The sequence below is a fragment of the Meriones unguiculatus genome, chromosome 5, assembly GCF_030254825.1.
Source record: "Meriones unguiculatus strain TT.TT164.6M chromosome 5, Bangor_MerUng_6.1, whole genome shotgun sequence".
Taxonomy (NCBI): Eukaryota; Metazoa; Chordata; class Mammalia; order Rodentia; family Muridae; genus Meriones; species Meriones unguiculatus.
Window position 1 is genome coordinate 20,570,112 of NC_083353.1, and position 72,089 is coordinate 20,642,200.

A 72,089-nucleotide genomic window follows, 5' to 3' on the forward strand; every position below is an offset into this window, starting at 1 on the left:
GGATGAAAGAGCTGGTGCAGATAGGACAGAATCTGACAGGTGTCAGGAGATGACAGGGGAGATGTGGGTTGTAGTATAAGTCTGTTCTTTGGAGGATGACACAAGTCCATGCCTAGATGTGCTGCAGTTCTAGCTGCCTTGTCAGCAAAGTGGCCGGATACAAAATCAACTAAAAAAAAAAAAAATCAGTAGCCCTCCTGTATACAAAAGACAAAAGGGCTAAGAAAGAAATTAGGGAAACAACACTATCTAACTTCTTAAGGTCTAACATTGTTTAAATCAAAACAAAATATGTATAAAGTCATCATCTTGCACTATGAAATCATTAGTTCATCTGAACAGCAGTAGATCTTCATAAAGATCTTGTAGGAGATCTCCTCAATCAGGACAGGTAAATACCCACGGAAAGATGGTGGTGAAGCCTCTTTCACACCATGCCAGAATTTTGAGAGATACAGTAACAACAGCACAGAAAAAGGGGGTATCAGTTACAGGAAGAAATGCTAAAGGCACAATTTCTGCCTCAGATTTACCTCTACTGTAGACTTTGGGAAAAAAAATTTAAAAAAGGAACTGGATTGCCTTCCAGAAAGCCCAGATGTCTTCTGAATCCCTTTCCTAAAACTTCTCCTGATAGGAAGAAGAAATAGAAGGAAAGGAAAGGCAAAATGGAGGTTAGTCCATATGGTCAAATACATGATATATTGGAAAGATGTGGTTTTCCTGAAAATTGTGTTGAATGAATTAACAGCTATAAAAGACTTTAAGGGACAGCAAGATAACTCATATGGCAAAGGCACTTTCCACCAAGCCTGGTGTCAAAGCTGACTATGATCCCCAGAAAAAAATGGTAAAAGAGTCAGGTCTAAATTGTCCTCTGACCTCCACAAAATTCTATGTCATATTTGCACCTGTAAATGTGCATACAGATACGCTCAGGATGCGAGGCTAAGCACTGCACTCAGGGTCAGCCGCTTTGGACCCAGAGAAGAGCATGTCTGGTTGCATGTGGGTTGATGCCCCAGGTCCCGCCTCTGAGAAAAAGGTATCAGACGGGTCTGATGCTCTTTGGGTGGATGACACCTAAATGAACATCAGTACAAAGTCCCAATTTATTTCTAATATCAGAGATCAGACCTCTACTCTTGCCTAATGCGTCTAAAACAAAAAGGGGGAACTGTAGAGAGCTGCGTAATGCCGTGCCTTAAAGATGGAGCTGGTTTCTGCCTTCCACCTTCCCGATGGTGAGTGCTCTCTGTCAGGAACAACTCCACATTTGGCTAAGGCTGAGGATCTGGCTTGCTTCCATGTATGTGGACCTATCTGCATTGCCCACGTGGCACGCCTGGGCTGGCTACCCAGAGGCTATTTAAGCTGTGGGCTGGCTTTCCCCAGGGTCCGAGGATTGTTCAAGGTTCCTGAATAAACTGCATGAAAAAAAAATGTGCATACAGAGACACACTAATGCACACTCACTTGCATACAGACAAAGGTAATTAACTAAACTGTAATAAAAATTAAAAGAATTTATGGAAAGTAAAAGAATAAGCAGAAAAAAAAAATTGGCACCAGGAAGGAAAAAGGAAGTAAAGAATGAATGAAGAAAGAAAAAAAATATAATTTAGAAAAAGCAAGAAATGTACTCTTTCCTAGAGCCTCCAAATTGAAATAAAGTTTTCCATCATCATCACATCAACCCAAAGAGTGTTATGTTGGATATCAGAACTCCAACACGGTGAAAATGCAAACCTCTTATATTGAAGCAGCAGAATTTGCAGTACTGTGTTACAAAAGGAATAGAAGATAATACCGAGTTCTTTTTTGCATTTTTATATAAAGGTTTTCATACAAAAAGACATAAGAGAATCAACAATTTTATACTTGGATTTGCAAAATTTTCTTCACATTTTCAGGCACACCTCCTATCACGCAGAAGGGGGAAGTGTGCAGGGCCAGGGCTGTGTGTGATGCAGGCAGCTGGTGAGACTCTCAAGGAGGTTTGTGTTGGAGGCTGAAGCACTGTGGGAGGAGTACTAATACCCTGCTGACAGTAGTAATCTGCCAGGTCTTCAGCCTGCACACTGCTGATGCTGAGAGTGAAATCTGTCCCAGATCCACTGCCTGTGAAGTACTCAGGGACCCCAGTGTGCCAAGTGGGTGCCCAGTAGATCAGCATCTTAGGGGATTGCCCTGGTTTCTGCTGGTACTAGGCCAAGTAGCTCTTTTGGTTTCCAGTATTTAAAAGATACTGACTATTTCCATTGTTGTTGAGGTTTAGCTTTAGTCCATGGTGGTCAGATAGAACACAAGAAATTATTTCAATCTTTTTGTATCTGTTGAGGTTTGCTTTGTGACCAACTATATGGTTTATTTTGCAGAAGGTTTCATGAGGTGCTGAAAAGAAGGTACATTCTTTTGAGTATGGGTGAAAAATTCTGTAGACATCTATGAGGTCCACTTGAGTTAGGGCCTCTGTATGTGAATTTATTTCCCTATTTGGCTTCTGTCTAGATGATCTGTTCCTTGATGTTCCTTGGTGAGAGTGGGGTATTGAAGTCTCCCACTATTAAGGTGTTGGCTTTAATGATGTTTCATTTACGAATGTAGGCAGTCTTGTGGAGAGGACAGGAGCTCCACAAGGATCAAATATGTCTGGGCACGGGGGTCTTTTTTGAGACTGTTTCTCCAACCAAGGACCATGTATGGATATAACCTAGAACCCTTGCTCGGATGTAGCTCTCGGTAGCTCAGTATCCAACTGGGTACACTAGTAAGGGGAACAGGGACTGTTTCTGACATGAACTCAGTGGCAGGTTCTTTGACCTCCCCCTCCGAGGGAGGAGCAGCCCTGCTAGGCCACAGAGGAGGACTTTGCAGCCAGTCCTGAAGATACCTGATAAAACAGGTGAAAGCGGACGATGGAAGGGGAGGAGGTCCTCCCCTATCAGTGGACTTGGAAAGAGGCAGGGGGGAGATGAGGAAGGGAGGGTAGGGTTGGGAGGGAATGAGGGAGCAGGATACAGCAGGGATACAAAGTTGATAAATAAACTGTAATTAATATTAAAAAAACAAAAATTTAATTAAAAGACTCTAACTAGACCTGCAGCTGATGCTAACCTTCTCTCCTGATGACACAGTCAGGGAGGATGGAGACTGAGTCATCATGATGTCTGCACAGGCACCTGCAATCAGGAATACACAATGAACATGAATATGAACACAAACACAGATTTAAAAACATGTAATACTTGTCATTTAATGTCTGTGTGCTATCATCGTGTCAGAGTCTTATTATGTAATAATAATCTGGCAAACTCTAAATTTCTTTTTTGGGGGGGTTAATCTATTGTTTAATTAATTTTTTATATTAGTTACAGTTTATTTACTTTGTATCCCAGCTGTCGCCCCCTTCCTCATCACCTCCCAATCCCACTCTCTCTCCCTCATGTCTTCCCTGCCCTTCTCTAAGTCCACTGATAAAGGAGGTCCTCCTCCCCTTCCATCTGACTTTAGCTTATCAAGTCTCTTCAGGACTGGCTGCAATGTCCTCCTCTGTGGCTTAGCAAGGCTGTTCCTCCCTGGGGCGGGGAAGGGTCAAAGAGCTAGCCATTGAGTGCATGTCAGAGACAGTCCCTTTTGCCCTTCCTAGGGAACCCACTTGGATACTGAGCTGCTGAGGGCTACATCCGAGCAGGGGTTCTAGGTTATATCCATACATGGTCCTTGGTTGGAGAAATAGTCTTACAAAAGACCCCTGTGCTCAGATATATTTGGTCCTTGTAGAGCTCCTGTCCTCTCCAGGTCATATTAACTCCCCCTTCTTTCATATGATTCCCTGTACTCTGCCAAAGGTTTGGTTATGAGTCTCAGCATCTGCTTTGATACACTGCTAGGAAGAGTCTTTCAGAGGCCCTCTGTGGTAGGCTCCTATCCTGTTTTCTTTTCCTACTTCCAATGTCCATCCCATTTGTCTATCTAAGTGAAGATTCATCATCTTACCCTGGGTTCTTTCTTGTTTAGCTTCTGTAAGTGTTCAGATTTTAGTATGTTTATCCTATCTTATATCTCTAGTATCCACTTATAAGCAAGTATATACCATGTCTTTCTGCTTCTAAGATACCTCACTCAGGATGATCTTTTCTAGATTCCACCATTTGCCTGCAAATTTTGTGATTTCATTGTTTTTTAATTGCTGAGTAGTATTACACCGTAAAAGTACCATAATTTCTGTATCCATTCCTCTGTTGATGGACATCTGGGTTGTTTCCAGGTTCTGGCTATTATTTTTTTTTTTTTTTGGTGTTTTCAAAGTAGTTCTTTAATAATTAGTTCATAAAAATATATCTTGAGTAATAATTCTGTATAACTGATATTAACACGTCTTGGACCAGAAAATAGTTTTTACTAAAGAAACTCAATGTTTACTGTTTTCATTTGACAAGATAACATAAATAAATACATATAGAAAGCACCACCATAATCCATACCATCAATTATCCATCTATGTCATGACAGAGGCTTTACATTTTTCATACTTTTTGTAATCTGTTTACTAAAGGGTTCATGTTCATAATCAGGTCTTCATCATTACACCATTATATTCTATCATTCAAATATCTACTCTGATAGATGTGATTCTATCCATTGTTTTTGAAAGGAAAGAATGTTTAAATTTTATTAAATCTTTTTTTTTTCAATGCAGTTTATTCAGGAACCTTGAACAATCATCTGACCCTGGGGAAAGCCAGCCCACAGCTTAAATAGCCTCTGGGTAGCCAACCCCAGCATGCCACGTGGGCAATGCAGATAGGTCCACATACAACATGAGAATTTTCCCTGTGCTGCAAATCTGTCTAAACAATTGTCTAGCTATATTTTAGGTAATTGGACTGGAGAATTCGATACTACGATGGAGCAGCTGAGAGTGGCCATTGTCACGGTAAATTCTACCAGAGTGGACGCAGGACTAGCCACAGGATTATCATCATGGATTGCTGCAGCCATGAATCATCTGAAGGAATGGGCGGGCATGGGAGCATTAGCAGGCCTTCTGGTGTTGGTCTCCTTGGTTTGCCTGTGGTATATATGCAAGATTAGAGTCTCACAACAGTGTAATGCAGCCATGACCATTCAGGCCTTTACAACCATTGAAGCAGGACAGTCTCCCCAAGCATGGTTGGCTACCATAAAAAGCTAAAATGTTAAGCTCAGGATGCGAGGCTAAGCACTGCACTCAGGGTCAGCCGCTTTGGACCCAGAGAAGAGCATGTCTGATTGCATGCGGGTTGATGCCCCAGAATTTTGTTGAGTATTTTTGCATCTGTGTTCATAAGGAAAATTGGTCTGCAATTCTCCTTTTTTTTTAGCCCTTATGTGGTTTGGGTATCAGGGTAAATGTGTCTTCATAAAATTAATTTGGCAATGTTCTTTCTGTTTCTGTTTTATAGAATAATTTGAGGAGTTCTGGCATTAATTTTCTTTGAAGGTCTTGTCGAATTCTGCACTATATCCCTCTGTCCTTGGGCTCTTTGAATTTAGAAAAATTTAGATGACTGCTTCTACTTTTCTAGGGTTTAGTGTTCTGTTTAAATTGTTTATTTTATCTTGATTTAACTGTGGTAGGTGGTACCTATAAATAAAGTTATCAGTTTCTCTTAGATTTTCCGGTTTTGGAGTAAAGGTTTAAAAATATGTTCTTATGAATCTCTAGAACTCTCGGGTGTCTTTTGTTATATCCATATTTGTATTTCTAATTTTGTTAATTTGGACATTTCCTGTTTTTCTGTTAGTTTGGCTATGGGTTTATCTATCTTGCTGATTTTCTCAAAGAACCCACTCCTCTTTATTATATTGTTTTTTGAATTGTTGTCTTTTTCTATCTTATTGATTCAAGCCCCCATTTTGATTATTTCTCACAATCTAGTCTTCTTGGGTATGATTATTGTTTGGGTTCTATAGTTTTCAGGTGTACTGTAAATTGTTAATATGAAATCTCTCCAGCTTTTATATTATCATTTAGTGCTATGAACTTTCTTCTTATCACTACTTTCATTGTACTCTGTAAGTTAAGGTATGGTGTTTATTACCTTTCTTTGAAGTACAGAAAGTCTTTCCTTTCTCTACTTATTCATGTCTTTGCTTCGTTTTCATTCTGTAAAAACCTGTTCAGTTTCCATGAGTTTGCAAGCTTTCTGCTGTTTCTGTTTTTTATATCCAGATTTAATCCCTAGTGTTCATATAGGGTACAAGGAGTTATATCAATTTTCCTGTATCGGTTGAGACTTGCTTTGTGTACAAGTATGTGTACAGATTTGAAGAATGTTCTATGAGGTGCAGAACAAAGCATAATCTTTCATATTCGAGTGAAATGTTCTGTAAATATCTATTATTTCAATTTGGTTTATAATGTCTGTTAGCTCTAGTAGTTCTGTTTAGTTTTTGTTGATATTGATTTTTTAACAAACCCACCTTATTTAGGTTTATTAAATGCTTCTACCTCCCTTCCAAACCCTCAACCCTCGGTAGGAGGGAAAGAATGTTAGTGGGAAGAGGGTGTGGAGTTCTCTCTGGAGTTCCTGCTGGGTAGGGTCATAGGATTCTTTTGGGGGAATTGCAATATCAGTGGTTGAGAAATCCAGAAGTGTAGGTAACCAGGAAATCAGCAAACAGCAAATGCAGCAGCAGGATGAATTAGCAGCAAGCAGTCTTTCTCCAAGCAGCCACAGATTCTTCCTCTGCCTCACATATTTATGCTCATCAAAGTCCTCAAAATTCAACTAATTCGATCTCCCAAAGAACATGCTCCACACAAGACACTTAACAGTATGGACAACTAAAACCTGTATCATTTTGTTAATATCTTAAGATGTTTATATATGTTTATATATGTTTATATATGTTTATATATATATGATATATAAAACATGTTTATATATCATATACAAAAACATCCACAATATTTTTCCCTCTGTTTAAAAAATTGGCTTCCTCTCTAACATTAATAAACTATACACAGTAATTATTTTGAGAATTTTCAGGTAAGAATTACATTTAAAATGTCCAGTTAATTTGTATTTCACCAACTTGGAAAAAGTATTCCACTATCTATCTTATCCTGGTGAGTCCTAAATTCTGTACTTAAACCACTTTTTTTTATATCTATCAACCTGAAAACACAGATCTAGACCTTAAGCTAAATTGTAGTAAAATTATGACTATCTAGTCTTCAACCTCATCAGAAATACTAGAAGGAAAAAAATAATACCTAAACATAAAGAAAGAATAGAACAAACAGCTTCCAAAATTACAGAAATGACAGAGACAGTTGACTTCCTGGACAGTCAACAGAGGTTTTTGGGTTGTTTGTGCATCCAGTCTTCATCCTAGTGGCCCAGAATATCTGACAGGCTTTTTGGTGAAACAGGAATTTTGAAGGACCTACCACTTAGTCTCTGAAAATTTGGACAGTCAATTTTCCTGTTTTGTTTAATAAGCATTTCTTTGAAAGTATGATTAGCTCTTTCTACAATTGGCTGTGCTGTAGGATTGTGTGCTATACCAGTAATGTGCTTTATATTATAATATGCCATGAATTGCTTCATCTTACAAGACACATATGCAGAGGCATTATCAGCCTTAATTTGTGCAGGTATCCCCATAATTGAGATTATTTCCAACAAATGTGTAATTACACAACCAGCCTTTTCAGAACTTAAAGCAGTTGCCCATTGGAATACCGAATATATATCTATGGTATGGTGTATATACCTTTGTTTTCCAAATTCTGCAAAATGAAACACACCCATCTGCCAGATTTCAATTTTTTTGTACCCCTAGAGTTACTCTCAGCTTCTCATGGAGTTTAGTTATACTCAGAACATAAAAGACACTTTTTTTAATTGTTTCTTTAACTTGTCAAGTGATAGAATTTTTTTTTCTGTTAACATGGTGTTTTACATGAAAGTTTGAGGCTTTTAACACATTTCCTATTAGTAATTTATTAATTATGCATTTCTTCGTGCCAATGGACCTGGCAAACCTGTATGAAACCGAATATGAGCAATATATAATGGATAGTTTCTACTTCTGATGGCCTGTTGCAATTGCATAAATAACAAAGTCAATTGTGATTTAGCAAGAATAAATTTTGCAGTTTCTGTATGCAAAACAACTCATTTTGAATGTTGAGAATCAGTAATTATATTAAGAGATTCAGGAAAACCTAATAATACTATAAGGCTCACATAAAATTCTGATTTTGAACTGAAGAATATGGGCTTTTCATCACCTTGATTATTTTGTCTGATTTATAACCTGCCATCCCCATCTTGTTTGCATCTGTATAGAATGTTGGTGCCTGTGGAATTGGCGTTCCTTTACAATATGTGGAAGAATCCAATTAGTTGTTTATATAAATTGTATACATTTGCTTTTAGGATATTTGTTATTAATTTGTCCCAAATAGATACTACATGTTCTTTGGCCACCAGTCTTCATTGATTACACAAAATGACATAATATCAGCATTAGTTAGAGGCATGACATTTTGAGCTAGGTCCATTCCTGACAATTGATTTAGTTTTATTCTACCTTTTATAATTAATTCAGGAATCTTTTCTATGTATGTCTTTATTTTTTTACTTTGTTATTGTGATAAGACAATCCATTCCATAATACTATCTTCCCTTTGCATAATGAGCCCAGTAGGAAAATGAGTTGAAGGTAAAATGACCAAAATACAATCAAGTTTAGGATCAATTTGACCCACTTATGCAACTTGCAATCTTTGTTCTATCAGAATTAACTCTTTCTGCTTCCACTGTTAGACATCTTGGGCTGTTTAAATCTGAATCTCCTGGTAATGTTTGAAACAAATTACTTAACTCGTAAATTCTTAATCCAATTATAGGCCTCAGCCAGTTAATATCTCCCATTATTTTTTTGAAATCGTTAAGAGTTTGCAATTGGTCCCTACAGATCTGTACACTTTGTAGTTGAAATTTTGTTGACTTATTTTATAACCCAAATAGCTAAGTGAATCTCCTTTTTGTATTTTTTCTGGGGCAGCGTGGCAGAATTCTTTGTGTTTCTTCAAACATTTTTTTTCTATAGTATCTACATTAGAATCATCCAACAAATATCATCCATGTGAAGAAAAATGATATGTTGAAGAAATTGCTTACAAATTACTTTAATTGTTGATGCACAAAATATTGACATAAAGTTGGACTATTTAACATTCCCTGTGGCAACACCCTCCAGTGGTGTCATCTCTTTGTTGGATGACAATTGTCCAGAGTAGGTACTGAGAAAGCGAACATTTCCCTATCCTGCCCATGCAAAAGTATTGTGAAAATGCAATCAATTAGTATTGTAGACCAAGCTCTAGGTAACAAGGAATGTAAAGGAATTCCAGGTTGTAAAGGAACCGTTGGTTGAATGAGTTTATCCACTGCTCTTAAATCCATTATCATCCTCCATTTTCCTGATTTCTTTTTTACAACAAACACAGGGGAATCCCATGGGCTGGTAGACTTTTTTTTATTTTAACAGTTTATTATGACTTATTTTAAAAATGCGAATCTATTAAACCATGTAGAAATAAGTCTGCACAAACAGAACATACGTTAAACAAGTATAAGTAGATAGACTGTGAGATCTGGATTGTCCAGGCATCTTCTTTATGCTATGGCAGCTAAGTAATCCCTCACTTCCTTTGGGGAAGCCAGCTTCATTGCAAATGCCAACTTCTATGTTATCTTCTGTCATTTGCCCTTCAAAACTTTCCTTTAGGGTTAAAATGGCTGTATGAATGGCATCTTCCAGTTCTAGGTCCTCATTATATCTTTTCTCAAGGAAGGTTTTCCCATTCACATAGTTCTTCCCCTTTTCTGTGGCTGTCCAGACAAAGTAACCTCTGGAGGGATCTGACTGAAATAAATACGTCCCTTATTCCACCCACAAATAAGTAAAGAAACACAAAACGGATGAACACCACCCGACTGGGTATACTCTTGCATCACAGACACTACTCTTTGTTCCAGCTGGGCTGTGGGAATGGGTACTTGGTAAACAAAATAGTATTGCTGAGCAAGTTTCCAGGCTCCGTGCACAGGAAGCGCTCTAATCTGGGCCTATGCCAGTATACACCCAACCGATATGCTTGGTAATCGGCTCTACTTTGTGAACACTCCTTTCATCATACAGGATGGATTTCTGCTTTTTTTGCTAATACTACATCATTTGCAGCTTTAATTCCTACTGAAGGAGCCCCTCCACCTACAGCAGCCAAAGCATACTCAATCTGGACAAGTTTACCAGATGGGCTGAATGTCGTCAAGGAGAAGCTGTAACCTGGCTCTGCCATCCTTAGCTGGAAAGTCTGGTAGACTCTTTTATTTTGAGCCTCCACCTGCTTTTGTTAAAGTTGTTCAAGTGCCTGCCATTTTTCTTTTGTTATGGGCCACTGTTCTTGCCACACAGGTCAATTTGATAGTTGCTTTAAGCATAAGGCTGTTGGTATTCGGAAGTGGCTCCTCTTAAAATTTGGAAACTCTGGAACCTGGGTCCCTGGCTCTGGCTCCGGGCTGGCTCCTGGGGTGCCCGTGGAACCCGCCCGAGTCTTTTCCAGGGGATGTCTGGGTGACTCTTGCCTGATGTGTCTAAAACAAAAAGGGGGAATTGTAGAGAGCTGCGGAATGCTATGCCTTAAAGATGGAGCTGGTTTCCGCCTTCCACCTTCCCGATGGTGAGTGCTCTCTGTCACGAACAACTCCACATTTGGCTAAGGCCGAGGATCTGGCTTGCTTCCATGTATGTGGACCTATCTGCATTGCCCCCGTGGCACGCCTGGGTTGGCTACCCAGAGGCTATTTAAGCTGTGGGCTGGCTTTCCCCGGGGTCCGAGGATTGTTCAATGTTCCTGAATAAACTGAAAAAAAAAAAAAAAAAAAAAAAAAATTGGAAACTCAATCCCATGGATATTCTATGCTTTTACAGTGGGCACAGCTTGTGATTGTTCTTGATTACACATATCAGTAGTTTCCAGAGGAACATCTATTATTTCATCCCTAATTTCATCACTTGCTGTCTCTGGGATTGCAGGACTATTAATTTGAGTAACTCATTCTTGTAAAAGATTTCTTTCACATAAATTTATGGATATGTCAGCCACATAGGGTCTCAACTCCCCTGTCCATCACCCTTCTGATCCCACACATTTACTCCATCATACACTTTGTCTTACTTGAGATATTTTAGCATTTCCTATATACTTTGTATAAACCTTCTGAAGTGGCAATTTTGGATTCCCAGACTTTTGGGAGAGGATACTGACATCAGCTCCTGTATCTACCAAACCTTGTATTTCAACACCATTAATTTGGGTCTCTGATCATTAATCACTGTTTGCCAGAACACATGTTTTCCAGGACTCCCAATGAGCCTATTCTTCCTATTGGAGCCGCTTTCCCCTTGATGTAGGAAAATAGTAACAGCTGAGCAATTCTATTCCGTGCATTAAATTGCATCTCTCTCTGTCACTCTCCCTTTTCACATATGCCATGATTTTAATTTCTGTCTTGCAATCCCCATCTGCAGTACCTGTGAAGAGTTAGCCTGGGTAATTCCATTTTGAAATAAAGGAGCCATCTTGACTGGGAGCTGAACTCAGGTACCAGGAAATATCACAAAATGTGCACTTGGCAAAAAACAAAGTTAACTCGCCTAGAAAAAGCCTCCAGGAAATATCACAGAATAAATATTTGGTAAGAAATAGAGACAATCTCCCTGGCAACAATCAATGAGAATTGGTTGGGAATCTGTTGGGAAAATTCTACCCAAGTTTCAGATACAGTTTAGAAGAATAGCAATTGTGATTATATGCCTCAGAGAAAGTCACCTTACCCCTCTGACTTTTACCCATTATCCTGTAATGTCAACACATGAAACCCGCTGCTTGCTGTCAAGGAAACCGCCCTTTTTTCCCCGTTAAAAATCCTGCTCACTCAGGGCTCAGGGTCCCACTACTCTACTGCTGCATCAGTGAGACTTGGGTCCAGAGTTCAATCCCTCTCATAATAAAGCTTTGTTTGACTTTGTATGGAGTCATCTCCTCGTGGTCTCTGAGGGTCTCATGATCATGGCACAACCCTGGGATGTACAATAAATCCTTGAGAAGATAATGCACTTCTTCCCAAGATAATTCCAACTGTCCCTGAAGGCAAGGATGATAAACACCTGTGGTCAACTCTTGGGGATAGACTAAGAGTTTTATGTGTAGCCAGATTCAAAACTGTACTACCTTCAGGAGCACATATCAAATCTGAAAAAGACTACTTGTGGTGATTGCCACAGGGTCTTGAGCTCACAGGCCCTTCTGTTGGTTTCCAGAAGTTACCTTTTGTGTTCCTTTTGGAATGGCAATCCCTAGACCAATGCTTTTCCTTGCCCCAGCAGTTACAATGCCCTGGGAGCTTTTATATTTCTTTTTTCTTAAATTTTTATTTTTTTCTTTTTTAATAAATTTTATTAATTACACTTTATTCACTTTGTATCCCCCATAAGCCCCTCCCTCCTCCCCTCCCAGTCCCACCCTCCCTCCCCCTTCTTTATGCATGCCCCTCCCCAAGTCCACTGATAGGGGAGGTCCTCCTCTCCTTCTGATCTTAGTCTATCAGATCACATCAGGAGTAGCTGCACTGTCATCTTCTGTGGACTGGTAAGGCTGCTCCCTTCTCAGGAGGAGGTGATCAAAGAGCAGGCCAATCAGTTCATGTCAGAAGCAGTCCCTGTTCCCATTACTATGTAACTCACGTGGACACTAAACTGCCATGGGCTACATCTGTGCAGGGGTTCTAGGTTATCTCCATGCATGATACTTGGTTGGAGTATGAGTCTCTGGGAAGACCCCTGTGTTCAAATTTTCTGGTTCTGCTGGTCTTCTTGTGGGATTCCTGTTCTCTCCAGATCTTACTATTTCCCACTTCTTATATACTAAAATGCTCAATCCCCATTCAGAAAGGCAAAGAGGATGGACATCAGAAGAAGAAGAAAACAGGAAACAACCTAGAAACCTCCCCAGAGGACCTCGGAAAGGCTCTGCCCTGCAGACTAACAAAGCAGACTTATAATTTTTATTTTTATAGTAGTTACAGTTTATTTACTTTGTATCCCAGCTGTAGCCCCCTCTCTCATCCCCCCCCAATCCCACTCTCCCTCCGTCATCTCCTCCCTGCTCCTCTCTAAGTCTACTGATAGGGGAGGTCCTCCTCTCCTTCCATCTGACCCTAGCTTATCAGATCTCACCTGATAAGGTGAAGACTGGCTACAATGTCCTCCTCTGTGCCCTAGCTGGGCTGCTCCTTCTACAGGGGGTGGGGAGGTCAAGGAGCTAGTATCAAGAGTTCATGCCAGAGACAGTCCCTGTTTTCCTTACTAGGGAAGCCACTTGGATACTGAGCTGCCATGGGCTACGTCTGTGCAGGGGTTCTAGGTTATATCCATGCATGGTCCCTGGTTGGAGAATCAGTCTCAGACAAGCCCCTGTGCCCAGATATGTTTGGTCCTTGTGGAGCTCCTGTTCTCTCCAGGTCTTACTAACTCTCTCTTCTTTCATATGATTCCCTGCACTCTGCCCAAAGTTTGCTTATGAGTCTAAGCATGTTTTGATATACTGCTAGATAGAGTCTTTCAGAGGCCCTCTCTGGTAGGCTCCTATCCTACTTCTCATTTTTTTTCCTACTTCCAATGCCCATCCCATTTGTCTTTCTAAGTAAGGATTGATCTTCTTATCCCGGGTCCTCCTTCTTGTTTAGCTTCTTTAGGTATACAGATTTTAGTATGTTTATCCTATTTTATAGGTCTAGTACTCACTTATAAGTGAGTATATACTGTGTGTGTCTTTCTGCTTCTAAGATACCTCACTCAGGATGATCTTTTCTAGGTCTCACCACATTTACCTGCAAATTTCATTATTTCCTTAGTTTTAATTGCTGAGTAGTATTCCCAACATCATATGGAAAAACAAAAAACCCAGAATTTCCAAAACGATCCTGTACAACAACAGATCATCTGCAGGTATCCATCCCCGATCTCAAGCTGTACTACAGAGCAATAGTAATAAAAACTGCATGGTACTGGCACAAAAACAAAACAGTGGATTCATGGAACCGAATACCAGAAATAAACCCACACACCTATGGATATTTGATTTTTGACAAAGAAGCCAAAACCATTCAATGAAAAAACAAAACAAAACAAATAAAAAACAAACAAACAAACAAAAAGAAAACAAAACAGCATCTTCAACAAATGGTGCTGGTACAACTGGATGTTTCCATGCAGAAAAATGAAAATAGATCCATATTTATCACCCTTGTATATCATCGTAGCCAGAATCTGCTTGTTCCCATCTACAAGTAAATGTACTGTATTCCTCAGAGTTAACGTACCTTTCATTTTGTGGGCTAAAGCATTTAACCTTTTTTTTTTTTTTGTAAATGACCAAATTTACTGTAATTAATGCACTGGGTATTTTGATATCTGAGACCTCTAGCTGTATGTTCTTGGCATGATTCTCCTGAGAGCCAATAACAGCTGTCTCTCTGTCTCTCTTTTCCTTTCATCTGTAGGTACTACTTGTGCTTTAAAGGGCTAAGTGCTCTCTTACATTCAGTTTTGCATTCTCATATGTTAAGATCAGTATCAACACTTGTCTTGTTTCAGTATCTGGTATGGCTCTATGTAGAGCTGAATCCAGTCTCTGAAAGAAGTTGGTGAAGGCTTCTCCTGGGCCTTTCATTATCTTAGTAAATGAGGTGGTTGTTTTACCAGGCTCCTCAACAATATCCCATGCTCTTTTATTATTATTATTAGTTACATTTTATTAATTCTGTATCCCAGCTGTATCCCGCTCCCTTATTCCCTCCCAATCCCACCCTTCCTCCCTCAGCTTCTCCCTGCCCCTTTCCAAGTCCACGGATTGGGGAGGACCTCCTCCCCTTTCGTCTGGCCCTGTTTTATCAGGTATTTTCAGGGTTGGCTGGAAAGTCCTCCTCTGTGGCCTAGCAGGACTGTTCCTCCCTTCGGGGATGGGGAGGTCAAAGAACCAGCCATTGAGTTCCTGTCAGAGATAGTCCCTGTTCCCCTTACTATGGGAAACCAATTGGTTATTGAGCTACCATGAGGTTCATCTGAGTAAAGGTTCTAGGTTATATCCCATGCTCTTAATGCTGAAAGATGACATTGTTCAATTGTTCAATTACTACATCATCAGACTGAATTTGTTTTTTAAAATCAGCATAACAGCCTTCAGGATGCTTTATTAACATTTATCCTCCATGTTATATTTGTTGTTCTTTTTTCACGGCTTCATTTCTCCACCATGATAACCATTGTAATTGCTGACCAGCATCTAACACAGCTGATACCAATCTCTCCGAATCTTGAGGGATAAACTATTTTGGGTAGCCCACTTGCTTACCATTTGCTTAGTCAAACACGAATGTATTCCATACTTTACAATGGCCTCTTTAAAAAGCTCTCAATCAAGCATTTCTACTGGACGCCATGTCCTCTCATCATATGCCTCACCACCATCAGTAGCAGGCATACGTTGCACAAAGACTGCAAAAGCTGATGTTGCTTGCACAGCCCCAAAAAACTCCTCTGGTGGTACACTTGGCCTAACAGTAACCCGTTTTCCCTGCCTCCTGCTCTTCCAGGCTTCTGGCCTCATGAAGGTGCTGTGGGTACCTGTCAGCAAAAGCATGTGAAGCAGGGTGGGGCAGTAATCTGCTTTCAGCCTAACTTGCTTTCCTCTTTCTTGCTGGAGAAAAATGTAATCTTAGAATCTGGCCTGAGCATTTTTGTTTTCCTTCCACTGGCACTTCTTGTTTTCCCAGCACTTCAGCCACTATTCACAAATTCTCTAGATACATAACCATCTCTGCAATCTTTTCTAACCCCAGAGAATTGAGTGAACCTTCTGAAATTTCAGCTTTCCTCCCAACCTTTTCCCACATAAAATATACAGACTATGAAGCAAAACTAGAAAACCCCACTCTTGGGACAAGACATTGATGACCCAGTGGCAGTAGCCACTATATTGCCAAACTCCTCAAACAATAGTGCACACTTATCAAACCTGACTAATCTTCCCCTACTTTAGAAGTGAATTAAGCCACATTGTACACCACCTGCGGACATTGATTTTTTAACAAACTTACTTTATTTGGGGTTATAAAATGCTTCTACCTCCTTTCCAACTCCTTAACACAGGGTAGGAGGGAAAGAAGGATAGTGGGAACAGTGGGCACAGTGCTCTCTGCTTTTTCTGCTGAGTGGGGCCATAGGATTCTTCTGGGAGCCACACTAACACCAGCCTCCAGAAATCCAGAAGTCCAGGTAACCAGAAAATCAGCAAACAGCAAGTGCAGCAGCAGGACGAGCCAGCAGCAAGCAGTCCTCCTCCAAGCAGCCATGCCTTCTTCCTCTGGGTTCACATATATATATATATGTGTATGTACATATATATATATATGTGTGTGTGTGTATATATGAGAAGGAATATACAAACTCCTGAGAATTCAACTAATTCAACTGGCAAAGACTATGCTCTGCATGACACACACTTAACAGGTATACACAAACAACCCCCCCACAACTTGGAAGTTTAAGAAAAATATGTTTACATATCATAAACCAAAACATCCACAATAAGTTTTTGAGTCAATGATCTGTCTATTGGTGAGAATGGTTGTTAAAATCTACCACTACCAATGTGTGAAGGTCCATATGTGACTTAAGCTACAGCAGTATTTGTTTTATAAATTGACTGGCCCTGTGTTTGAGGCATAAACGTTAAAAATCGGAATGAAATTTTGGTGGGTTTGTACATTGAAAAGTATGTAGTATCCTTCTCTAATGATTAGATTTGGTTTGGAGTCTAATTTGTGAGATACTAAAAATATCTACTATATAGAGAGATAGATAGCAATATATATAATATATATATAATTTTTGAGAAACTAATTTGTGAGATACTAAAATATCTACTCTATATAGAGATAGATAGCAATATATATATGTATATATATTGCTGTGTATAGTAGTCTGGGCTATTGTGAGATTATGTATAGTCTGTATTTTTAAGGGTATAATTAACATCCATACATTGGAGTTTTCTATTACAAACATTCTGAAGGGATGGTTTTGCAGATAAATGTTTTTTAATTTGACTTTTTCATAAAATGTCTTATTTTCTCAATCTATAGAGATTAAAAGGCATGCTGTACACAGTAATCTGGCCTGGCATCTCTGGTCTCTTAGATTCTGTAGCACATCTGCCTAGGCCTCTATGGCTTTTCATGTCATCATTAAGAACTCAGGGGTGGTTCTAATAGGTCTGCTTATTTATGTTACCTGGCCTTTTCCCGTGCAGTTTTTCTATCCTTTCCTTATTCTCTAGGCTTAATGTTTGGATTATTATGTGTAGAGGGTACTCTCCATCATGGTCAGATTTAATTGATGATCTGTTTGCTTCTTTTCCCTTAATAGGCATCTCCTTTGGATTAGAAAAAAAAATTCTTCTATGATATTTTTGAAAATATTTTCTGAGCCTTTGAGATGAGTTTCTTCTCTTTCCTTTGTAACTATTTTTCTTAGGTTTGGTCTTTTCAAAGTGTCCTGGATTTTGTAGATATTTCGTATTAGAGATACTATAGATATAACACTTTTCTTTACTGATGTATGTAATTTTGCTTTTGTATCTTCAACCCCTAAGTGTCTGTCTTTCTTTTTTTTAATTCTTTATTAATTACACTTTATTCACTTTGTACCCTCCCCTGTGGTTCCCTCCCACCTCCTGTCCCAATCCCTCCCTTCCTCCATCCTCTGCATGTATGCCCCTCCTTGAGTCCACAGTCAGGGAGGTCTTCTTTTCCTTCCTTCTGATCCTAGTCAATTAGGTCTCATCAGGAGTAGCTGCATTGTCATCTTCTGTGGCCTCATAATGCTGCTTTTTCCTCAGGGGGAGGTAACTAAAGAGCAGACCAATCAGTTCATGTCAGAGACAGTCCCTGTTCCTATTACAATGGAACCCACTTGGATACTGAACTGCCATGGGCTACATCTGTGCAGGGATCTTAGGTTATCTCCATGCATAGTTCTGGTTGGAGTATCAGTCTCAGGAAAGACCCCTCTGCTCAGATTTTTTGGTTCTGTTGCTCTCCTTGTGGGGTTCCTCTCCTCTCCAGATCTTACTGTTTCCCACTTCTTTCCTAAGATTTCCTTCATTCTTCCCAAATTGCCCATAAGACTCAGCATCTGCATTGATAGTCTGCAGGGCAGAGCCTTTCAGAGGTCCTCTGTGTCAGGCTCCTGACTTGTTCCCTCTTTTCTCCTTCTTCTGATGTCCATCCTCTTTGCCTTTCTGGATAGGAATTGAACATTTTAGCAAGAGTCCTTCCTCCTGATTAGTTTCTTTAGGTGTACAGATTATAGTAGGTTTATCCTATATTATATGTCTATATGAGATATTATAGATTTAACACTTTTCTTTCCTGATGTACGTAATTCTTCTTTTGTATCTTTAACCCCTAAGTTTCTGTCTTTCATCTCTTATATCCCGCTTAGGAAGATTGCCTCTGTATTTTCCATTTGAATTCCTATATTTTTCATTTCTAGCTTTTGATCTGTTTTGGGTTTTAATGATTCTATTTATAATTTCAGGTCTGGGACAGTTTTGTTCATTTCCTTAAACTATTCATACATTCCTAGATTTTTTTTTCAGAAATGCATACATATACTCCTTAAGGAACTTTACCATATTCATAAAACTGTTTGAAGGTCTTTAACGTGTGTTTCAGCTAAGATGGTCTTTTAAGGTGCTTCAGCTTTGATGGGATATCCAGGCCTCTGTTAGGATAGCTGGGCTCTAGTGGAGACATACTGTCCTGGCTGTTATTGATTGTACTTTTACACTGGCATCTTGGTGTCTGCATTTGGGTGATTAAAAGACTAGGTGTTGATTTCTTGTCTTTGTTGAAATTTTCTTCCTTGGTTTCTGTTTCATCTCTAGATTTTGAAATAGTGTCTTACCCATGTACTGCCTATTCACCTGATCTGTTTCAATGACATGTTCACAGGGAATGCTGACCAGTGTTGGAGGCTGTGTAACTTAGCTCATTAGGAACAAGAAGATTGCAGAAAAGGGGTTTGTATTTCTTGGTAATCAGGTCAAAGAGTCAACCATGTCCTTAGCTACAGAGTTAGAGGTTAAAGCCATGGGGATTGGGTGTTAGGAGCAGTTGGAGAAGTGTGGGTCTGCCTTCATCCTACTTGTGATCTGGAAGGAGTAGCTCTTAGGTTAGAAGCAGTGGTCTCTGCTAGAGCTGGGGTCCAAAACCAAACAACAAGTAAGGAGTAGGAGAGGATGCTTTTTGGACTATATAGGAATAGAAGGAAGGGAAGGGAGGCTCTAGCTGGTAGTATACTGCAGCACTAGGATCAAGATTTGGGAACTGGGTCTGTGTAAACAGAGAGGAGAAGATCTGCTGGCAGCCTACCTGGATTTCTGGCAGATCAACTTCTAGATACAAATCCTTATTTCTTAAATAATTATACATATATATATATTTCTTATTTTCCAATTCTTCTGTCATTTATTACACCGGGAACTTAATTTTCCCTCTCTTCATTGCTTCCATTCTCCTTCCCAATTTCCCTTCTGCCCCAGATCATCTCCTCCTCCTTTCCTTTCAGTAAAGAGTTGGCCTCCCAGGGATACCAACAGAACAGTACATAACAAGTTACAGTAAGACTAGGCAGAAATTTTTATGCCAAAAATAGACAAGGCAACTGAGTAAAAGAGGCCTAAAGGCAGGCAAAATAGTCAGACACATGAGGTGCAGAACTAAACAGAGAATTTTCAACTGAGGAATATAAAAATGGTGAGAAGAACTTAAAGAAACATTCAGAGTCCTTAGTCATCAGGGAAAAGCAAGTCAAAACCTCTAAGTTTCCATCTTAAAATTAGAATAGCTAAGATAAAAATGCAAATGATGGCAGAAGCAGGAGAGGATATAGAGAAAGGGTTACACTCCTCCATTCCTAGTGTAACAACCACTCCATTCATACAACCACTTTAGAAATCAATCTGGCATTTACTCAAAAAAACAAAAAACAAAACAAAAATAAAACGGAACAGCTCTTCATCAATATCCAGCTATGCCACTCCTGGGCATATACCTAAATGGGGCTACACCCTACAATAAGAACATTTGCTCAACTCTGCTCATAGTGTCTTTATTCATAATAGCCAGAAACTGGAAACAACCCAGATGTCTTTCAATGGAAAAATGGATAAAGAACTGTAGTACATTTACTCAATGGTATACTACTCAGCTATTAAAAACAAGAAAATCATGAAATTTGCGGGCAAATGGATGGAACTAGAAAACATCATCCTCAGTGAGGTAATCCAGACCCAGAAAGACTCACATAGATTGTACTCACTTATAAATGGATTTTATCATATAGTACATGGTAATCATACTACAATTCACAGACCAATAGAAGAGAAATAACAAGGAGGACCCAAATGAGGATGCTTAAATCTCAGTCAGAAGGAGAAATAGAATAGATAACAGAAGTGGTTGGAGAGAGGGGATAGGGTAACAGAAGGAACAGAGAGTAATGCAGGTTGGTATCAGACCCAGGGAGAGCGGGAGCAGGCTAACAGGGCTTGCAGAGAGAAGAGAAACCTTGGTTGAAAGCAACTCTGTAACAAGTTGCAGACCTCTCAGGGTAGACTCCCAGGAGTATATGAGGGTGACTCTTGCTGGGATTCCTAGTAACATAGGTCACAGAGACTGAAGAGGCCACTTTCTAATTAGATAAGACTCCTAGTTGAGGGTGGGAAACACCAACACACCCACAAAAACTTCTACCCCAAATTGACCCTGCCTGAAAGATGTGTAGGGACAAAAATTAAGCAGAGATTGACAGAATGTCCAACCAATGACTGGCCCCACCTGAGACGTATTCCTTGGGATACAACCAAACCCTGGCTTTATTAACAGTTTTCTGCTATGCTTGTAGACTGGATGCTGCCATAGCTCTTCTCTGAGTGGCTCCATCCAGACCTGATGGAAACAGATGCATAGACCCTCAGCTAAACATTGGGTGGAGTACAGGGAGTCCTGTGGAAGAGTGGGTTAAGAAAAGAAGGGGGGGCAAGAACTCCAAAGAAAACCAATAAAGCCAAACAACTAGTGCCCACAGGGGCTTGTGGAGAATGAAGTACCAAACCAGGACTGTGCGTGGACTAGAACTTGGTCAACAACATAGATGAAGCCAAAGGAAGGCTCAGTATTCATATGGGTTCCCTAATAAGAAGAATGGGAGATGACTCTGACATGGACTCTGTTGCCTGCTTTTAACCAGTTTTCCTCTGGTAGGGCTACCTCTCTAGACCACAGGGTAAGATGATGTGTTCAGCCCAGATGTGACTTGATATGCTGGTGTTGGGGTGCAGGGTGGCTCCCCTTTTTGAGGAGTAGGGGAGGGGAGATAGGAGAAACAAGTAGGGTGTGGGACAAGCATGTGGGGAGGGACAGGGCTAGAGCTAGGATGCAAAATGAATCATAAAAATAAATTAAAATTAAAAATAAAATAAAAAGAGACCATGCCCGTGGAGATCATATGCCCTAAGAGAGAATGTACCATTGTTTTTCTAAATGTGCATGACATAAAACTGCTTTGTAATCGTTATATTTATCTTCACAGAATGGCACTATTATTAACGTTCATTCTAGAAGCTTATTTTGGCTGTAGAGAGTGGCTAAAACAGAGGCTCACAATTCTTCATCGTACTGAGCCTAAGTGACTGCGTAGTGCTCCGTCCTAAATGGGATGTCTCCCTCCCCACAAGTCAGGAGTTCATAGAAGAAGATAGAAAATAAATGACCAGAATTGTGAAGGAGTGTTGAGACAGTGCCTTTTCAGAATGACATGGCCCTTGAACTCATGAACAAACTGCCATGATGGATATTTGCATCAGACTTGCAGCATCAAGATTTTGTCAAGCAAGAAATGGCAGATATTAGCCTTATCCTTCCCTAAATGTTACCTCATCAAGATGATCTTTTCTAGTTCCATCCATTCACCTGCAATTGCATGATTTCCTTGTGTATAATTGCTGAGTGGTGTTCCATTGTGTAAATGTACTACAATTTCTGTATCCATTCCTCGCTTGTGGTACATGTAGGATGCTGCCAGATTCTGATATTATGAATAAAGTTGCTGTGAACATAGTTGAGCAAATGTCCTTGTATGTTTGAGCATCTTGCCAGTATATGCTCAGGAATGGTATAACTGGATCTTGATGTAACACTATTTCTACTATTCTGAAAAAGCTCTGGACTGAGTTGCAAAGAGGTTTTACAAGTTTACATTCCCACCAGCAATGCAGACAGTTCCACTTTCTGTGAATCTTCTCCTGCCTTGTTGAATTTTCATATAAAGTATTCTAATACCAAAATATTTAAGAGACAATGAACCCAAAATGTTGTACTTGGTTCTGCAAAATTTTCCATCAGTTTTTCAGGCACACCTTCTATCATGCAGAAGAGGGAAGTGTGCAGGGCCAGGGCTGCAGGCTGCTGATTAGATACTCGAGAAGGTTTTTGTTGGAGGCTGAAGCACTGTGGGAGGAGCACTGTAACTCTGCAGACAGTAATAAACTGCCAGGTCTTCTGCCTGCACAGTACTGATGCTGAGAGTGAAATCTGTCCCAGATCCACTGCCTGTGAAGCGATCAGGGACCCCAGTGTGCTGAGTGGATGCATAGGAGATCAGCAGCTTAGGGGATTGCCTTGGTTTCTGCTGGTACCAGAACAAGTAGTTCTTTTGGTCTTTGTTGTATAAAAGACTCTGACTGGACCTGCAGCTGATGGTGACCTTCTCTCCTGCTGACACAGCCAGTGATGAGGGAGACTGGGTCATCACGATGTCCCCTCTGCTACCTGCAATAATGAGTAGGCAGTGAACATGCATACATACACAAACATAGATTTTCATATGATTGTTGAAATGTGATATTTATTCCCAGCAGTCTGGATATAGAGGCATGAGGTTGTCTATGAGTTCAGGGCCAGTCTGATCAACAAGGCAAGTCCACAGAGCCAGGGGTCAATTACACAGAACAACCCTTTCTCAAAAACCAGAAGAGAGAACGATAGAGAGAGAGAAATTTAAGAAATTTGTCATTTAAATGTATCATATTGTCGGTGAATTATTATGTAAGAAATGCTACACCCTGTTACACTCTGTACATTCTTTCATACAAAGATATGACTCTGAAATTATAAAACACTTTTAAATGTCTCACCAGACACCCAGAACAGCAGCAACATGAGGACCTGGGTCTGTGACTCCATCTTGTTCCCCCAGCCTGTCTGATGTTGCTCTGTTCACAGGGAAAAGGACTGGTTTATAAATTCTGAGCAGCCTGGGCTGTACTGGAGAAGCCCATGCAAAGCAGTCAGCAAATACAAAAGCACATGCCTGGGCAGTGCGTGCGTGTGTGTGTGTGTGTGTGTGTGTGTGTGAGAGAGAGAGAGAGAGAGAGAGAGAGAGAGAGAGAGAGAGAGAGAGAGAGGGTGGAGACAAGCAACAGCTAAAAATAATATCACAGAGAGTGTTAGCATTACAGAAGTGAGCAGTTAACAGCTCTCAAGAAGAAATGTACCAGGTGCTCAAAAACTAGCTTTGGGTTAAAATCCAAGACATTTTTAAAGCGATTGACTTTTGCAGAAACTTTCGGAGAGTTATCACAGATTGACAGTTCTATGGAAATGATGTGTTCAAGATATCACAACAACAAAAGAAACTTATAGAAGGGAAACATGCAATAAAAGAAATTTAAGTGTTGAGGTGAGGAATGAGCAAATTGAGAAAAGAGGAAATGTGGGCTAAATTTGTTCATTGTCTCCTCTCCACAAAGCCACTCATACTGAGGACAATGAACAGTGGCTCAGACATGTGGGCTTCTGTTTCCTGGTTACACTTGGAGACCTCAAGAATTCATGCTTTAAAAATTCTAAGAGATTTAATTTAATCCTGTGACCAGAGAAAATATAATCACACAGCAAATGTAAACTCAACAGAAACTTAAATGTACTTTAGCCTCAATTTTGAGGAATTGAAAGAAGGCTCTAAAATTGAGAGAATGGAAGAAACCAGATTTATCATTAAATCATCCCTGTATACCAACACTGCCTAGAGTGATTAATTCCAGAAACTCATATTGTAGGGTAATTTAGAAATTTGAAGTAATTAAACTGGCTTGTGATGGTCTTGCATCTATAGAAAATAGATTTAAAAAATCTCTACAAAATCAGCAGCAACTTTTTTAAAATCTAGCAATAATTTTATAAAGATCAACTGAACATAATATGAGAGAATGTTGCCATCCAAAGAAAAAAAGTTTGAATATGAATGAAAATCAATAACAATAACATGAATAAAAGGCTTTGAAAGATTCAGATTATGAAGTAATGTGTAGACCCAGTGATATGTACAAAGTACAGAAAAAATTAAAATATTATGACAAGGAGTGGAGATTCACATATATACTCTCAGAGCTGGGGAGACAGAAGCAGGAGAATTATGAGTTTGAGTCCAGCCTTGGGTACCAATCAAGTCCTAGTCCATATAATCAATGTAGAGACACAACCCCTAAAAATTGTGCCTGTCTCTTTGTTAGAGATGGGAGCCAATGTCTATTTCCCCTTCTCACCACTGGGACTCCATCTTGCTTAGACCTGTACTAGACCTCTGTATGCTGCTACAGTCTCTGTGAGTTCATATGTGCACTGGTCCTGCTGTGTCTGGAAGACACTGTTTTCTTGATGTGATCCCACTCCTCTGGCTCTCCAAATCTGTCTGCCTCCTTATTCGCCAGGATCCCTGAGACCTCCGGTAAGGGGTTTAATAACGATACTCCATTTAGGACAGGGTTCTCCAAGGTCTCTCAGTCTTTCTACTCTGTCTACTTCTAAGTCTCTATATTAGTTCCCATTTACTGCAGGAAGAAGCTTCTCTCGGGAGGGACAAGCCAAGATCACACCCAATGTGTTCTATGGGTATAAAAGAATGTCATTAAAAATCATTTCTTTGCTGTGTTCCTTTAGCAGAACTGTGTTATCTGGGTTTTCCCAAGGCTCATGGCCTCTCTAGTCTCAGGTTATTGACCACCTGAGCAGTGTCTTGCATGGGCTCCATATCCTGGAGTGGGCCTTAAATCCAATTAGAATAAAATTGGGTAGTCCCAAAATAATTCTAGACCTCAGGGTTTATAACTGGGCTGGTGGTTACTTTTCTCCTTTTGTAGAATCCAGAGTATCTTTCACAATGAACAGTAGCCAGAAGGGGTTCAGGCTGTAGTGAGGCACCAGTACAATTCCTCCATGTTCAATTGAGATTATGTGGTAAGGAAATAGGAAGGCAAGAGAGAGAACAAAGGAAGATTTAGCTTGCACTAAATGACTCATTTGAGGGGTCATATAGAACCCTACTTTAGCACACACTTCTTACCATATATATGTATATGAAAATATCTAAATGGAATCAACAAATAAAAACAGAGACAAAACCTCACCTAGACATCTTTCTCTTCCATGTGAAACATCTACTTCCAGGAATGGGTGACATTTAAATGATTTGTTGGCCAGAGGGTCTCTTTGTAATCTCCCTGGCAACTCTGGCTATTGGTTGTCACCTGCAAATTGATGGTTGGCTCTAGTTGCTGAAAAGACTTGCTTCTTGTTGTTACAGACTGAGGGGAGCCAAGGCCTTTGAGTACATGCACACACACACACACACACACACACACACACACGTAACCTTGTTCTTTTGGCACTGTCATAAGATGGTATGGCTGTGTGTAATCTGTATTCTCCAAAGATCTCAGACATTGTCCATGGGCATCTGCAGACTACTTCACACACCATGGATATTATGTCTATTGCTCTTCCATCAAAAAAGTAAATGATAGCCATATCACTGTCCTCACCCTATGGGCTTCTTCCCTTTTTCTAGCTCTCTCACCTCACCCACCTGTAGATTTGCATATTGTTGACTGAGTCTCCCTTGCAAGTGTGAGGTAAAAGTTCAGCTGCAACCTTGCTTTAACTCATCTGGAATCCTTAGTTTAGCTTCTCAAAAAGAGGCTTTATACTCAGTTCCTAGGGTTGCTGATGCTCTGGAATCTTGGCCTCCCTCTTGTTAGAGGCAAGAATTGAGGTGAATGGGCACACGTGGGGAGCTGTGGGACACTGCTGCTGCCCAAGTGTGTTTAGTTCAAATGCAGATGTGCCTGTGGATTTAGACCTATAACTTGAGAGAGCTGATGAGAAGGAGCTGGGCTCTGATGCAGATGGTCACATAGAAGGAGTAAGATGATATGAGAAGATCCTAGAACAGTGGTTCTCAGCCTTCCTAATGTGGGAATATGTGCATGTGGGAAGACATGCATGGAGAAAGAACAGAATTTCCAAATTTTCCTGTAATGCCCCTAAGCACATTTCTGCCATTTTCTGCAGTATGTTTGGATGAAGTAGAAATCTCAGCATTGTTGACTATACATTCACAATACCTATCTACTCTGATATATGTTGAAGTTGTGCTACACAGCATAAAATAAAATATAAGACAAGGTGAAATTCTTTTGTAAAAATAAGCAAGCACACCCATGTCATTAACATGATGATTTTTTCATCTTAAATGAATTATAAAATTAAACCATATAAAATGTATTAAAATAATATTAAAATAATATTCTTATGATTTATACACTAATGTTTGTCTTCTAAACTAAGCTTATCATATGCCTGATGTTGCATTGAACATTTCACAGGTGACATTGCACTTCCAACATCCAAGCCAGGCATGGGCTATAGATACTAATCTATACAGTTCAAAACTGGACCCTAGGGACTTAAGAGCCTTCATGGCAATGGGTCAAGAAACATACATATTTCCTTCACAAAATCAGCAGATTGGAGGCTGGCTTGTTCATCATTTATTATGGTGAAAAAGGCACACAACCTCCTCATACAGTGCTTTAACCTAAAATGAAAACCTCTCTACTTAGAGGTCCAACTGCCATCATGTCTTTGGAACATCACAGAATATTTTCTGAACTTTGTGAAAAAAATAAAAATAGATAAACAAGTTACAGATGAGTCTATGCCCCATGGAAAACACATTTTTGTCCAGGTAAAACCTCAATGGTGCTTTCAGCTACATCATTCTCAGCCTGACAATACAGAGCAAAAGAATATACATTCTCCATTCTCTTCTAAATGAAAAGATGTGAGTAAAGGTAAAGAAAGTTCCAGGATATCAAAATCATGTGTTCTTCTGAAGATGGCTAGGGCTCATAGATGATGTTTTGGGGCTGACTGATTCTTCTCTTTTTTGACAGTGAGATGAAAACCAAAGCAAAACCATAAAAAAAATCACTTCATCTGAATAACTAATAACATAAAAGCAACTATAAATAATGACAAAACTATGCAGTCAAAGCAATCAGTATATGCTTCTCAAGGAGTCCCAGCTCCTGGGGACCTCAATGTGGAGAATGCTTAAGAGACATGGAACTATCATATAATTCATGTACTCCTGCACTAGGCATGATCTTGAACAAATATAAACTAGCACAACATAGATATATACCCATACCCATATTTATTGCTGCACTATGTACAGTAGTATGAACTAAATCAACAAAATGTGTACCAATAAATGAATAGATAACAGAAGGTGGTGCGTGTGTGCAAAGATGTTTACTCAGCCATAATAAAAATGGGAATCTCAAAATGTGTTAAATTTTTTGGCTAAATATATTGATGTTTCAGAAAAAGCTCATGGTACATTTGAATTAGAACTTATTTTTCTGTGTTTTGGGATAGAGTTCAGCCACCTTCCTGGACCAGGCTGATTAGTAGTAGTCTCAAAACCTTCCACATCTTGATGATTTTCTTAATGCATGTTCCATCAGCAAGTGTGAAAACCACTGGACAGAAACAATCAGGCTTCTACTAATGACAACATGAGTGGTTGAGTCAGAACTTTCTCAGATTTGCAGCCTTTTGACTAAGTTATAAGTGAGACCCTATTGCAAAATGAAAAGAAAAAGAAAAGAAGGTTGTACTAACATCCTTACTGGTCTTATAAGAAGATTTTCTTGAGTGTGCAGATGAGAATGTAGCCTTGATAATACCTTGAATGTGGCCTATGAGAGCCCGAGGTAAGGATCCAGAAATACCCTGCTATTTTATCAGGACATATTCGACTTTCTATGTCTTTTCTATGCAGGTTTTTAAAAACAAATTTGAACCCAAAAGTGTGGGGTGTTTGCATATGTACTTTTGTTGACTCATTTCATATATTGCTTTCTTTATCAATTCATCATTGGTTTATGTTCTACACTACCAGACATAAGAAGATCTCCCTGAGCTTGATTTGACCCTCATTCTCTTGGTAGATTTACCTCCATCTCTCAGCATGTGTATATAATTACCAGGTGGTGTGTTTCTCGGGAAAACCAACAATTGAGCCTAGTCCAAGAGTATGTGCATCTTTATTTCTTAGTTTCATATGAGGTTATTAAAATGTTTTTAATTCTATAATTTGGGAAGTATTGTTAGACTAAATTGTTGTTTGTTTGTTTCCTTTTCCCCTGCTCCTCAACTATATTGGAGTTTTCTGTCTTGCAGAGTAAGACAAGATACTGATGTTCTTTCTTGCTAACCATTTCCATCTATTCAGTTATGACATCGACATTTTTCTGTGCTCTCACAATTCAGACACCTTTTCTTTTTTCTCTATGTACAGCATTTTTTTTTCAATGCAGTTTATTCAGGAACCTTGAACAATCATCTGACCCTAGGGAAAGCCAGCCCAGATCTTAAATAGCCTCTGGGTAGCCAACCCAGGCGTGCCACGTGTGCAATGCAGATAGGTCCACATACATGGAAGCAAGCCAGATCCTCAGCCTTAGCCAAATGTGGAATTGTTCGTGACAGAGAGCACTCACCATCGGGAAGGTGGAAGGCGGAAACCAGCTCCATCTTTAAGGCATAGCATTCCGCAGCTCTCTACAGTTCCCCCTTTTTGTTTTAGACACATCAGGCAAGAGTAGAGGTCTGATCTCTGATATTAGAAATAAATTGGGACTTTGTACTGATGTTCATTTAGGTTATGTACAGCATTTTTATAGTTATCTTCTGTAGTGCTGTCTTCATGATCATGGTCATTTCCTTAGCTTATGATTTTCTTGTAATATCCTTATTACTCCCTCAACTTAAACTTCAATTTTTCTGGACATAGTTAACTTATTTGGCAATTACCTACTATCAGGATCTATTTTCAGGCACTATGAAGAAAGGAAGGAAGGAACGAAGGAAGGAAGAAAAGAATGAATGAATGAAGGAATGAAATAAAGTAGTCTATAATCTAGAAAAACCAAGATATGTACTCTTTCCTAGAACTTCCAAATTGTAATAAAGTTTTCCATCATCATAACTATGTTGGATATTAGGACTCCAACTGAAAATGATAAGTCTCTTAAATTAAAGCAACAGAGTTTGTATTCATGTGTTACAGAAGGAATACAAAGATAATAATGAATTATTATTTTTTGCATTTTCATATAAAGTTACTCATACCAAAAGAAATCAGAATCATTGAAACCATAATTTTGTACTGGGCTTTGCAAACTTCTTCATCATGTTTACAGGCACAGCTTGCTATCAGGCAGAAGGAGGAAGTGTGCATTGTCAGGGCTGTGTGTGGTGGAGGCAGCTGGTGAGACTCTCAAGGAGGTTTGTGCTGGAGGCTGAAGCACTGTGGGAGGAGTACTAAATTCCTGCAGACAGTAATAAACTGCCAGGTCTTCATCCTGCACACTGCTGATACTGAGAGTGAAATCTGTCCCAGATCCACTGCCTGTGAAGTGATCAGGGACCCCAGTGTCCCGAGTGGATGCCCAATAGATCAGCAGCTTAGGGGATTGCCCTGGTTTCTGCTGGTACCAGGACAAGTAGTTCTTTTGTTCTGTGCTGTCTAAAAGACTCTGACTGGACCTGCAGCTGATGGTGACTTTCTCTCCTGCTGACACGGCCAGGGAAGATGGAGACTGAGTCATCACGATGTCTGCATAGGCACCTGCAATCAGGAATTCATAATAAATATGCATATGAACACAAACACAGACTGTAAAAGGTGTGAAACTTGCCATTTAACATCTTTGTACTATCATGTTTCAGAGTATTATGTAAGAAATAATGAGTCTGGAACACTTATCTAAAAAAAAATATTTCTTATCTTAAAAAAAAATATTCTGCCAAGATTATAAAGTTTTGAGTTTCTCACCAGACACCCAAAGCAGCAGGGATAGGAAGAACGGGGTCTGTGACTTCATCTTGTTTCCCCTGTTGTCTGATAGAGTTCAGTTCTCATTGCAAAGGCTGGTTTATATATTCTCAGCACCTGGGCTTGGTTGTGAGGGGGCCATGCAAAGCAGTCAGCAAATAGAAAAGCAAATGCCTTTGCAGTGTCTGTGAATATAGCTGGTGTCAATCAACAGTCAAAAATACTATTACAGGGAGCATGAACAATCACTGAAAAAAGATTGCCTTACAGCTCTCAGACAGAAAAGTGCTAGGTGCTCTAATAGCACCTGGGTTGAAATCAGACATATTTAAATCAGTTGACTTCTGTAGAAACTTTAGTAGAGCTATCTCAGATTGACAGTCTTAGGAAAATGATAGGATATGTTCAAAAAAATCACAAAAATTACAACAACAATAATAAAAGAAACAGAGTAAGAAAACACGTCATAAAAGAAACAAGAAAAGAGAAGAAAAGTGGAAAGGAAAAAAGAGAATTAGACTAAATGTGTTCAATATTACTCATCTCTAAAGCCACTCTTATACTGAAGACAGAGAGCAGAGCCGCAGACATTTGGGTTGTAGTTTCTTAGATACATAAGGGACTAAGATGCAAAGAGTAGTCCAGAACTTACTCTGTGGAAATCTTTGTGGGCATTAATTTAACACTGATAGCTGAAGAACTTTCCGCTAGAAGCAAAGGTTACCCAGCAAAAATTAACATTTATTCTCCCCACAACATAAGGAAATTGAAAGAAGGCTCTAAATCCAGAGAAATAAAAGGGGAAAAAAACAGATTTTTTTTCATGAAGTTACTGCTGTAAATCATCACTACCATGATATTTTATTAAAGAAATACAAACGCCAGTCCAATTTAGAAATTAGCAGCATTGACACTGGATTAAGATAGGCTTCTGATACGTGAACAGGTAAGTCTCTCCAGAAGGGGCCCCAGCCACCCTAATCTACATAATGATTTTATAGAGAACAATAGAACACTACATCAGCAATTGTTCACATCAAACAGTGAATAAAATATAAGGCTGTGAATGAAAAATCAATATCAACGCGAGAAATTACAGAAGTTGCCAAGATTTCAAAGCATTCAACTGTAAAACTATACATAAAAAGTAAATTATACACCCAGAATTATATATAAAGTATAAGAGAAAAATAAATAAATCAAATACATGGCAAGGAGTGGAATTTCACATCTGTACTCCCAGAACTGGAGACACAAGCAGGAGATTCATGAGTTTGAGGCCAGGCTGGGGTACATACCAACTTCTGGGACAATCTAATCTATACATGGAGACAATCTCTCAAAAACGTGTATCAGTAATCAACTGGTTACAGAAAGCTCATGGCATTCTCTAAGCAACATAAATTATTTATCTGATGTTAATATTTTAATATTAAGCCACAAATATTATTGAAATATAAATAATCATTTATCAAATATGCATATCCTTCTGTTCTGGCTTACATATAAAATTTTATACATCTATTATTTAGGTATAAAATATTAAATAATTTCTGATAAGCACATGCAGATCTCTTCTGTAAACCTCTAACACATCATATGAGATCGTATGCAGATACAGGAAGTTTCTAATCTCAAGGTCTAGACAATGACAGACAAGAAGCTCTGCTCCTGTCAGTGTCTAATAAGATGTCATATGCCTTCAATCTTCACTAAATTTTCACTTTTCTTTGTGACAGCAGCACTGAGCTCAGTCTGTGCTCTCATGACATTTACCTCTGCTCCTTCACCACAGGAAAAAGGAGACAGGGGTCTTGCAAATCCAATACCTCCATGGGCTTCTCACAGTATTCCAGGGGAGAGCATGGGGTCTAAAGAGATAAAAATTTTAAGTTATATTATACATAATATTAGGAGCCCAACTGTCCTAATTTACTTATCAAGTTTCTACAGTATGTCCTGGTTCATCAAATTCTATTGGCTTTGTTTATATTATATTTGGAAATAAAAAGAACCTTGTTGATATAAAACTGAAAAGTATATGAAGTTACATTCTCTGTGCTGTTTCAAGACAAGTGCGCAGGCATATATAATTAGTAAATAGCCTACCTCAATCATTTAAAATTTTTGTGGTACATGATTAAAATCATAAAGTAAAATTTAAATATGTATCATTGATAAGTATAGTCACTTTACCAACAGATCAGAAATATTTAATGCTTCTGCTTGTAACATTTCTCTCATTGGTTGTGGCTCCTTTTCTTGTTAGTCATGATGCTCACTTAATATCCTTTAGATCTTATCACACATTCTCACAAAAACCAGCAGAGAATGAATGACTGTCTAAAAGGGATTCTGTTCTAATAATATATCTTACAATGAACTGAGTGAAATGGCCCCTCAGGATAGCCTTTGCAGTCATTAGGAAAAGAAGCTGATCAAAAGACAAAAAAAGTGCTCCAGTCCCCTTCAGGTTTTTCTATCTCCCCCTTCTTTCATACCCTGCCACTCTGCCCAAAGTTTGGTTAAGAGTCTCAGCATCTGCTTTGATACCATTTTGGGTAGAGTCTTTCAGCGGCCTTCTGAGGAAGGAGGCTACAGTTGAGATACAAAGAGAGCAAAATTGTAGTAAATTAAAAAATCAATAAAAATAAGAAAGTCAATAAGTAAATAAATAATAAAAAAATGGCTGGGAAGTTTAAAAAGAAAATCAGTGGAGGGAGTTGAAGACCTATGTTTCAGAGGAAAAAAAATACATTCAGTGTTGCACTGGAGGAGAAGGACCCTATGAGAATGTTAGCCTCTGGTCTGCCTCTCTGAGCCAATCACTTTCCCCAAGCTAGGCCAATGGGAGCCACTAATTTAACACATGCACTTTGAGGGGCATTCCAGATCCAAAGGTCAGAACTGTTGTAACTTCAGAGAAACACACTGATCTCTACTCATACCTTGAAGTTTACATAATGTTTCACATAAATGCCTGGGATGAATTCCTCTTGAATAGTCAAATAGATTCATATGAGAGTTCTGTCTGTGTGAACCTCTTTATTTTCCACCCAAACATGCCCTTATGAATGACACCCACGCAGACGCTCCTGAGGAGGGAAGTTATTGTTAGAAAAGAACATTACCTCAGACTTGACTGGGATTTTGTTCAAGGTTTGGACTCATGTGGAATTGATGGTGACCCCAACAAGAGTATGAAAGTACACTGTCACCAGCTTCGCCTTCTTTCATGGTGAGACAGTGCTGGTTTATCTGATTCTCTGCTCCACATCCAGGCTGAGACTGCTGAGACAGAAGCTGATTCTCAGAGTTCCTAGAATCAGACCATGTGATCATATTTCCAGATTAAACACTCATGGCACATTTTCTGTCTTTAGGGTTGATGATGACCTTCAGACCACCAGTCCTCACCTTTTACTTTGTATCAAAGGAAAATTAGCAAAAACTATTGCTTTACTAAAGGATTCTGATTAACATTAACTGGTTTAATTAAGGGTTTTCAATCTGTTGATCCCAACCACTTGGTTAGGATTTGTACATTTATAAGTATGTAGTATTCTTCCCATCTCTAATGATTAGATTTGGTTTGTAGTCTGATTTGTTAGATATTAAAAACTAAACAGCATTTCTCTGTTTAGTTTTTGTTGAACTTGACTTTTTAAACAAACACAGTTTATTTAGGGTTATTAAATGCTTCTATCTCCTCTCCAAGGTCTGAACACCAGCTAAGAGGGAAAGAAGGCTAGTGGGAACAGGGAGCAGAGGTCTCTCCTACTTCCGTCTGAGTAGGGTCAAGGGATCCTTTTGCAGGCAATATCAATAACAGTTGTCCAGAAATACAGAAGTTCAGGTAAAATCAGCAAATAGCAAATGCAGGAGCAGGATGAACCAGCGGCAAGCAGTCCTCCTCCAAGCAGCCTCGTCGTCTTCCTCTGGGCTGTCATATTTATACTGCAAATAGGCATCAAATTTCAGCTCATTCCACCTGGCAATTACCATGCTCTACATGAGACACTTAACAGATGCAGATAAACTAAAACCTCTTTGGAATTTTAACAAAAATATCTTTACATATCATAAACCAAAACATCCACAATAAGTTTTTGTGTCAATTATGTATGTATTGGTGAGAGTGGGTGTTAAAATTTATCACTACAAATGTGTAAAGGTCAATATGTGATTTAAGCTATAGTAGCATTTATTTTAAAAAGTTGGTGGCCTTGTGTTTCAGGCATAGAATTTTAAAATTGGAATGATATTTTGGTGGGTTTGTATGTTGATACATATGTAGTATCCTTCCCATTTCTAATGAATAGATTTTATTTGAAGTCTAATTTGTTATATAGTAAAAATATCTACTATCTCTCTATCTATCTAAAAATATATATGTATATTTATAAATATTGTTGTGTATAATCTGGACAGGTATGGGATTATGTGTATCCTGTATTTTCAAGAGTATAGGTGATATCCATAGATTGGAGTTTCCATTACAAACATTCTGTAGGGCCAGATTTGTACAAAATAGATTTTATTTAATTAATATGTCTTCATTATGGAATTCTTATTTTCTCAATCTATGGTGATTTAAAGTTTTGCTGTGTATAGTAGTCTGTCCTGGTTTCTCTTGTTTCTTAGATTCTGTAGCATAACTGCTTAGTTTTTAATATTCTTTCCTCATTCTATATGCTTAATGTGTAGATTATTATCAGCATAGGGAACTCCCCTCCCCCCCGTCAAGTGTTTGTTTGTTTGTTTTGGCATAAATTCATAACTTCTTTTATTATATATTCACAATTTAAAGTATATTTGATGTTCTGTATGGTTCTTGTCCCTTAACAGACATCTTGTTTTTTCAATTACAAAAATTTTCTTCTATGACATTGTTGAAAACATTTTTTCAGACTTTGAGATGAGTGTCTTCTCTTTCCTTTATAACACTTATTCTTAGATTTGGTCTTTTCAGAGTGTCCTTGATTTCCTAGATATTTCATATTAGTAATCTTATATATTTAACATTTTTCTTTACTGATATATCTGTTTCTTCCCTAGTATCTTCAACCCCTAAGATTCTGTCTTCTATCCCTTGTATTCTGCTCATGAAGCAAAGCAACAAGTGAGGAGTAGGAGAGGATGGTTTGTGGACTCTTCCGGAGTAGTGGCAGGGGACATGAGGCTCTGCTGGTGTTAGGTTGCAGCACTAGGAACCTTATTTGGAAATAGTTTCCATTTTAATTCCTAAATTTTTCATTTCCAGCATTCCAGTTGTTTGGGCTTTTGTTGATTCTATTTCTAATTTCAGGTCTGGAACTGTTTTATTCATTACCTTAAAAATGTTTGTGTCTTCCTTGATTTTTTTGACAAATGTATCCAGATATTTCTTAACTAATTTTATTATATTCATAAAAAGCTCTTTTAAGGTTTTTATCTTATGTTTCAGCTATGATGGGATATTCAGGGCCTGCTCTGGTAGGATAGCTGAGCTCTAGTGGAGACATACTGCCCTGGCTGTTATTGATTGTGTTTTTACACTGGCATCTTGGTGTCTGCATGTGGGGTGATTAAAAGACTAGATGCCGATTTCTGGACTGGTCTTTGTTGAAACGGCATTTTGTTCTTTGGTTTCCATCTCGCATCTGGATGAAAGAGTGTCTTGGCAGTGTGCTACCTGTGCTCCTGACCTGTTCAGCTGGTGTGTTCACAGGGAATGCCTATAGGCATTCTAGGCTGTGTTACTTGGATCATTTGGGATAAGAAGTTTGGAGAAAAGGGGTTTGTAGTTTTGGGGGACCAGGTCAAAGAGTCAACCATGTTCTCAGCTACAGACTTGAGGGTGAAACTGTAGGGAATGGATATCAGGAGCAGGAGGAGAAGTGTGGGTCTGCCTTCATCTTACTTGTTGATCTGGAAGGAGTAGCTCTTGGGTTACCAGGGGTGGTGCATCCTAGAGTTGGGATCTAATACAAAGCAATAGTGAGGAGTAGGAGAGGATGCTTTGTGGACTCTACAGGAGTAGTAGGAGGGGAGGGTCCAGCTGATACTATGTTGCAGCACTAGGAACAAGATCTGGGAACTGGTCTGGGTAAACAGTGAAGAGAAGGCCTGCTGAGAGCCTACCTGGATTTCTGGCAGATCAACTTTTATATATAAAGCCTTATAGATTGAACAATTTTATCTTCATATATATATTTCAATTTCTTAATTTTTTATTATTTGGCCATATATTACACTTGGATCTTAATTTTTCCTTTTTTCATGCCATCCATTCTTCTCCCCTAATTCCCATCTGCCCCAGATCCACTCATCCTCCTTTTCCTTCAGTAAATTGCTGGCTTCCCAGGAATAACAACAGATTATTGTGTAACAAGTTAGGATAAGACTTGGCATGAGCTCTCATATCAGGACTAGAGAAGGGAATCCAGTACAAGGGTCCTAAGAGCAGGCAAAAGAATCACAGATATAGAGTACAGAGCTAAATAGAGAATACTCTACAGAGGAATATGAAAATGGAGAGAAGCAGTTAAAAAAGGTTCACTGCCCTTAGTCATCAGCGAAATGCAAGTCAAAATGAGGCTGAGTTTCCATCTTAGACCCATCAGAATGGATAAGATCAAAAACACAAGTGAGAGCAACATGCTGGCGAGGATGTAGAGAAAGGGGAACAGTCCTCTATTGCTGGTGGAGATCAAACTTGAACAAATACTTTGTAAATCAATCTGACACTTTCTCAAAAAATGGCAATATGTGTTCTTCAATACCCAATGATGCCACCCATCATACCCAAATGATGTTCCACCATACAATAAGAACATTTGCTCAACTATATTCATAGTGGCTTTATTCATAATAGCCAAAAAATGGAAACAGCCCAGATGTCCCCCAACTGAGGAATGGATAAGAAACTGGGGAACATTTACACAATAGAATACTACTCAGTTATTAAAGACAAGAAAATCATGAAATTTGAAGGTAAATGGATGGAACTAAAAAAGATAATTCTGAGGAAGGTAACCCAAACCCAGAAACACACATATGGTATATACTCACATTTAAATGGATTTTTATCATATTATACAGGATGACTATAATACAATTCCCAGACTCAAAGAATATAAGTAACAAGGAGGTTCCAAAAGAGGATGCTTAAATCTTATTAAGAAGGAGAAAGAGAATAGGTAGTAGATGTGGTTGGGGAGAAGGATCCAGGTACAAAAAGGGAGCATGGAGAGTAATGAGGGTCGGTATCATACCTGAGGAGAGCATGGGCAGGAGGATAAGATGGCTTGCAAAGAGAAGAGAAACCATGACCGGCGGCGTCTCTGTGACAAGCTGGAGACTTATGACAGGATAACCTCCCGGGAGGATATGAGGGTGACTCTTGCAAAGTTCCTAGTAACAGGGTTCATGGAGACTGAAGAGGCCAACCTCTAACTAGGCAAGACTCCTAGTTGTGAGTGAGAAAAACCAACCCAGCACAAGAAAATTTCTACAAAAATTGATCCTGCATACAAGATGTGTAGGAACAAAAACAATGCAGAGATTGGTGTAATGTCCAACCAATGACAGGCCCTATCTGAGACTTACCCTATGGGAGACAGGCAGCCCCTGACACTATTAAAGAAACTCTGTTAAACTTGTAGACAGAAGCCTAGCATAGCTATTCTCTGAGTTGGTGAAGAACATTTCCCTGTCTGTAAACTGTCATTTTGTTGTGTTGGCTTTGTCTACCCATTTGTCTACTGCTCAGTGTCGATGTGGTTCTCAAATAAGAACTGGGGCTGCCACTGTCATGAACTTGGTTGTATGTTCTTTGTTCACTTTCCCCTGGAGATGCAGCCTTCTCAGGCCAGATGAGACTTGATATGCTTCAACCGACTATCTAAGTAAATCTCTGTCATTTTAAGTGATACAAAAAGTATTTAAATTTTACTTCTACTCAAATTTATCTTCCTTAGATCTCTGCTGTCCTTGATGGATAATTGTAGCTCTAACAGTAGCAAACACTCATCTCCTCGGCCAGTCCACTTCATATGTACAGTTTACCTTACTGACAGTTTTCACACTAAGATGTGAGTTTCTAAAGGTTATGAGACAAAGGCAAGTAAGTTACATATGTCAAGAAAAATGAAAGGATAAAAGTTATGGAGGTCTAAGTCATATAGTCAGAGGCTATGACAGTTCAGGAAAAATGAGTTAGGGTTTGATGATTGAAAACTTGAGAAAGTGATTTATACATCTGGGAGAGTAATTTAAAGTATATAAAGATTTGTTTCTGATTTTTTTCTTCTCTCTATGCTACTGCTGGGGCTCCACTCACCTCTCTCTCTCACCCATAGTCAGAATACACAACCAACCTCCAGGCCCCTCCAGCTTTCTTCCTTAAATTGTTCCTTTCAACGTTTATTTCTCCTCATTTCCTAATGTGCTCTCCTTTTCTAGGAAAACATGTCTTCTCCAGATTTGACATAAATTTTTTCTTTCTGTCCTGATAACAGCTCCCAGGGTACTCCTGAGTCCCTCCTCTTCCTTCCTCAGATTCTATTTGTACACTGCCAGTCTCCGAGTCCCCAAACTCCTCTTATCCTTGCCCTACTTCTCTAGTCAATCCCACTGTAATGGATGCCACTCTGTTTCCCTCGCTGCGCATCATAAACCTCTCTCTATTATACTCACAGACCCTTCTGCATACATCTCCAAACTCGATACTCCCTACCCTTAATCAGCCTGGCCTATGCCTCACACTCATCATTTCTTCCTCCTTACCCCACATGCTCCTAGTTTAACAGTCAAAAAACAAACAAACAAACAAAAAACAAAACAAAAAACCCTAACAGAATCTTTTTTATTCTTTATTAATTACACTTTATTCATTTTGTATCCCCCCATGTGGTTCCCTCCCTCCTCCAGTCCCAATCCCTCTCTTCCTCCACCCTCTGCATGCATGCCCCTTCCCAAGTCTCCTGATAGGGGAGCTCTTCTTTTCCTTCCTTCTGATCCTAGTCACAGGCCACAGAAGAAGACAATTCAGCCACTCCTAAGAGAATCTTATACCTAGCACAAGATCTTTCTTCACTAACTCTTTATATCCTTTGGTTTTCCTCTATCATCCCTGAGCACACCACTCAATTTTCAGTCCTAAATCTTAAAGACACTATCTTCCAATATTCCTGCCAAGGCATTTTTGTCTTCACATAGATGGATCCTGACACTCACCAATCCTAACAACTGACCTTGCCTGTCTTTCCCCGGGGATTCAGAGACATTCCCCATACTTTTGACCAAGCATTACTATGGACTTGGTCTGCTTTCTCTCTCATTCTTGATGCTTCTGTGGAGTTTTCAAATTGGTATATTGATGCTTCAGATTTCATTTTCAGCCTTTTTTTTCCCTCTAAAATCAATCCCTCTAGCAAATTTCTCAATCGGAACTTTTGTTATAAAACCTCTGAAATATGGGACTCAGTAAAGATATGTGGCTGGTATGGTGTGTGTCTTCTAGGGTTGTAGGGCAGGAGTTTGCATTTGCTGTATTTGAGTGCAAAACATCTGTCCTCAGTCTTTTGGCAGATGTTTCCAATCTGCTTCTGGGGCTCAGCTTGAACAACCTCATTCTTCTTCTGGGGTGCTTTCTCTCTCTCTCTCTCTCTTTTTTTGCTTCTTGTTCTTTGTCAAGTCTAGCCCATTTACTTTAGTCTGTTCTACACAGATCTCTATAGACTAGTTATCCTGATCATCCTTGTCACACTTCTGGTGTTCCAACAGCAGTTTGATGTTTCGAAACATCTATATCAGCTTTCAGATTTCTAACAGTGATCTGATGGCCTCCTTTATGTCCCCCAATTTCTACAGAAGGAAATGAATGATAATCCTGAGTTCTTTTTGTATTTTCATACCAAAAGACAAAAAGTCATTGAACCCATAATTTGTACTGGGCTCGGCAAACTATTCATCACTTTTCAGACACACCTGCTATTACACAGAAGGGGGAAGTATGCAGGCCCATGGCTGTATGTGGTGCAGGCAGCTGGTGAGACTCTCAAGGATGTTTGTGTTGGAGGCTGAAGCACTGTGGGAGGAGTACTAAGACCTTGCAGACAGTAATAAGTTGCCAGGTCTTCATCCTGTACACTGTTGATGCTGAGAGTGAAATCTGTCCCAGAGCCACTGCCTGTGAAGCGATCAGGGACCCCAGTGTCCCCGGTGGATGCATCGTTGATCAGCAGCTTAGGAGACTGTCCTGGTACCTGCTGGTACCAGGACAATAAATTCTTTTTGCTGCTGCTGTGATAAAGGCTCTGACTGGACCTGCAGCTGATGGAGACCTTCTCTCCTGCTGACACAGCCAGGGAGGATGGAGACTGAGTCATCATGATGTCTGCACAGACACCTGTAGTCAGGAATACACAATGAACATATATATGAACACAAACAGACTGTAAAAACAGTTGAAATTTGTCACTTAATATATTTGTATTATCATGTTGTCAGAGCATTATTATTGAAATATGAAGTATTGAGCCTGGAAGACTCTAAATTTCTTATCTAAAAAAAGTGACTGTGTAAAGATTATAATAATTTGAGTTTCTCACCAGACACCCATAGCAGCAGGGATATGAGGACCTGGGTCTGTGACTTCATGTTGCTCCCCCTGCTGTCTGATGCAGTTCAGTTCTCACTGCAAAGGCTGGTTTATATATTCTCAGCAGCTGGGCTGGGCTGTAGGGGGCCCATGCAATGCAGTCAGTAAATACAAAAGCAAATGCCAGTGCAGTGTCTGTGAGTATAGCTGGTATGAATCAACTGTCAAAAATACTATCACAGGGAGCATGAGCAATCACTGAAAAAGATTGCCTTACAGCTCTCAAACAGAAAAGCACTAAGTGTCTAACAGCAAACCTGGGTTAAAATCTAAGACCTATTTAAATCAGTTGACTTCTGTAGAAACTTTAGTAGAGCTATCTCAGATTGACAGTCCTAGGGAAATAATAGGATATGTTCAAACACATCACGACAACAACAGCAAAAGAAACAGAGTAAGAAAACATGCAATAAAAGAAAGGAAAGATGGAAGAAAAGATGAAAGGAAAAAAGAGAATTGAGGTAAAATGTGTTCAATATTACTCATCTCCAAAGCCACTCTTAATGAAAACAGAGGGCATTGTCTCAGATATTTGGGCTGTATTTTCTTTGATAAACAAGGGACCAAGATGCAAAGAGCAGGCCAGAATTCACTCTGTGGATATACTGGCAGACATTAACTTAAGACTGAGATCATAGGAACTTTAATTTCAAAGTAAAGGAAATCCAGCAAAAACTAACAAGTATCCTCCTCATAACTTCAGGAAATTGCAAGAGGGATCTAAATCTGAAGAAATAAAAGAAGAAACACCAGATTTTTCATGAAGTCATTATTGCAGACCAAGACTGCCATGAGTTTTATTCAAGGAATACAAATGCTAGTGTAATTTAGAAATTAGCAGTGTTGAAAATGGATTAAATGGGCTTCTGACACAGTGAAGAGGTAAATCTCTCCAGAAGGGGGCAGAGCCAACCTAATCTATGTAATGATTTCATAGAGCCCAAGAGAATACTATTTCAGTGACTGTTCCTATCCAAACGATGAAAAAACTTATGGCGATGAATAAAAAATCAATAGCAATAAGGAAACCACAGAAACTGCCAGGACTTCATATTATTGAAATCTGAAAGTATATATGAGAAGTAAATTATGTAGCCAGAATTCTGCATAAAGTAAAAGACAAAAATAAATATGTGAACTATCATGGCAAGGAGTGGAGATTCACATCTGTACTCCCAGAACTGGAGAGACAAAAGCAGGAGACTCATGAGTTTGAAGCCAGCCTGGGGCAGATACCAACTTCTACACAAATCTAATCTGTACATGGAGACAATCTCTCAAAATAGTATTATTAATCAACTGGTTATAAGGCAGCTCATGGCATTATCTACCAACTCATATTATTTATTTGATGTCAATGTTTCACCATTGACCCACAAATATTATTGAAAAAATAAATATTCACTTATCTAATATGCATATGCTTCCATTTTGAATTAAATATATTATTAAACATCTACTTTTCAGTGAAACGTGAAATAATTACTGATGAACACATGCAGATCTCCTCTGGAAACTGCTAACACAACATCCTATGAGAGAGGTAGACCATATGTGCATACAGGAAGTTCCTAATCTCAAGGTCTAGACTATGACAGACAAGGACCTCTGCTCCTGTCAGTGTCTAACAAGTTGTCATATGCCTTTGATCTTCACAAAACTTTACACTTCTCCTTGTGACAGCAGCAGTGAGTTCAGACTGTGCCCTCACGACATTCACAGCTGCTCTTTCAGATGGGACAAATGGAGACAGGGATCTTACAAATCCAAAGTTTCCATGGGCTTCTCACAGTATGCCAGGGGAGATTATGTGGTCTAAAGAGGTAAAAATTTCAAGTTATATTATGCACAATATAGAAAGCCCAACTGTCCTTAGTTACTTATCAGGTTTAAACAGTATGTCCTGGTGCATTTGATTATGTTGGCTCTGATTAGAAATGGACTATAACCCTGCTGGCTGAATACAAAACTGATTAATATGCCTCCACCCTTGTAAGCAAGAAGTCTGAAGCTGGTGGCCTTCAGCTCCTGGGACACAGCAACCTCTTCCATGGACACCAACTGTGTTTTCAGGATCAGGGAATATAAGTCTGATATGCTGCAAAGTATCTTGAGAGAGTATAAAGTTGAACTCAGCTTTTCTGTTCCAGCACATAGAATCTTTTATTCTTTGGATAAGTGGCTATGTCTACCCAATATGTGACAAGAAATAGTGGACAGAGAAAGATTTTTGAAGGATAATTACCAAAAAAATACTGCTTTACTAAAAGATTCTGATTAAGAATAATGGGTTTATTTAAGAGGGTTTCAATATGTGGAACCCATCTGCTTTTCGGTCAAAAGATGCTGCTACAGGGGTTGCCCATGACCATGTGAATTATCAGATATTTACATTATGTTTCAAAACAGTAGGGAAATTACAGTCATGAAGAATCAATGAAAATGTCTTGGTTGGAAGTCACCATAACCTGAGGAACTATACTTAAAAAGTTTCAGCATTAGGAAGGCTGAGGACCAATGGTTTATATGAAACTCTTACTTTATATTCGTTGCCAAAGATTTGCTTTACTTACTAGAAATAATATCCTATAAAATTTCAAAATAATGAATAAAGTATATAGAGTTAATAAGCTCACATCTAACTAAAAGGTCAACTCTCCTACACTATAATGTTTTAAAACCTTTGTGTTAAATGACATGTGTTTGTCTGTACGTGTATTAGGGTAAATCCCTTAAATTTGTCATTTAGAAAGACAGATGGGATGTGCATTGAACGTATGACAGGAGTCTACTGAGCACATCTGAAAGACTCTAACTAGCAGTGTTTTCAAAGCAAAGTCTCATGACCAAACCTTTGGCAGAGTACAGGGAATCATAAGAAAGAAGGGGAGTTAGTCTGATCGGGAAAGGATAGGAGCTCCACAAGGACCAAATATATCTGGGCACAGGGTCTTTTCTGAGACTGACATTCAACCAAGGACCATGTATGGATATAACCTAGAACCTCCGCTCAGATGTAGCCTGTGGTAGCTCAGTAACCAATTGGTTTCCCAAAGTGAGGGGAACAAGGACTATTTCTAACAGGAACTCAATGACTGGCTCTTTGGTCTCCCCACCCCCGAAGGGAGGAGCAGTCCTGTTAGGCCACAGAGGAGGGCTTTGCAGCCAGTCCTGAAGATACCTGATAAAACAAGATCAGGTGAATGGGGAGGAGGTCCCCCCTATCAGTGGACTTGGAAAGGGGCACGGTGGAGATGAGGGAGGGAGGGAGGGACTGGGAGGGAATGAGGGATCGTGACACGGCTTGGATACAGAGTTAATAAAATGTAACTGATAAAAATTAATAATAATAAAATAAAATTTAAAAAAAAATACTCCTCAAAGTATTTGCAAACTGAATACAAGAACACATCAAAAATATCATCCAATACGACCAAGTAACACACATCCCAAGTACGCAGGGGTGGTACAATATACTGAAATCCATCACTGTGGTCCACCATAGTAACAAACTGAAAGAAAAAACAAACAAACATATGATCATCTCCTTAGATGCTGAAAAAGCATTTGACAAAATCCAACATCCATTCAAGTTTAAAGTACAATTCCCATCAAATTACCAACACAATTTTTTACAGACCTTGAAAGAAAAATTCTCAACTTCGTATGGAATAACAAGAAACCCAGAATTGCTGAAACAATCCTCTACAATAAAACATCTCTGGAGGTATCTCCATCCCTGATCTTAAGCTGTACTATAGAGAAACAGTAATAAAAAATGTATGATGCTGGCATAGAAACAGAATGGAGGATCAATGGAACTGAACAGAAGACCCAGAAATAAACCAACACACCTGGCCACCTGATCTTTGATAGAGATGCCAAAACAATACAATGGAAAAAAGATAGAATTTTCAACAAATGGTGCTGGGCAAACTGGATATCTACATGTAGAAAAATGGAAATAGATCCATACTTATCACTCTGCACAAAACTAAAGTCCAAGTGGATTAAAGACCTCAACATAAAACCAGACACATTAAATCATTTAGAAGAAAAAGTGGGGAAGACCCTAGAACTCATTGGTACAGGAGACAACTTCCTGAACAGAATACCAACAGCACAGGCTGTAAGAGCAACTATCTCTAAATAGGAACTCTTGAAACTGAAAAGCTTCTGTAAAGCAAAGGACAATGTCATCAAAACAAAACAAATGCCTACAGATTGGGAAATAATATTCACCAACCTCTATTTGACGGAGGGCTAATATCCAGTATATATAAAGAACTAAAGAAGCTGAAAAGCAACAAACCAAGTAATCCAATTAAAAAATGGGGAACAGTGCTTAACAGAGAATTCTCAATAGAGGAATATCTAATGGCAGAGAAACACTCAAAGAAATGCTCAATGTCATTAGCCATCAGGGAAATGCAAATAAAAACGACCCTGAGATTTCACCTTACACCCATCAGAATGTCCAAGATGAAAAACTCAAGTGACAACACATGCTGGAGAGGTTGTGTAGAAAGTGGATCCCTCCTCCACTGCTGGTGGGAATGTAAACTTGTACAACCACTCTGGAAATCAATCTGGCACTTTCTCAGACAACTAGGAATAGTGCTTCCTCAAGATCCAGCTATAGCACTCCTAGGCATATATCCAAAAGACGGTCAAGTACACAATAAGGACATTTGCTCACTCACATTTGTAGTGGCTTTATTTGAAATAGCCAGAAGCTGGAAACAACACAGATGCCCCTCAACCAAAGAATGGATACAGAAATTGTAGTATATCTATAGAATGGAATAATATACAGCAATGAAAAACAAGAAAATCATGAAATTTGCAGGTAAATGGTGGGAAATGGAAAAGATCATCCACAGTGAGCTGTCCCAAAATCAGAAAGACATACACTGCTTATACTAACTCATATAGACATATAATATAGGATAAACCTATTAAAATCTATACACCTAAAGAAACTAATCAAGAGGGAGGACTCTGGCTAAAATGCTCCATCCCCATCCTGGAAGGGAAAGAGGATGGATATCAGAAGAAGAAGAAAACAGGAAACAAGTTAGAACCTGCCACAGAGGGCCACTGAAAGTCTCTGCCCTGCAGACTATCAAAGCAAATGCTGAGACTATGGCCAAACTTTGGGCAGAGTTCACGGAATCTTATGAAAGAAGTGGGAAACAGTAAGATCTGGAGGGAATAGGAGCTCCACAAGGAGAACAATAGAACCAAAAAATATGAACACAGGGCCTTTCTAGAGACTCATACTCCAACCAAGTACCATGCATGGAGATAACCTAGAACCCCTGCACAGATGTAGCCCATGGCAGTTCAGTGTCCAAGTTGTTTCCATAGAAATGGGAAAAGTGACTGCCTTCAACATAAACTGATTAGCCTGCTCTTTGATCAACTCCCCCTGAGGGGGGAACAACCTTACCAGGCCACAGGAGCTGACAATGCAGCCACTCCTGATGTGATCTGATAGACTAAGCTCAGAAGGAAGGAGAGGAGGACCTCCCCTATCAGTGGACCTGGGTAGGGGCATGCGTGGAGAATGGGGAGGGAAGGTGGCATTAGGAGGGGAGGAGGGAGGAGTTCATGAGGAAATTCAAAGTGAATAAAATATAATTAATAAAAATTAAAATAAAAAATATGGCATTCTGAAAGTTACATGGTAGGTACAGAATAATAATAATTCATGTGATATCTTAACAAAGCCTATGTATCAGGATAATTAGTCAGATAATTGTTTATCTGTCTTTGCATTAAGAGATTCTTTAACTATCTCTGGTTTCACAAGTTCATTTAAGGTTTAAAACAATAATTTCTAGATGTGCTAATGCACACTGAAAACCATTGACCCAAAAATAATGTTTCCTTTTGGGACAATAAATCTGTCTCATGCCCAACATCTCTCTGGTGAGATGTATGGACTTGGCATCTGGAGGCACACAGAGGTTTTTATTGAACTTTCTATCAACTATCTAACTTCTTAACTTCTAACGTTTGTTTAAATCAAAACAGGAAATGTGTAAAATCTTCATGAGGCACCATGAAATCATTATTTCATCTGAACAACAGTACATCTTAAAAAATATCCTCCTCAACTAGGAAGGTTAAATACCCAGGAAAAGATGTCAGTGAAGCCTCTTTCAAACCATGCCAGAGTTTAGAGAAATACAGTAACAGCAGCACAGCAAAAGGGGGTGTCAGTTAGAGGATGAAAATATAGAGGCACAATCTCTGCCTCAGATTTACCTCTACTGGAGACTTTGGGGAAAAAAGTAAAACCTAAGATGCTTCCAGAAATCCCAGATGTCCTCTGAATCCCTTACCCTGAGTGCCTTCTGACAGGAAAGAAGAAATAGCAAGAAAGGGAACGCAAAATGAAGCTTAGTGCATATGGTCAAATTACATGATATATTGGAAAGACATGGCTTTCATGAAATTCTGTTCAGTAAATTAACACCCACAAGAGACTTTAAGGGGCAGCAAGATAATTCATATGGCAAAGACACTTTTCACCAAACCTGATGTCAAACCTGAGTTTGAACCCCAGAAACAAAATGGAAAGAGAGTCAAGTCTAAATTGTCTTCTGACCTCCACAATCATGCCTTGTATAATGTGCACCTATAAATATGCACACACAGATACACTAATTCATGATCACATGCATACAGCAAAGGAAATTAACTAGCATGTAATACAAATTTTAAGAGTTTATGGAAAGTACAATCATTAGCAGCAGATAGGGTCACCACCAATGAAGGAAGAAAGGAAGAAAGGAAAGAAGACAAACACTCTCTAATCTACAAAAACCAAGGAACGTACTCTTTCCTAGAGCCCCCAAATTGAAATAAAGTTTTCCACCATCATCATTATATAGGATATCAGAACTGCAACACTGTAAAAAGATAATATAAAGCAGCACAGTTTGTAGTAATGTGGTACAGAAGAAATAAAAAGATAATGCTGAGTTCTTTTTTGCATTTTCATATAAAGGTTTCTCTTAGAAAAAGACGTCAGAATTGTTGAACCCATGATTTTGTAAGAGGATCTGCAAACTTTTTCATCATGTTTTCAGCCACACCTGCTATCACGATGAAGGGGAAGTGTGCACAGCCAGGGCTGTGTGTGGTGCAGGCAGCTGGTGAGACTCTCAAGGAGGTTTGTGTTGGAGGCTGAAGCACTGTGTGAGGAGCACTATAATGCTGCTGACAGTAGTAATCTGCCAGGTCTTCAGCCTGCACACTGCTGATGGTGAGAGTGAAATCTGTCCCAGATCCACTGCCTGTGAAGCGATCAGGGACCCCAGTGTACGAAGTGGATGCATAGTAGATCAGCAGCTTAGGGGATTGCCCTGGTTTCTGCTGGTACCAGGCCAAGTAGTTCTTTTGGTCTTTGCTGGATAAAAGACTCTGACTGGACCTGCAGCTGATGGTGACTTTCTCTCCTGCTGACACAGCCAGGGAGGATGGAGACTGAGTCATCGTGATATCTGCACAGTTACCTGCAATCAGGAATACACAATGAACATGCATATAGATATAAACAGAGATTGTAAAACAGTTGAAATTAGTCATTTACTATCATTTTATCAGAATATTATAATGTAAGAATCATAGAGACTGGCATTCTCTAAATTTCTTATCTACAAAGAAGTGACTCTGCAAAGATAATATTTTGAGTTTCTCACCAGACACCCATAGAAGCAGGGATATGAGGACCTGGGTCTGTGACTTCATGTTGCTCCCCCTGCTGTCTGATGCAGTTCAGTTGTCACTGCAAAGGCCTGGTTTATAAATTCTCAGCAGCTGGGCTGGAATGCATAATGCCCATGCAAAGCAGTCAGCAAATGCATAAGCAAATGCCTGTGCAGTGTCTGTGAGTGTAGCTTGTGTCAATCAACAGTCAAAAATACTATCACAGGGAGCATGAGCAATCACTGAAAAAGAAGGTCTTAGAGCTCTCAAACAGAAAAGTACTATGTGCTCTAACAGCAGACCTGGGTTAAAATCCAAGACATATTTAAATCAATTGACTTCTGTAGAAACATTCGTAGAGCTATCTCAGACTGACAATCTTAGGAAAATGATAGGCTGTGTTAAAAAAATAACACATGCATACACACACACACACACACAGTGAAAGAAACACAATAAGAAAGCATGTCATAAAAGAAAGAAATGGTAGAGGAAAGAAACGATGAAGGAAAAAAATTGAGTTTAAATGTGTTCAGTATTACTCATCTCCAAAGCCACTCTTATACTGAAGACAGAGAACAGGGCCTTACACATTTGGGCTCTAGTTTCTAGATAAACAAGAGACAAAGATGCAAAGAGCAGCCTAGAATTCACTTTCTGGATATCCTGGTGGATATTAATTTAAGACTGATATCAGAGGAACTTTAATCTTAAAGCATTGGAAACCTAGCAGAAACTCACTGTACCCGCCTGCGGGGACGGTAATTTGTGGGTCTTCGAAGAGGGCCAAGCCTGAAGAAAAATGGGCGAGAGAGAAGAACAGGACCAAACAGTTTTCCTTGTCGGGACCAAGCAGTTTTCCTTGTCAAAGTCCCGTTTATTGTGGGGCAAAGCTTTACTTTTAAGCTCAAAGAATAAGGAAGTAAAATAGGAGGGAGGGGGCGGGAGACTATCTCGTGAAACCGGTCAGGTGGGGGAATCAGGTGGGGGAATCAGGTGGGAGGATCAGGTGGGGGGTTCAGGTGGGGGGATCAGGTGGGGGGTGGCTCCTGGTCTCAGGAAGCAATCTATCCAGGTGGTCAAAGCTAATTGCAGCCTCCAGCTCCAGCATCAGTCATGATATGTGCCTGGGATTCTTGGTCTCTGGCAACTAACAACTATCCTCCCTAAAAATTCAGGAAATTGAAAGAGGGGTTTAAATCTCGATAAATGAAAACGGAAAAACAGATTTTTCATGAAGTCATTGCTGTAGACCAATAATGAGTTCTTATTCAAGAAATACAAATGCTAGTGTAATTTAGAAATTATCAGCATTGAAAATTGGATTAAGATGGGCTTCTGACATCGTAAACATGTAAGTTTTTCCAGAAGGGGACACAGCCATCCTAATGTACTTAACGATTTTACAGAGACCAATACATCAGCGATAGTGGCTATCCAAATGGTGAAAAAGAGAAGTTTGGCTAAGTATAAAAATTAAATAGTGACAAGAGAAATCACAGAAGTTGCCAGGACTTCATATTACTGAACTCTGAAAGTATATGTAAGAAGTAAATTATAAAGTCAGAATCATGTGTAAAGTATAAAAGAAAAATCAATAAATCAAATATCATGATGAGTAGAGATTCACATCTGTACTCCCAGAACTGGAGAAACAAAAGCAGGAGACTCATGAGTTTGAGGCCAGCCTGAGGTACACACCAACTTCTAGGACAATATAGTCTATACACGGAGAAAATGTCTCAAAAATGTGTATCAATAATCATCTGGTTACAAGGCAACTCATGTCATTACACAAAGCAAATTATTTATCTGATGTTAATATTTCACAATTAAGCCTCAAATACTATTAAAAATAAATATTCACTTATCCAGTATCCATTTTCTTTTATTTTGATTACATATATGATTTTATACATCTACTTTTCAGGTATAAAATGTTAAATAATTTCTGATAAGCACATGCAGATCTCCTCGGTAAACCACTAACACATCATATGAGAGAGGTAGACCATATGTGGATACAGGAAGTTCCTAATCTCAAGGTCTAGACTATGACAGACAAAGAGCTCTGACTCTGTCAGTGTCTAATAAGATGGCATATGCCTTTGATCTTCACAAAAATTTTCACTTTGCTTTTTGACAGCAGCATTGAACTCAGACTGTGCTCTCATGATGTTTCCAGAAGTTTCTTCAGATTGAACAAATGGAACCAGGGATCTTACAAATCCAAACACTCCATGGGCTTCTCAAAGTATGTGAGGGAAGAGAATGTGTCAAAAGAGATACAATTTTTAAGTTATATTATGAATAATTTAAAGAACCCAACATTCCCTCATTACTTATCAAGTTTCCACAGTATGTCCTTGTGCATTATATTTTGTTGGATTTGATTATGAACGAACTATAACCCTGCTGGCTGAATACATTCCTGATTGATATGCCTCCACCTTTGTAAACATGAAGTCTGAAGCTGATGACCTTCAGCTCCTGGGACAGAGCAACCTCTTCTATGGACACCACTGTGGATCAAAAATCAGGGAATATCAGTCTCAGATGCAGTTTATTCTTAGGATTATAAGGCTGAACTCAGCTTTTCTGTTCTGGCACTTAGAATCTCTTATTCTCTGGATGAATGGCTATGTCTACTCAATATATGTGATAAGAAACAGTAGGCATAGAAAGATTTCCAATACTCAGATAAAACATTGACATAGTATTCTTAGTTAAAATCAGCAGCATGGTACCATGGATATAAAAGTTTATTCCTGCATTCAAGATACAGAAGGTCCTTATACAGAGTGACAGCCATGAACAAAATCTGTCCTGGTTTACATGCCAAGAGCCCACAGGTATCGCTTCTCTCAGGAGAACCTGCACAGATTCTCTGAGTCAATAGGAGAGGATAAGGTTAGAGACCTCAAAGCATCCTGTCAGAACTGAGTGTTCTTTGACACCTGTTCCTAAGTGTACTAAAGAGAAAAACCCTTGCTGACCCGTCAGCTTCAATAGCTGAGGACGGCACACTGGTAGACAAATGGAGATGATGGGAGGGTCTTCTTTTTAACATTTTTGTGTCTATGACTATTTTGTCTGGAAGCATGGCTGTGCACGATGCATGAACCTGTTGCCTGCAGAAGCCAGATGAGGGCATTTCTTTGAATGTCTGGAGAATTCTGCTCTAAAGCCTTCTGGCCTTGGGCTTTTTTCTACTTAGAAAAAATTTAATGACTGCTTCTACTTCTCTAGGGTTTAATATTCTGTTTAAATTGTTTATTTTATCTTGATTTACCATTGGTAAGTGGTACATATCAAGAAAATTACCATTTTCTCTTAGATTTTCCAGTTTGTTGGAGTACTGTTTTTCAAAATATATTCTTATGATTCTCAAAAATTCTTTGGTATCTTTTGTTATGTTCAAATTTCTGTTTCTACTTTTGTTTATTTTGATATTCTCTTCCTGCTTTTTTGTTTTTTTGGTGTGGATATGGGTTTGTCTATCTTGCTGATTTTCTCAAATAACACAGTTTGCTGTATTCATTTTTGAATTGTTCCTTATTTCTATTTTATTATTTCGAGCCATAATATTATTGTGTCTTACAATCCAGTCATCTTGGGTGTGATTTTTTTTTTTTTTTTTTTTTTTTTTGCTTCTACAGTTTTCCGGTGTACTGTGAATTATTAACATGAAATCCCTTGAACTTTTTAATGTCAGCATTTAGTGCTATGAACTTTAATCTTAGCACTGCTTTCAATGTATCCTATATATTAGGGGATGGTATGAATTCTTTTACTTTGAATTACAGAAAAATCTTTCCTTTCTCTTCTTATTTATGTCTTTGATAGTTTTCATTCTGTGAAAAACTGTTCAGTTTCCATGAGTTTGCAAGCATTTTGTTTTTAATGTCCAGATTCAGTCCGTAGTGTTCTGATAGGATGCAAGGAGTTATTTCAATTTTCTTATGTCTGTTGAGACTTGCTTTGTGTTCAAGTATGTGTGCAGTCTTGAGTTTTTAACAAATCTACTTTATTTAAGGTTATTAAATATTCCTACTGCCCTTCCAATACCTCAATAATGTGTAAGAGTAAAAGAAGTGGTATAGGAACAAGGCAATAGTACTCTCTGTTACTTCTTGATGTGTAGGGTCATGAAGATTTGGGGGGAGGGGGCAATGCCAACATCAGTCATAAAAAATCCAGAAGTCCAGGTAACCAGCAAATCAGTAAACAGCAAATTCAGCATCAGGAAGAACCAGCAGCAACCATACTTTTCCAAGCAGCTGCTAATTCTTCCTCTTAGCTGCCATATTCATACCCCTCAAAGTCCTCAGAATTCAACCATGTTCTGCAGGGGACACTTAACATATGTGGACAAACTAAACCTCGCCAAATTGGGATATTAACAAAAACATGTTTACATATCATAAACCAAAACATCTACAACACTTCCCCTTTCCTTTTTAAACAAAAATGTCTTTTTTTCTCTAACACTAATAAACTGTATACAATAAGAATTGAGAGAATTATCAGGTAAGAATTACATTTAAAATGTCCAGTCCATTTGTATTTGGCAATTATGGAAAAAAATATTCCACTATCTATCCTATCCTGGTGAGTCCTAAGTTCTGTACCTAATCTACTTTCTTATATCTATCAACCTAAAACATTTTTCTATACCTTAAACTTAATTGTAGTAAAACTATGACTCTCTAGTCTTTAACCGCATCAAAAACACTAGAAGCAAAAATAAATACCTAAACATATAGGATGCATAGAACTATCAGCAACCACAGCTATAGAAATGACAGGGACAGTTGACTGCCTCGAGAGTCGCCAGAGGTTCCCAGGTGTTGCTGGGGTTTCCAATCTTCAGCCTACTGGTACAGAATATCTGACAGGCTTTTCTGTGAATCAGGAATTTTGAGGGACTGAGCACTTAGTCTTTGCAAAACTGGAGAGACAATTTCCCAGTGCCTTGCTGTTCACAGTTTGCTCAGACAGCCTGCTTTCAGCAGTTAAAGGACAGTGTTTTCTCCAGTGGCAATCTTGCCACATTTGTTTCTTTTGATGCCCATCATTTTCTCTGAAGTAGATTAGAGGTGCTGCCAAGAGCAGATGTGTCTCTGTCAGAAAATCCCTTTATTATTAAACTATCTTTAAATGTTATATTGTTTAGATATCTGAAGTGTTTGAAGACCACCTATTCATCTACCAATATACAGTGCATAATCATATCTATCTACCTAAATATCTGTCTATATATCTATCTATCAAGCAACGTTGTTTGTGTCTAGCTATGTACTATCTACTTAACCTTGAAAATATATACAGGAAACTAAATAAAGCTTATTTCTGTAATTAACTAAAGTGGTATCTAATAAGACTACAAGTAAGACTATCTATAGGTTGCTAACTACTAACTTGCATTGCTAATCATCCGGAACAGTTCGCAATAGTTCTCATAAGATCAGAGTTTTACACCACATTTTCAAATGAGCTGTATACATAGAATACATTAAGCAAAAGTTGAACAAAACAACCTTAAATTTCCATCAATGTACTACAGTCCATACCAATAGGAAATTTACAGTAGGAAATTCAATAATCTACCTTTTAACCTATAATCCTATATTCCTCCCACCCCTTTTCCCTTTTTTTCTGTAACATTGGCTAAGAAAAAATGATAAAAGAAAAGAATGATAGAAGAGAAAAAGAAAGATATCCCTGATTTTAACCTTTACTTTTTTTCCCCCCTTACCATGATCAACCAAACAACCAAACAACCAACACTACCCCACCCTACTTTTTAGGAATGGAGGCGTCGTGTTCTTAATATTATATTTTGTTGTCTGGGTGGAAAACATCTTTTTTGGGGACCCTTAAAAACTTTGGATATTGGCCCAGTGCTGAAAAAGCTGGTTTTTGTTCAGTCTCTGAGTGTTCTGTCTAGTCTTCCTGTTTTCTGTCCAGTCTCTGTGGTATTGATCACTTCAGGTGGCCCTTTTGAAGTTGACCTAGGTTTTGATTTTTAAGGCAACACTAACTGAGGCAGTATGTGAGGCTGAAATCACCTGGGCTACTTGTTTTACTTTCATTGTTATCTGGTCTTTTGCTTTGAAAATAAACAAACTTAAAAAAAATAAAATAAACAAACTTTAAAAGTGAGGAGCAGTCCTGCTAGGCCATACCTGATAAAACAGGGTCAGATGAAAGGGGAGGAGGTCTTCCCTAATCAGTGGACTTGAAAAGGGGCAGGGAGAGATGAGGGATGGAGGGAGGGTTTGGGATGAATGACAAAGCAGGATACAGCTGGGATACAGTTAATAAAATGTAAGTAATAATAAAAATAAAAATAATAAAAAATAAAAATTAAAAAAAGACAAAAAAGATAATATTATAGGTACATTTTTGAATCATAAGGACCAGGTAGCCAACAAGATTCGTTTACAATGCTAAGATATTCAAGTATCAGGTAGTAGGAGGCCTTTCCTGGTCAAATCTAATCTTTGTAAGTTTTGTTGGTCACTATAATTTTTTCATTCCCTGTAGATACATAAGTATGACCATATCACCATCTCAAAAGAATTACAGGTTTCCATTCTGCTGTCAATATGCCCTTTAATGGGTTGTTCTAGTCCTACAGTTTTCTGTTTGTTTGTTTGGTTTTGTTTTGTTTTTTTATAATGCAGTGTCTCTCAGCTGCTGTTGTTCCTTTTCCACCAACATTAAGAAATCTTAAAGTTAACAAAGCATTATTCAGCCTATCCCTGGGGGTCTTTACCCTTACTTTTTGTTTTATAAGCATCTTTTTAAAATTACAATTAGGTCTTTCTACAGCTGTCTGTCCTGTAGGATTGTGTCGTATACCAGTAACATGTTTTATATTATAATATGCAAAGAATTGCTTCATCTTACTGGCGCATATTCAGGAGCATTTTCAGCCTTATTTTTGCAGGTATCCCCATAATAGCCATTATTTCTAACAAATCTGTAATTATACAATTACAATATGCAAAGAATTGCTTCATCTTACTGGTGCATATTCAGGAGCATTTTCAGCCTTATTTTTGCAGGTATCCCCATAACAGCCATTATTTCTAACAAATCTGTAATTACACAATTAGTATCTATGGTATGGTGGACATATCTTTTTCTTCCAAATTCTCCAAAATGAAACACATCCATCTGCCAGATTTTATTTCTTTTGGTACCCCTAGGGTTACTCCCAGCTGGTGATGGGACAGAGAACACATAGGGCACTTATTATTTCTTTGGCTTGTTGCCAAGTGAATAATTTTTTTTCTTTAAACCTTTACTGTTAACAAGGTATTTATCATAAAATTTTGAAGGTGATAATGAGCCCCATAGGAGACCAGAGACATCTACACTGCCTTTAGTGGCAACAAGGGCCACAGACATAAACAAAGAACTAGGCTACAGTAAGACCATAGACCCAGACATGGTCCTTAGTGGCTTCTTGGGTCCAAACATCACCCTAGCATAGGGGGCAGAGCAGACCACTCACATCAGCCTGGTCCTCACTGTCATCAAGGCTCCAATTCTACCTCTCTCCACAGTGCAGGTGACACTCTGTTGTTTTTTGTTTATTTATTATTTATTTTTTTATCTTTCTCATCTTTCCATCACTTATTTGTTCATCATAGAGGTACCTATGCCTGTACTGCCTACATGCCATACTTTTTATAATCAGGACAGCAAGGCATAAAAAATGGCAATGGCCACAGGGGATGTTTGCAAAATCCCAACCTCTTACCTGACACCCACAGAGGCAGTACCCACTGCAGGCGAGCCTCTTACCCCATCTCTGAGAGCTGGACTGAAGGCTGTTTCTTGGGCACTGGAAAGCTACTGTAAAGATGCTTTGAACAGTCTTCACTGTGGCTAATGTCTCAACATGGAAATCAGCTCAGAACAGCTTGACTTACTGCTCAAAGGACACCTAGACTTGTGTCACCCAGTGGCAGTTAGGATTAGCAAAGAATTCCCTAGATATCTTAACTGTATCACAATGATTTCCTAGCTGGCATTGTGGAATCATATTGTAAGTGGTTATTAATATTTACTATGGATTTATATTCTGGTAATGCTGCTGTTAGTCCTAAACAGCTGTATAACCAAATCACCACACAAAGACTGGGTTTATTTAATTAACCTAGAACACAATGTTGGGCAATAGTTATACCCTCCTAAACCTCCATGCAGTCATAATTTCCTAACATGTAGATTTCACCCATTATACTTGCTTTTAGTGATATATTAGGTCCAGTCTATCTCTCCACATCATTCTAAGATCTGTCCTCCGGCTCTGCTCCCAAGTTCTTCTCTCGCCCCTTCTCTTCCCACTCATTCTTGCTCCTCCTCTCTTTCCTGTCCTCTGGCTCCTCCCATTACACAACATTTTAGCTACTTGCTTTATTTTGGTCTGTTTACATAAAGATGATACAGGATGCTTAGAATAAGTATCATAATGCAATATCCAGATTGCAACCCAAGAGTGTGTGTGTGGGGGGGGGGAAATCAGCATTTGAATGAACTAGGGTAAGGTGTATACATTTCAAAAGAACATTATACCATCAGAGTCATCACATTCCATTATTCTGGGCTTCCATGTTACAGGTCTGCCGAAAAGTATGTGGGGTGCAGGAGCACTTTCTTCCCTCAGAACTGAACTTTTATAAAAGTTTTCTTTGTGCTTCTGGGTTACATCACTCTTGATGACTTTTTTTTCCCATTCTAATATCTGATGATATAGACTTTCAACCAAAATTAATCAAAAGGAGATGGAGAAGGATACTTCATTCTTATCAAGGAAAAATTCCACCAGGAAGACATCACAATTCTGAACATCTATGCCCCAAATACAAGGGCAACCACATTTGTAAAAGAAACATTGATAAAACTGAAACGACACATAGATCCCCACACATTAATAATGGAAGACTTCAACACCCCACTCTCAAAAAAGGACATGTCAACAAAACAGAAATTAAACAAAGAAACAATAACTCTAACAGAGGTCATGAATTAAATGGACCTAACAGATATCTGCAGAAACTTTCACCCAAACACAAAATAATTTTCCTTTTTCTCGACACCTCATGGAACCTTCTCCAAATTAGACCATATAGTTAGTCACAAAACAAGTCTCAACAGATATAAAAAGATTGAAATAATCCCATATACCCTATCTGACAACCATGGACTAAAGCTGGATCTCAACAACAACAGAAATAACAAAAAGCCTACACACACATGGAAACTGAACAACTTGCTATTCAATGACAGCTGGGTCAGGGAAGAAATAAAGAAAGAAATTAAAGTCTTTCTAGAATGCAATGAAAATGAAGACACAACATACTCAAACTTATGGAACACAATGAAAACAATGCTAAGAGGAAAGTTCATAGCACTAAGTGCCTTCAAGAAGAAATTTGAAACATCTGATGCAAGCAACTTAATGGCTCACATAAAAGCCCTAGAAAAGAATGAAGCAGACACACCAAAGAGGAGTAGATGGCTGGAAATAATCAAACTCAGGGCTGAAATCAATAAATTAAAAAAAAATAAATTCAAAGAATCAATGTAACCAAGTGCTGTTTCTTTGAGAAAATCAACAAGATAGACAAACCCTTAGCCAAACTAACTGAAAGGAAAAGAGACACTATCGAAATCAACAAAATCAGAAATGAAAAGGGGGACATAAAAACAGACACTGAGGAAATCCAAACAATCATTAGACCATACTTCGAAAGACTATCTGCCACAAAATTTGAAAATCTAAATGAAATGGACAATTTTCTTGATTGATTCCACTTACCAAACCTGAATCAAGAACAAGGAAATCAATTAAATAGTTCAATATCTCCTAAGGAAATAGAAGCTGACATCAAATTCTCCCATTAAAAAAAAAAATCAAGCCCAGGACCAGATGGTTTCGGTGCAGAATTCTACCAGACCTTCAAAGTAGAGCTGATGCCAATTCTCTTCAAACTATTCCACAAAATAGAAACAGAAGGAACCCTGCCAAACTCATTCTGTGAAGCCACAGTCACCTTGGTAGCTAAACTTCACAAAGACCCAACAAGGAAAGAGAATTTCAGGCCATTCTCCCTTATGAACATTGATGCAAAAATAATCAACAAAATACTTGCAAATGGAATACAACAACACATCAAAGATATTATCCAACATGACCAAGTAGGCTTCAAGCCAGGTATGCAGGGGGGGTTTCAATATACGGAAATCTATCAATGTGGTCCACCATATTAACAAACCAAAAGAAAAAAAAACAATATGATAATTTCCTTATATGCTGAAAAAGCATTTGACAAAATCCAATATTCATTCATGTTTAAAGTCTTGGAGAGATCAGGGATACAAGGCACATACCTAAACATAGTAAAGGCTATATACAGCAAACCTATAGCTGACATCAAACTAAATGGACAGAAACTTAAATCAATCCCACTGAAATCAGAGACAAAGCAAGGCTGCCCACTCTCTCCATATCTCTTCAACATAGTTCTTGAAGTCCTTACTAAAGCAAAAAGACAATGAAAGCAGATCAAGGAGATACAAATCAGAAAGAAAGAAGTCAAATATCACTATTTGCAGAAAATATGATAGTGTACTTACGTTACTCCAAAAATTCGACCAGAAAACACTTACAGTTGATAAACACCTTTAGCAAAGTGGCTGGATACAAAATTAACTCAAAAATATCAGTAGCCCTTCAGTATTCAAAAGACAAATGGCTGAGAAAAAAATTAGGGAAACAATACCCTTCACAATATCCACAAGAGACATAAAGTATCTTGGTGTGACCTTAACCATGAAAGTAAAAGATTCGTATGAAAAAAATTTCAGGTCTCTAAAGAAAGAAGTAGAAGAAGATATCAGAAGATGGAAAGATCTCCCATGCTCATGGCTTGGCAAGATTGACATAGTAAAAATGGCCATCTTACCAAAAGCAATCTACAGATTCAATGCAATGCCCATCAAATTAGCAACAAAATTCTTTACAGACCTTGAAAGGAAAATTCTCAACTTCATATGGAATAACAAGAAACCCAGAATTGCTTGAACAATCTTCAACAATAAAATATTTTCTGGAGGTATGTCCATCCCTGATCTCAAGCTGAACTATAGAGAAACAGTAATAAAAACTGCACGGTACTGGCATAGAAACAGACTGGTGAATCAATGGAACCAAATAGAAGACACAGAAATAAACCCACACACTTAAGTACACCAGATTTTTGACAAAAATGCTAAAACCATACAATGGAAAATAGATCCATATAATTATCACCCTGCACAAAACTAAATTCCAAGTGTGTCAAAGACCTCAACATAAAACCAGACACACTAAACCTGTTAGAAGAAAAAGTGAGAAAGAGCTTGGAACTCATTGGTACATGAGACAACTTTCTGAACAGAACACCAACAGCACAGGCTCTAAGAGCAACAATTAATAAATGGGACCTTATGAAACTGAAAAGCTTCTGTAAAGCAAAGGACACTGTCGTCAAAACAAAATGAGTATCTACAGATTGGGAAAGGATCTTCACCAACCCTATATGTGACAAAGGGCTAATATCCAGTACATAGAAATAACTAAAAAATAATTAAAAAGCAACAAATTAAGTATTCCAATTAAAAAATGAGAAACAAAACTAAACAGAGAATTCTCGATAGATGAAAATCAAATGGCAGAGAAACACTTAAAGAAATGCTCAAGGTCATTAGTCATGAGGGAAATGCAAATCAAAACAACACTGAGATTTCACCCATCAGAATAGCTAAGATCAAAAACTCAAGTGACAACACATGCTGGAGATGTTGTGGAGAAAGGGGAACCCTCCTCCACTGCTGGTGGGAATGTAAACTTGTACAACCACTCTGGAAATCAATCTGGCACTTTTTCAGACAACTGGGAATAGCGCTTCCTCAAGATCCAACCATACCACTTCTAGGCATGTATCCAAAAGAGGCTCAAGTATACAATAAGAGTATTTGCTCAACCATGTTTGTAGCAGCTTAATTTGTAATAGTCAGAAGGTGGAAACAACCAAGTTGCCTCTCAACTGAAGAATGGATACAAAAAGTATGGTATATCTACACAATGGAATACTACTCAGCAATAAAAAACAAGGAAATATGAAATTTGCAGGTAAATGGTGGGAACTGGAAAAGATCATCCTGAATGAGCTATCCCAGAAGTAGAAAGACACAGATGGCACATACTCACTCATATAGACATGTAACATACAATAAACCTACTAAAATCTGTGCACCTAAAGAAACTATTCTAGAGGGAGGACTCTGGCTAAAATGTTCAATCCCCATCCAGAAAGGCAAAGGAGGTGAACATCAGAAGGAGAAAACAGGGAATAAGTTAGGAGCCTGCCACAGAGGGCCTCTGAAAAGCTCTGCCCTGCAGACTATCAAAGCAGATGATGAGACTTATGGCTGACCATAGAGGAGATTGCAGGGAATCTTTTGAAAGAAGTAGGAATTAGTAAGACCTGGAGGGGACAGGAGCTTCACAAGGAGAGCAACAGATCCAAAAAATCTGGGCACATGGGTCTTCCTGAGACTGATAGTCCAACCAAGTAGCATGCATGGAGATAACCTAGAACCCCTGCATAGATGTAGCCCATGACAGTTGAGTCTCCTAGTGGGTTCCATAGTAATGGGAACAGGGACTGTCTCTGACATGAACTGATTGGCCTGCTCTTGGATCACCTCCCCCTGAGAGGGGAACAGCCTTACCAGGCCACAGAGGAAGACAATGCAGCCACTCCTGATGAGAACTAACAGAGTAGGATCAGAAGGAAGGAGAAGAAGACCTCCCCTACCAGTGGACTTGGGGAGGGGCACGCCTGGAGAAGGCAGAGGAAGGGAAGGATTGGGAGGGGAGGAGGGTGGGAACTACAGGGGGAATACAAATTAAATAAAATGTAAATAATAAAACAAAATTTGCCCTAATGAAGAAAAAAGTTAAAATTAAAAAGATATCACAACAACAATAAAATAAACATATAATAGGGAAACATGCAATAAATGAAATGTAAGGGTTGAGGTGAAGAATGAGCCAATTGAGGAAACAGGAAATGTGGGCTAAATTTGTTCATTGTCTCCCCTCTACAAAGCCACTCATACTGAGGACAATGAACAGTATCTCAGACATATGGGCTTCTGTTTCTAGGATAGTCATGCAGATGCCAAGAATTCATTCTTTAAAAATTCTAAGAGACATTAATATAATCCTGTTACCAGAGAAACCATAATCACACAGCAAAAGTAAACTCAACAGAAACTAAAATGTATTTTAGCCACAATTTTGTGGAATTGAAAGAGGGCTGGCTCTATAATTGAGAGAATGGAAGAAACCAGATTTATCATGAAATCAGCCCTTTATGCCAACACTGCCTAGAGTGATTAATTTCAGAAATTCATGTTCTAGGGTAATTTAGAAATTAGCAGTACTTAAACTGGGTTGTGTTGGTCTTGCTGATATAGTTAATAAAACTTTAAAAAAATCTTTACAAAAGCAGCAGCAATCTTTTTAAAATCAAGTAATAATATTATAAAGATTAATTAAATATAACATCAGAGAATGTTGCCATCCAAAGGAAAAAAAAGTTAGATGTGAATTAAAATCAATAATAGTAACATAAATATAAGTCCTTGAAAGATTCAGAGTATGAAGTAACTTATAGGCCCAGTGTTATGTAAAAGTATAAAAAATAAATAAAATATTATAGCAAGGATTGGAGATTCACCTATATGCTCTCAGAGCTGGTGAGACAGAAGCAGGAGGATTATGAGTTAGAATCCAGCCTTGGCTATCAAATAAAGCCTAGTCCAGATAATTAATGCAGAGACACAACACCTAAAAATTGTGTCCTCCACTTTGTTACAGATAGGAGCCCATGTCCATTTCCCCTTCTCACCACTGGAAGCCCATCTAGCTTAGACCTGTACTAGACCAGTATACACTACCACAGTCTCTGTGAGTACATATGTATAGTGGTCCTGCTGTGTCTGGAAGACACTCTTTCCTTGATGTCATCCATCTCTTCTGGCTCTCTGAATCTGTCTGCCTCCTCATCCGCAGGGATCCCTGAGACCTCCTGTAAGGGGTTTAATGAAGACACTCTTTTTAATGAAGACACAATTCTCCAAGGTCTCTCACTCGTTCTACTTTGTCTACTTCTAAGTCTCTATATTAGTTCCCATTTACTTCAGGAAGAAGTTTCTCTGGTGAGGGATGGGCAAGAATCTGATCTATGGGTATGAAAGAATGTCATTAGGAATCATTTTTTTTGCCGTGTTCTTTTAGCAAAACTATACTATCTGGGTTTCCCCAAAGCCCATGGCCTATCTACTCTCAGGTTATTGACCACCTGAACAGTGTCTTGCATGGGCTCCATATCCTGGAGTGGGCCTTAAATCCAAATAGAATAAAATTGGTTAGTCCCAGAATCATCCTAGACCACAGGGTTTATAATTGGGTTGGTGGTTACTTTTCTCCTCTTATAGAATGCAGAGTATCTTTCACCTTTGACAATGAACAGTAGTCAGAAAGTGTTCAGGCTCTAGTGAGGCACCAGTATTATTCCTACATGTTCAATGAGATTATGTGGTAAGGAAATAGGAAGGCAAGAGAGAGAACAAAGGAAGATTTAGCTTGCACTAAGGGCCATTTGAGGGGTCATATAGAAACCTACTTCAGCAGTCACTTCTTACCATGTATACGTATATTAAAATATCTAAATGGAATCACCAAACACAACAGACACGAAACCTCACCTAGACATCTTTCTCTTCCAAGTAAAACCTCCACTGCCAGGAATGGGTGACATTTAAATGAGTTGTTGGCCAGAGGGTCCTCAAGGGAACTCCCAGGCAACTCTGACTATTGGTTACCATCTGCAAATTGATGGATAGCTCTAGTTGCTGAAAAGACTTGCTTCTTGTAGTTACAGACTGAGGGGACCCAAGGCCTTTGAGTACATGCACACACACACACACACACACACACACACACACACATACACACACACACATACACACACACACACACACGTAATCTTGTTCCTTTGGCACTGTCATAAGATGGTATGGCTGTGTGTACTCTGTATTCTCCAAAGATCTCAGACACTCAGACATTGTCCATGGTCTTCTGCAGACTGCTTCACACACCATGGATATTATGTTTATTTCTCTTCCATCAAAAAAGTAAATGATAGCCATATCACTCTCCTCACCCCATGGGCTTCCTCCCTTTGTCTAGCTCTCTCACCTCACCCACCAGCAGATTTGCATATTGTTGCCTGAGTCTCCCTTGCAGGTGTGAGATAAAAGTTCAGCTGCAACCTTGCTTTAACTCCTCTGGAACGGTTAGTTCAGCTTCTTCTTCTTTTTTTTTTTTTTTTTCAATGCAGTTTATTCAGGAACCTTGAACAATCCTCGGACCCTGGGGAAAGCCAGCCCACAGCTTAAATAGCCTCTGGGTAGCCAACCCAGGCATGCCACGTGGGCAATGCAGATAGGTCCACATACATGGAAGCAAGCCAGATCCTCAGCCTTAGCCAAATGTGGAATTGTTAGTTCAGCTTCTTAAAATGAGGCTTTATACCCAGTTCCTAGGGCTGCTGATGCTCTGTAACCTTGGCCTCCCTCTTATTAGAGGCAAAAACTGAGGTGAATGGGTACTGTGGGAGCTGTGGGACACTGCTGCTGCCCAAGTGTGTTCAGTTCAAATGCAGATGTGCCTGTGGATTTAGACCTAGATCTTGAGAGAGAGCTGATGAGAAGGAGCTGGGCTCTGATGAAGATGGTCACATAGAAGGAGTAAGATGATATGAGAAGATCCTAGAACAGTGGTTCTCAGCCTTCCTAATGTGGGAATATGTGCATGTGGGAAGACATGCATAGAGAAAGAACAAAATTTCCAAATTTTCCTGTAATGTTCCTAAGCATATTTCTGCCATTTTCTGCAGTATGTTAGTTGAAGCAGGAACCTGGGCATTGTTGACTATACATTCACAATACCTATCTACTCTGATATATGTTGAAGTGTTACACAGTATAAAATCAAATATGATAAAACAGGATCAGATGAATGGGGAGGAGGTCCCCCCTATCAGTGGACTTGGAAAGGGGCACGGTGGAGATGAGGGAGGGAGGGAGGGACTGGGAGGGAATGAGGGATCGGGACACGGCTGGGATACAGTTAATAAAATGTAACTGATAAAAAAAAACTAACTTTTTCTGAAAAAGCAAATTAAACATACTTGTCCCTTACATAGGGTGATCCTGCATCTTCAGCACAAATGTTATACACAAATACTAATGGAACTTGAGAAAATTTCTGTATTTTAAAAAAGCACACTTTAATTTATTAAGGTTTAATGCACACAGACTGTTAGATTCTAGTAGAGTATATTGAATTGGTTGTTTGCATTCTGTCTTCCATTTTGCAGCTCTCCACCATCATCCAGTGTTTGTAATATGTATTAGGTTTAGGTTTTACTTTATTTTATGTATGAACATTTTGCATGCGTATATGGATGTGTATGTACCATATGCATTGCTAATGCTTGTAGAGGTAAAAAGAAGGATTCTGATGCCCTGAACTGGGATTATAGATGACTATGGGTTGTTACCATGTGGCTGCTGGCAACTCAACCCAGGTCATCTGCAATGGCAACAGTGGCTCTTACCTTCTTAGCCAGCTATTCAGCCCCTAATTAGTTTTTTTTTTAAAGTGGTCATATTGTGTCTCAGTGTTTCCCATTGTACATACCATAGAATTCTAGTGGATTTACTTTTTAATATCAGTTATCAACACTACCCTCTCTGCTGTCTCTGAAGGCAAGTCACTCTGCTACTGCCTATGACCACCTGAACATCAGTTCTTTCAGGAATCCCTTCTTTACTTATTTCTCTGCCAAAATAAAAATTAGGTCTATTTCACTTATGCCTCTTGTCACATATGCATTTACCTATCATATTGTGGATATGCATTAGTATATTTTTGTATTGATTGTGCTTAATGTGCTACACAATTCTGAGGTAGATATAATGTTGTGGTTTGACTGTATGTTCCTAAAGATACCTCAGACCTTGGCTTACAACCAGGATCCAATAAGAATCTCTGAACAAAGAAAGTATAACTCAGACAAGAGTATCTTTTCTTATCTGCCACATCCCTGCTATCTTAAATATTGCTTGAATTTATTGATGCTCAATAAATAAATTTTTGTTTCTAAAAAAAATCAAATATGAGACAAAGTGAAATTCTTTTGTAAAAATAAGCAAGCACACCCATGTCATTAACATGATTTTCTTTCATCTTAAATGAATTGTAAAATTACACTATATAAAATGTATTAAAATAATATTCTTATGATTTATACACTAATGTTTGTCTTGTAAACCAAGCTTATATACCTATTTGCCTGATGTTGCATTGAACATTTCACAGGTGATATCACACTTCCAACATCTAAGCCAGGCATGTGCTACAGATACTAATTTATACATTTCAAAACTGGAAACTAGGGACTTGACAGCCTTCATGGCAATGGGTTAAGAAACATGCATATTTTATGCACAAAATCAGCAGATTGGAGGCTGCAGTGGTCATCATTTATTATTGTGGAAAAGGCACACAATCTCCTCATAGATTGCTTAACCTAAAATGAAAATCTCTCTACTTAGAGGTCCAACTGCCATCATGTCTTTGGAAGATCATAAAATATTTTCTGAACTTTGTGAGAGAAATAAAAATAGATCAACAAGTTACTGATGAGTTCTATGCCTTGTGGGAAACACAGTTTCTTTCAGGCAAAGCCTTAAATGGTGCCTTCAGCTACACCATCCTCAGCCTCACAATATGGAGCAGAAGAATATACATTGTCCAATCTCTTCTAAATGAATAGATGTGAGTAAAGGTAAGGAAATTTGCAGGATATCAAAATCATGTGTTCTTCTGAAGATGGCTAGGGTTCTTAGATGATCCTTTTGTGTCTGGCTGACTTTTCTCTTTTGACAGTGAGATGGAAACCAAAGCAAAACCATAAAAATCACTTCATCTGAATAACTAATAAAAAGGAAATCATAAAAGCAACTATAAATAATGGCAAACTATGCAGTCAAAGCAAACAATATATGTTTAGCTCTATTTCCCATTTTTAATTGCATTACTTGCTTTCCTGTTGTTTAACTTCTTTAGTTCTTTATATATTATGGAAATCAGCCATCTGTCAGATATAGGGTTGGTGAAGATCATTTCCCAGTCTTTAGGCTGTGGTTTTGTTCTGACACAGTGCCCTTTGCTTTGCAGAAGCTTTTCAGTTTCATGAGGTCCCATTTATTGATTTTTGTTCTTTAGAGACTATGCTGTTGGTGTTCTGTTCAGGAAGTTGTCTCCTGTGCCAATGAGTTCCAGGCTCTTCCCCATTTTTTCTTCTAACAGGATTAGTGTGTCTGGTTTTACACTGAGGTCTTTGATCCACTTGGAGTTTAGTTTTTTGCAGGGTGATAAGCATGTATCTATTTGCATTATTCTACATGTAGACATCCAGTTAGACCACCACCTTCTGTTGAAGATGCCATCTTTTTACATTGTATGGTTTTGGCATCTTTGCCAAAGATAAGGTGTCCATAAGTGTGTGGGTTTATTACAGGATCTTCTATTAGATTCCATTGATTCACCAGTCAGTTTCTATGCCAGTACCAGGCAGTTTTTAGTATTGTTGCTGTATAGTACAGCTTGAGATCAGGGATGGAGATACATCCTGAAGATCTTTTGCTGTAGAGAATTGTTTTAGCAATTCTCGGTTTCTTGTTCCATATGAAGGTGATCATTTTTCTTTCAAGGTCTGTAAAGAATTGTGTTGGTAATTTGATGGGAATTGCATTGAAACTGTAGATTGCTTTTGGTAAGATGGCCATTTTTACTATGTTAATCCTGCCAAGCCATGAGCACGGGAGATCTTTCCATCTTCTGATATCTTCTAATTCTTTCTTCAGAGACTGGAAATTTTTTTCCTACAAGTCTTTGACTTGCTTGGTTAGGTTCACACCAAGGTACTTTATGTCCTTTGTGGCTATTGTGAAGGGTGTTGTTTCCCTAATTTCTTTCTCGGCCCTTTTGTCCTTTGTATACAGGAAGGCTACTGATTTTTTTGAGTTAATTTTGTATCCTGCCACTTTTCTGAAGGTGTTAATCAGCTGTAGGAGTTCCCTGGTAGAGTTTTTGGGGTCACTCATGTATACTATCATATCATCTGCAAATAGTGATAATTTGACTTCTTTCTTTTCAATTTGTATCCACTTGATCTCCTTCAATTGTCTTATTGCTCTAGCTAGGACTTCAAGAACAATGTTGAAAAGATTTGGAGAGAGTGGACAACCTTGCCTTGTCCCTGATTTCAGTGGGAATGATTTAAGTTTCTCTCCGTTCAGTTTGATGTTGGCTATTGCCTTTCTGAATGAAGATTGAGCATCTTACCCAGGATCTCTCTTCCTGATTAGCTTCTTTAAGTGTACAGATTTTAGTATGATTATCCTATATTATATGTGAAATTCTATATTATATTATGCATATCCTATATTATAGATATTATATGTAATATCCTATATTATATTATATGTATATAAGCGAGTATATACCATGTGTATCTTTCTGTTTCTGCGATACCGCACTCAGGATGATCTTTTCTAGATCCTTGCATTTCCCTGCATATGTCATAACTTCCTTGTTTTGAATTGCTGAGTATTATTCCATTGTGTAAATGTACCACAATTTCTGTATACATTCCTTAACTGAGATACATCTGGGTTGTTTCCATCTTCTGGCTATTACAAATAAAGCTGCTACGAATATGGTTGAGCAAATGTCCTTGTTGTATACTTGAGTATCTTTTGAATATATGCCTAGGACTGGTAAAGGTGAATCTTGAGGTAGCACTATTCCTAACTGGAAAAGCACCAGATTGATTTCCAAAGTGGTTGTAAAAGTTTACATTCCCACTGGCAATGGTATAAGGTTTCTCTTTCTCCACATCCTCTTCAGCATGTGTGGTCACTTGAGTTTTTTATCTTAGCCATTCTGGGGTGAAAGATGATATCTAAGAGTCGTTTTGATTTGCACCTCCCTACTGACTAACTTCGTTGAACATTTAAGTATTTCTTTGCCATTCTATATTCCTTTACAGAGAATTCTCTGTTTAACTCTGTACCTCATTTTTAATTGGATTACTTGATTTATTGCTGTTTAACTTCTTACATTCTTTATATATTCTGGATGTTAGCCTTTTGTCAGATATAGGATAGGTGAATATCCTTTCCCAATCTGTAGGCTGTCATTTTGTTCAAGCAACAGTGTCTTTTGCTTTATTGAAGCTTTTCAGTTTCATGAGGTCCCATTTATTAATTGTTGCTTTTGGAGCCTGTGCTGTTGGTGTTCTGTTCAGGAAGTTGTCTCCTGTGCAAATGAGCTCAAGGCTTTTCCCCACTTTTTCTTCTAAAAGCTTTAGTGTGTCTGCTTTTATATTGAGATCTTTGATCCATTTGGACTTCAGTTTAGTGCAGGGGGATATCTATGGATCTATTTCCATTATTCTACATTAGCCATTCTGGGGTGAAATATGATATCTAAGAGTCGTTTTGATTTGCATCTCCCTACTGACTAACTTCGTTGAACATTATTATAATCAATCTGGTGCTTTTCTACATTATTCTATAGCCATCCAGTTAGACCAGCACTATTTGTTGACAATTCTTTTTTTTTCCATTGTATAGTTTTGGCATCTTTGTCAAAAATCAGGTGTCCATAAGTGTGTGGGTTTATTTCTGGGTCCTCTATTTGATTCCATTGATCCTCCATTCTGTTTCTACGCCAGTACCATGTGCTTTTTATTACTGTTCCTCTATAGTACAGCTTTAGATCAGGAATATAGATAACTCCAGAAGATCTTTTATTGTAGAGGAATTTTGTTTTTTTAGTGAATCTGAGTTTCTTGTTATTCCATATGAAGGTGAGAATTTTTCTTTCAAGGTCTGTAAAGAATTTTGTTGGTAATTCAATGGGAAATGCATTGAAATTGTAAATTGCTTTTGGTAAGATGGCAATTTTAACTATGTTAATCCTGAAAAGCATGATAATGGGAGATCTTTCCATCTTCTGATATCTTCTTCTATTTCTTTCTTCAGAGATTGAGAGTTTATTTTCATACAAGTCTTTGACCTGCTTGGTTAGAGCCACACCAAGGTACTTTATTTCCTTTGTGGCTATTGTGAAGGGTGTTGTTTCCCTAAATTCTTTCTCAGCCCATTTATCTCTTGTGTACGTGAGGGCTACTGATTTTTTTTTTTGAGTTGATTTTGTTTCCAGCCACTTTACTGATGGTGTTCATCAGCTGTAGGATTTCCTTGTAGAATTTTGGGGGTCACACTCAAGTATATTATCATATCATCTGCAAACAGTGATGCTTTGACTTCTTCCTTTCTGAACTGAATCCCCTACATCTCTAAGGATATTGCTCTAGCAAGGACTTCAAGAACTCTGTTGAAGAGGTATGGAGAGAGTGGGCATCTTTCCCTTGTCCTTGATTTCAGTGGGATTGATTTTAGTTTCTCTCTATTTATTTTGATATTAGCTATAGACTTGCTGTACATTGCATTTATTATGTTTAGGTAAGTGCCTTGTATCCCTGATCTCTCCAACACTTTAAACATAAGCGAGTGTTGGATTTTATCAAATGCTTTTTCAGCTTTGAAGGATATTAGCATGTGTGTGTTTTTTTCTTTCACTTTGTTTATATGACAGATTGCATCGATGGATTTCTGTATACTGAACCACCCCTGCATACCAGCTTGGAGATAGTAGATAATATCTTTGATGTGTTCTTGAATTTAGGTTGCAAGAATTTTAATGAATATTTTTGCACCCATGTTCAAAGGACAGATTGCCTTGAAATTCTCTTTCTTTGTTGGCTCTTTGTGAGATTTAGGTATCAATGTGACTGTGGTTTCATAGAATGGTTTTAGTAATGCTCCTTCTGCTTTATTTTGTGGAATAATTTAAAGAGTATTAGTGTTAGCACTTCTTTAAAGGTCTGGTAGAATTCAGATGCTCTGAAACCATCTGACCCTCAGCTAGTTTTGGATGGGAGAATTTGATGACAGCTTCTACTTCCTTAGGGCATATAGGACTATTTAATTGATTTACCTTGTCTTAATTCAGCTTTGGAAAGTGGAATTGATCAATGCTTCTTCTTTTGTGGGGGTGGGGGAGCTTTCATGTTAGCCTTTAGGGTGCTTGTATGAGATGTTTCAAATTTCTTCTTGAAGGCACTTAGTGCTATGCATTTTCCTCTTAGCACTGCTGTCATTGTGTCCCATAAGTTTCAGTATGTTGTGCTTTTATTTTCATTGAATGTTAGGAAGTCTTTAATTTCTTTCTTGATTTCTCCCCAAACCTAGCTGTCATTTAGTAGCAGGTTGTTCAGTTTCCATGTGTGTGTATACTTTTTGCTATTTCTGTTGTTGTTGAGGTCCAGATTTAGTCCATGGTGGTCAGATAGAATACAAGGGATTATTTTAATCTTCTTGTATCTGTTGAGGCTTGCTTTATGACCAACTATATGGTCTATAATGGAGAAGGTTCCATGAGGTGCTGAGAAGAAGGTAAATTCTTTTATGTTTGGGTGAAAGGTTCTTTAGATATCTATTAGGTCCATTTGATTCATGACCTGTGTCAGAATCATTGTTTCTTTTTTTAATTTCTGTTTTGTTGACCTGTCCTTTTTTGAGAGTGGGGTGTTGATATCTCCCAGCATTAAATTTTGGAGATCTATGTGTTGTTTCAGTTTGATTAATGTTTCTTTTACAAATATGCATGCTCTTATATTTGAGGCATAGATGTTCAGAAATGCGAAGTCTTCCTGGTAGAACTTTCTTTTGATGAGTATGAAAAGAACTTCCCCATCTCTTTTGATTAATTTTGGTTGAAAATCTATTTTATTTGATATTAGAATGGCTACTACTCCTGTTTGCTTCGTCAGTCCATTTTTCTTGGCAAACTGTCTTCTAACCCTTTACATTCGGGTAATGTTTTTCTTTGTTACTTAGGTATGTTTCTTGTATGCAACATATTTTTGGCTCTCATATACTTATCCATTCTGTTAGTCTGTGTTTTTTTATTGGAGAGTTGAGTCCATTGTTGTTGAGGGGGATCAAAGACCAG

At 38.6% G+C, this 72,089-nt stretch overlaps 1 pseudogene and 4 gene segments (V, D, J or C); all 5 read right to left on the reverse strand.

Annotated features, from left to right (window-relative positions):
• Nucleotides 1–9,680: 9,680 nt before the first annotated feature.
• LOC110541725 (proteasome subunit alpha type-2-like) lies at nucleotides 9,681–10,366 on the reverse strand (annotated as a pseudogene).
• Nucleotides 10,367–22,665: 12,299 nt separating this feature from the next.
• Nucleotides 22,666–23,453, reverse strand: LOC110540739 (immunoglobulin kappa variable 4-1-like). The segment is given in 2 exon segments: nucleotides 22,666–23,024; nucleotides 23,390–23,453. Coding segments are annotated over 2 exon segments (408 nt in total).
• A 6,434-nt stretch (nucleotides 23,454–29,887) lies between these two features.
• LOC110544600 (immunoglobulin kappa variable 4-1-like) lies at nucleotides 29,888–30,495 on the reverse strand (the record flags this gene model as incomplete). The annotated part of the segment is given in 2 exon segments: nucleotides 29,888–30,231; nucleotides 30,439–30,495. Coding segments are annotated over 2 exon segments (393 nt in total), but the record flags the coding sequence as incomplete, so codon positions are not given.
• A 6,250-nt stretch (nucleotides 30,496–36,745) lies between these two features.
• LOC132654377 (immunoglobulin kappa variable 4-1-like) lies at nucleotides 36,746–41,093 on the reverse strand. The segment is given in 4 exon segments: nucleotides 36,746–36,876; nucleotides 37,695–37,833; nucleotides 40,512–40,831; nucleotides 41,034–41,093. Coding segments are annotated over 4 exon segments (639 nt in total).
• A 306-nt stretch (nucleotides 41,094–41,399) lies between these two features.
• On the reverse strand, nucleotides 41,400–48,858 carry LOC110544826 (immunoglobulin kappa variable 4-1-like). The segment is given in 3 exon segments: nucleotides 41,400–41,418; nucleotides 48,282–48,609; nucleotides 48,796–48,858. Coding segments are annotated over 3 exon segments (396 nt in total).
• Nucleotides 48,859–72,089: the final 23,231 nt, after the last annotated feature.